This window comes from Antechinus flavipes, chromosome 1 (genome assembly GCF_016432865.1).
Source record: "Antechinus flavipes isolate AdamAnt ecotype Samford, QLD, Australia chromosome 1, AdamAnt_v2, whole genome shotgun sequence".
Taxonomy (NCBI): domain Eukaryota; kingdom Metazoa; phylum Chordata; class Mammalia; order Dasyuromorphia; family Dasyuridae; genus Antechinus; species Antechinus flavipes.
The window spans coordinates 663,631,851-663,698,730 of record NC_067398.1 but is presented as its reverse complement, the minus strand read 5'-3'; the positions used below and the strand labels follow the sequence as shown (position 1 = coordinate 663,698,730).

Below are 66,880 nucleotides of genomic sequence, written 5' to 3'. Positions count from 1 at the left end.
GAGTTGGAGAGGTGTGCAAACAGAAGTAATGAGATGTGGCAGTCAAGGAAAAGGTTCTGGGGACAAGATGTAGGATCTAGTGGGAGAAAGGGGATGTAATGAAAAATAACAATAACTAGCAGTTAAATAATGCTTTAAGGTTTCTAAAGCACCATCTATTTATCTATATCTATCTATCTATCTATCTATCTATCTACCTATCTATTACTTCATTTGATCATTACAACAATCCTTCCAATAACCTGTGAAGGAAGTGCTATTATTACCCCCATTTTATATATAAGGGAACTGAGGATGAGAAAGGTGAAATGATTTGTCTAGGAGCTCACAGATAATAGGTCTGTCCGGGGCAGGATTTGAATTCAGGTCTTTCACATTGTCCCAAGTAGCACTAAGTCAATTTTAGTACTCTCTCAACTAGTTTTAGTACTAGCACTCTATCAACTAAGCTGCCATACTTCTTGGATTCTGAAAACTTGAACCAAAAAGATAAAGATCAGGGAGCTCCCAGGGTTAAATGATGTTGGTTGCCATGGATCCTCTTCCCCCTACTTCACAAGTGATAAGCTGTTGTGGTAAGATGTGGTCAGAGACAGGATACCAAAGGGCAAAGGCCCAGATTTTTGAGCTTCATGCTTACTGACTTCCACATGGGAGCCTTGTGCTGTGATGAGGAATTGGGACCCAAGTCCAGGTTTTCTCAGTCTTCATCTAACAAGCATCCAACTTGGTGGGCATAAGTTAAACATCAGTTGGGAACTGTGCTATATTGTCCATGCTCCTTTACTTACTCACCAAAGGAGACTCTGGAGGAGTGGAACAAGCCAAAATATGCCTTTTCAAGAACTTAGTGTCTGGGATCTATCTGGGGCTAGGAAAAGCTGTGGGATCAGGACTGTCTGGTAAGATTTTTATTACATATTATTTCATTGCCATAATCATTTTAATACAAATTGTAAAACATATAGTTAGAAATGTTCTCTCTGTTACTGTGGAGAATGACTCCTTTCTACCAAGGTCATCTGACTAGGACTCTATGATTTACAGCTAATCCAAAGAGAAAGCAGGGCAGACCACAGGATGGGGCCACAGAGCTATTCACAGTAAATCTGCACTAATCACTTTAGGAGTCATTAATACTTCTATGTGTCCTGGATCCCTTTAGCAGCCTGTCTGGTGAAGCTTATGGACTTCTCAGAATAATGTTTTTAAATGGCAGCTAAATGGTGCAGTGTATGATATAGAATACTGGGCCTAGAAACAGCAAGACATGAATTCAAATCCAATTTCGGGAACATTTACCAGCCTTTGTCTCAGTTTTCCCAACCATAAAATATGAGGGCTATAATAGCACCTACCTCTCAAGATTATTGTGAGGATCCAATAAGAAAATATTTGTAAAATGCTTATTAGCATAATGCATGACACTTAGTAAGTGCTGTATAAATGTTTATTCTCTCTCTTTCCAAATGCAAAACACAAAACACAGAGGATGACAAAAGAAACTAATTATATTGAAATGCAAGTTATCCAAGTGTAAAACAAACAAAACAAAATAAAAAAAAATATTCACAGGCTTCAAGTTAAGAACTCTGCTAGAGTGACAAGGTGGCAATATCACTCAAAGAAAAATACAGCTGGAAGATAGAAATTTATTTTGACCTTTCCCCAATGCATCCACTCTAAGGATCATAGGACCCTACATTTAGGGCGGAAAGGGATCTCAGAATTCTTGTATTCCAAGCCCTTCATTTTTTCAAGTTAGGAAATTCAGGTCCAAGAGGTTAAATGGCCCATAGTGGCACGAGGTCACATAGTAAGGAAAGATTTGAATCTAGTTCTTCTTGATTCCTGAGACCCATCTTCCTGATGAATAAAATCAGGCTAATGGCCAGTAGTAGGCAGCTCCTACATGGAATTACTACATAATTACATGGAGTAACTACAGTACAGGACTTAGAGTCTGAAAGACCCAATTCTAAATCCTGCATCGTACTCTTTACTGTCAGTGTGACCATCATTTAACTTTTATCCTTGCCTCATTTTCTTATCTGTGAAAGGGAGATAAAAAAAAATATCTACCCCACAGGATTGCTGTGAGATTTAAATGAGGTACTGGATGTAAAGTACTTTGCAAACCTTAAAACACTGTTTAAATGATGGCTAGCTATTATAGTTCTATTACTACCTGATAATTTAAACCTCTCTTTAAATCCACATTGGTCAAGGAATTTCTTATGTTTCCAACTTAGACTCTTTAGGCAACTTTCCCCTTTCCTACTACTCACTGGAAATATTTTGATTGACAATTTCATTGTTGAGAGTGACCTATTTGATTCCAGTTGACTTCTTCAACATATCCAGGGGTCCTCAAACTACGCCTGAGGGCCAGATACAGCAGCTGAGGATGTTTATCCCCTTCACCCGGGGCTATGAAGTTTATTTAAAGGCCCACAAAACAAAGGTTTTGTTTTTACTATAGTCCGGCCCTCCAACAGTCTGAGGGACAGTGAACTGGCCCCCTATTTAAAAAGTTTGAGGACCCCTGTTAGACCATTGGATATGACATCTCTTTTCCCTGAACCCTTTGAAACCTGCTCATTCAAAATCTAGGGAACATATTAGGCTATACACAGACAGATTCCTTTTCTTTCTCTGTCATAAACTCTATGGTGGCATTTAATAAATTCCCATTGGTTGGATTGATTAAATAACAGAATGACTATTTGTTCCTAAAGTTCTTGTCTTTTCCAATTTGGAAACAAAGTTTCTCTTTCTTGGTCAGAATCCATCTGAGAATATAAATTTCCTTTTTCACATTTTCCAAATACTGAAAGATGAAATTTTTTTTCCCAAGGTGAATTACAACTTTATCAACTTTTCTGCTTTTAGTAGAGAGTAGACCAACACATGGTTTGATAGTTGTCTGCCATCGCTACAATAGCATACCTCTGGGTTAGTAGCAGATTTGCAATATGTTTCTTAATCTTAAACTCTTTATCTAATTCTTCTGTCCAAGTGGTCTATAGAATATATTTATAGAACAGCCTCACTTCTTTTTTTTTCTTCTGTAGATGCTCTCTACTATTTCTCCTCTAAAGTTCTTATATCTTCTTAGCATTCATATGTTATAGAATCACATAATTTTAGAGCTAACTGTCCAGTCCAGTGGTTCTCAAAGTGTGGTCCAGATAACCTTGGGGTATCTCTGAAAACCTTTACAAATTCAAAATTAGTTTTTATTTCTAATAATTAGGATATTATATTCTAATATAGTAAACATATATAAATATACCCACTTAAAAACTTTCCGGACAGATCCTCAATAATTCTTAATAGTATAAAGATACTGAGAACAAAAGTTTGAGAACTACTGATCTAGTTCAACTTATACTTGCAAAAGAATCCACTCTATCATATACCCAATAAGTAATCATCCAGATGAATTGAGAGCCTAGCTATTCCCCTGTAGGGAAAATCTAGAAGTGATAAGACACAATCTTTTCCCAGAAGGCTTTTAGAAGTTGGTTCAGGAGACTTAACCGATACACATTAAAAGGGTAACTACTAATACCCTATCAAACAGTCATGCTTTTACTAAATGAAGTAAGTGTTAGAAGAAGCCTCAAAAATGAGAATTCACTTTGAACTGAGAATATCAAAGAAAGCTTAAAGGTAGAAGTCAGATTTGAGCTGAACCTTTAAAGATGGCTAGAATTTAGACAGTTATAGAGGGCAGAAGGCATTCTAAGTGAAGAAAGCAGTTTAATTCAAGTTGCAGATGTTCAAAAGTTCACAAGGAGAGCACAGGTCATTATAGACCAATTGGATTGATAGAGAGTGCTATCCCTTCTGGCAATAATAATAATGACTAACATTTATACATGCTTATCATTTGCCAGGCATTGTATTAAGCACTTTCCAATCATTCTCCAATCCTTACAACAATCCTGCAAGATATGTGCTATTGTCATCATCCCTATTTTCCAGATGAAACAACAGTAAAATAAAGGTTAAGTATTTTGTCCAGAGTCATGTAGCTATTGAGTGTTTGAAGCTGCATTTGAACTCAGGTTTTCACTCCAGGCCTGATGCTCTATCCACTGATACCATTTAGCTACCTCTCATGTATTGTAACTATGTTACTATCACAGTAACTATCCCTGTAACTACGTTACTACCACAGTAACAATCCCCAGCTTCAGTTTTCCTTTTGCAGGGTGGAATTAAGGGCATTGAGATCTCCTGATATTCCAATAGAGATCAAGGGTTCCAATTCTATTTCTTTGGTGACAGGACAACCATTGAGTCTTAGTATTCTAATTAAAACTTTAGGTAAAGCATTGTAAGTTAGTAAAAGCCTTTTGGTTGGCCATCCCAGGCCACAGTACATCAAAGTGCTAATTGCATTCCGTGAGCAGGCCAAAACCTCCATTGGCAGCTTTGGGCTTCTTCTTGAAAAAAGAATGGTATTAAAATAGACTTCCGATCTGAGGCAGGATTGGCTTCTGTTTTTACGTCTCCTTGGAAATAGCATGTTTGCCAAACTAATTTGACCCCTTTGAGGTATGAACTAGCTCCAGGAAAAAGGAAGCCCCATGAAATGTTAAAATGGAAATTAAGCCTATTTTCATCTCTCCTCAGTGCTGTTACAAGTCTTTTTGATAACATATAATTCATTTTTAATATTTTGGAATGGACAACAACTAGCAGAGGCATTTTCTATTGCTATTCTATCCATGTCACTCATAACTCCTGTTTGTATTTGAATATATTATCCACAAGTACACCTTGATCTATTCTGACCCAAGTTCTGGTCACGATCCCTATCCCATCTTGTGTCTGTGAGGTTAGATTGAACTCCTGGCATCAGGATCTCTAGTTCATTCTTTTAACTAATCCCACTTTGGACATTTGCACATAGATGGAAATGTCATCAACGACTTCTTTTTTTTTTTGGCTACTGTTGTCAATTACTAGTCCTCTTTTTCTGGTCTTTCCCCTATAATGTGCCTGCTACTCTTTGTGGTACCAAATTTTCCAGATCTATGTTAGCAGTTTTCTTCTGGTCCCTTTTCAGTTTAAAACCCTTTTGATAAAATTCACAAGACTCCAAGCAAAAATTTTGTTAGGGATACTTCATCATCCCTGATTGAGAATTCATTGTTTCTGTATTTTAATTTGTGGCCCAGAAATCCAAATCCCTATCTCAGGCAAGACATACTTAGCCAATTATTTACTTCCCAAATCTGCCTTTCTGGGCCGAATTCTACCATCCATTGGTTGATTGTTATCCTTCATTTTCAAACAGGACCAAAATGACATCATGTTGGAGTCAAGGTACGGTGTGTCCAACTGTGGCTGATCAGACTAATATGAGCTTGGAAGGCTCTGCCATGGGATGGGCACAAATAGTCCATGTGAACATTTAGGATGGGAAGGTCTCTAAATTTGCTTATATCTCATTTCTTTTTGAGCTACTGTAATTCTGCGTTGCTCATAGAGCACAATGGTTTCTTTGATGTGGCACTCCATGCTGTGCCGGTATTTCCCACATTTCACAATTGATTACAGAGTTCTTCAGAGAAACCCTGAGGGCATCCTTATGAGAGTTCTTCTGCGGGTTTTCCCTGTGAGGGTTCTCCATAAAATAGACTTTTAGACAAAGGTATATTTGACATTGAAACAACATAGCCAACTCATCAGAGTTGCACTCTCTGCAGGAGAGTTTCAGAGATTGTCCTGTACCATATCTTGCCAGGTGATCTCCAGAATATTCCTAACACAATTCAAATGGAAGCAGTTCAGTTTCCTGGCATGGTATTGGTAAACTGTCCAGGTTTCACAAGCATCGAACAACACACCTTCAATTCTTTTTCCAGGACTTCATAGCCTTAGCAATGCTTTCAAGGTCTCTTCTGTTGGTATCATTAGTCTCCAAATAAATCATCTGAAGTGATTATCAGCTTAAGTAATTTAAGTAATTTAGAGGAAGGTCTTTGTTACATTTGGAAATGCCACAGACAGGCAGCAGATACCTCTATTGTTGATTTCAAGGGGATACTTGGTAACCCCTTATTAGATATTTGTCAGAGAAGGGAATTCTGATGAGATTCTAGGATTTTGAAATGGGTTACTTCCTGATGATTAATTTTTGAGTGATGACTTCTACACTTAACATGGGTGGTATTTGGGCAGTAGATATCAAATATAACTCTGGGCCCTTATTCAAACCCTTTCCAACTTTGTAGCATCTACCCAAGACTTCAAGAACCTAGAGTCCCCTCTGCATAAATAATAATAACTAATATTTCTCTAGTGCTTTAAAAGTTTGCAGATGATTGAATTTAGATCCTTAAGCTACAGGGTAGGGACTGTCTTTTGTCTCTTTTTGTATCCCCGGCACTTAGCACAGTGCATGGCACAAAGTAGACACTTAATAAATGTTGATTGATTATCTCATTTAGTATGAAGAAGGTACCAAGGCCTAAGATATCCCCGATAGAGGGAGTTCTAGATAAAAGATTCCTTATATGAAGATAGATCTTCACCTTCTCTGACAGTTATTTTCTTAAAGTTCTCTGGGGCACTGATAGTCACATGATAGGCAGAAATGAGACTGGAACTCAGGATTGGAGGATCTGAGACTGGCTCTCTGTCCACTATACCAGAAGGGTAAAACACTCAGAAGTCTTCTGAGTGTGGTCTGAACCAGATGAAAATATAGTCGAGATATGTTTAATAAGATAAATAAAAATATAATGAAACATAGATAATCTTTGTACATGACTTAGGGGCTCCATTTCCATTTAAGTTTGACACTTCTGCTTTGTACTCTACTGCTTTTTCACTCCCATTTTACAGATGAAGAAATTGAGGCTTATAAAATACAAATGATTTGTCTGTAATCCCAGAGACTGGATTCAAACACCAAAATCTTGTGCCAAGAAGTCCCGCCTCTAGAAATTTATATTAGGGATAGTTTAAAAGGTTTTTTCCTCAACCAAAGCTATGCATATATTTAAATGAATAAATCCAGTGTTGATTTTTTAGGCTTTATTGTTTTTTTGCTTATTATAAGTGATGTTTTTTTCTTGCCTAGAGTAGTTATTTTTATCACAAATCCCTTTGTTCTATAGTGTCCAACCTTGTTCATTGTACTGGTACTGGGTGTTCAGGAAATCAGTCACTCAGTAATAATAGCTAACATTTATAGAGAGTGGTAAGATTTGTAAAGATCCTCTCAATAACTCTGGAAGTTAAGTACTACTATATCTATTTTACAGATAAGAAAATAAGGGATCCTGAGGTTGAGTGACACATCCAGAGTCACCAAATTAATAACTGTCAGTGGCTGTAGTCACTGACAAGTAGCAGCATCAATTAAGCATTTGCCAACTGTTTTTGGAATGTTGGACACTGTGTTAAGCTTTGGGGATGCAGAAAATGCAAATGGAGTAGTTGCCCTCCAGATGCTTACATTCTAATGGACATGAATCTAATCATTTAAAATAAAAGCAGTTGTTTTTATTCATTTTTATCATTAGGGATTCTTTTTTGTCATCCTCACAGATCAAGCAGTGATGAGAAAAGTGAGTAAGAACATGAATCTAGTTGGAATGTGGTTTTACATGCAACAAATTTGGGAAGCAAATCTATTCAGACTAATTCATTACTGACTATTCAAACTAATACCATGAAAATGACAGCTCATTTTTCTATATAAAGACTATATTTATACAGTCTATTATTATATTATATAGTCTATTGTTATATCTATCCATTCACTGGTCTATTATATCTAGTCTATTATTATATCTATTACAATCTACTTATTATTATTAGATATGTTTATCTATTACTACATAGTCTATATAAGGAGTATAGAGCTTTTTCCTTATAATCCCTGTCATATAGATAATATTATCCTATTTTGCAGATTGAATTTCAGAGAAGCTAAATTACTTTCAGGGTCACATAGTCAATGCAGACTCAGATCTTTCAAGTCCGAGTTCAGAATTCTTTCCAGTATACTATGACTAATACATTGAGTGTTGAAGCATCTTGGGGGATGCTGACCAAGCTGAGCCTGAACCACCAGTCCCTAGAAACCTATGACAGGATGATTACCAATCCTGACAGCTGAGCCAAAGAGGAGACGACAAGTGGGTTGAACTGTTAAAAAAATTTATTAAAATGTCCAAGAGAGCACACCAATGCACAGTGTCAGATACCACAGGCCTACGGAACACTGTAGTCACAGCAAAACCAGCTGAGTCCAAAGCTTTTCAAACACACGCACACAGCACACCCACGCATCCACATACAAAGATAATAAACAACCCCGTTGAGGGGAAAAAAAGAGAGAGAGATTTCCCCCAGCCGGGGAGGGGGCCATGAGATGGAAGCAGAAAAACCAGAGACTAAGAAGAGACCAAAGTTACAGTGAGTCCAAAGAGAAAGGGAAGATGGGTAGGCAAATAATTATGAATATCTTTTCCCGGCTTCATTTAAATGTAGAAAAGGCTTTGAATGGAAACTTATGGACTCTCCTGGAAGAAAAGGACAAAACCAGCACCAGACTGTGGCTCGATAGGACCACTTTAGAAACTGAACGACAGTTCATGTCCATAGCAGGAAAAAATAAAGAGAAAAATTCCAAATCAGGGTCCTGTTTGAACATCTATTGTCAAGTTTCAGAAGTGGGGACTATGTCTTATTTTTCTTTGTCTCCCCTTAGTGCTAAGTATCATGACCCCCATCCCTTCTGCATTCCCCCCATCGTTTAACAAATGCCCCATCTTCCTGAGAGCCTATTGCCACCTGTGATAAAAAACATTGTTTAAATTGTCACAGTAGGAACTCAGGCTCAGTTGAAACTTTCCCCCTATTAAAACTTATGATCAAAGCCTACTCTTTCATTTACAATTTTTAAAAAATGATTTTTTTTAAACTAGGAAATATATACAGAACCCAGAATACTGGATTTGCTCCTTGTTCTTATCAGCTTAGGGCGATGATCCTATGTTTGGTCTTTCAGCCATAATATACCCTGTATTGTCTGGGACTCAGGCAGCAGACTGGGCTTGTCCTCCACTGACTCCACTAGGCTCAACGAGGACTATGTCTCAGACTGTGGTACTAAGACTTGTCACTTCACACTGGGTATAATTCACTGTTCTGCTTGTTATGGTTCTGAGCTAAAAACAGGAACGGGGTCTGGGAAGGGAAAGGGCTTCTCTGGACTGGGAGAAACACTCATTCTTTCTCACATCTTTGTTTTAAAAAACAAACAAAAAACCTGTTTTTAAAAAAGTGTGTGTGTGTTTGTGGGGTTTTTTTTTTTAATACTGCAAACCTTTCTACAATACGATCACAGATGGGTGTTGCTACTTTGAGTTTTATGCATTTCTATTCAACCAGCCAGCCGCTGGAAATGGGCACAGGGTGGGAGGGAGAATTTGGAGAGAGAGTTGTGGGGTGGGGAATGGGGAATGGCTAGAGAGGAGATAAGGAAGGGCCTAGGGTGAAGATATAGTCTGGGAGACTATTAATGCCTGAGCTATGGAGGAATGGGGGTAGAGGTGTAGACAAACTGGCCCCCTCCTCAGACTGGCAAGGAGCTTCAAGGCCTGGCTAGCTGTCCAGATCCCCTAGGCCTGGCATTTTGAAGACAAGAGGTATGAAGGAATCAGAGCCTTGCCAGTCCAAGTCATCCTGTTATCCTGCCAAGGAAAGGGTCTTAGAATCATAGAATCATAAAAACTCAGAATCACAGAACCTTAGAATCAGAGATTCTTAGATAATATGAATAATAGATTCTCCCAATCACAGAATCTGAGAATCAGATAATCTCAGAATCATAGATCTGGAGAATCTCAGAATCACAGAATCTTTACATGTCACAGAATTTTAGTATCCGAGTTTTAGAATCTCAGAGTTGGAAGGGACTTTAAAGTCCGTCTAATCCAACCTCCTTCCATCACCTGTCATATTGCTCTGAATATAGGTCAACCCTGACTATAAATTGACCCCACTCCCATAACATTCTAAAAGTATTGTCCCATCCTAGTTAAAGGTTAAGCGTTTTTGAGTAACTGAGTAGGTATGGATATGGATAGTGGTATACTACAAGAATGGAGAGGTTGTGATTAAAAAACTGTTGAATCTTATATTCAGACCAAAATAAGATGCACACACATGTAGGTGTGCAGATGTGTGTCTGTCATGTCATAAAAATCTAACAGTTAATGTCCATGATGAGGGAGAACAATCAAAGTCATGTACACAGTTTTGTCATCCCTCTATTCTCAAGAATAATCATTTTAGGTAAAGTTTCAGCTCTGACTAGGCCACTGGCACAATAGTGCTTTAGCTATTCTTGGTTCCCCAGTGGGAAAAAAAATTCTTGAAAGTAAATTCAAATGTATTTTCATGTGCCAAATTCCCTTACTACAAATAAACAATCAGCCTTGTGAATAGAAGGTTAAACCAAAGCATAATATACCCTTTCTGATTGTTCTTCTTTTGATTAGGACATTACACCAGAGGTCTGTTGTAGATCAGACCATGTTTCAAATACATGGGAGAACCTTGTGGGATTGAGAAACAGGGATGGAGAGGGCTTTTTACAAAGGAGATTGGGAAAGAGAGAGGGTTCTGTCAGAGTGGGAATTGGGGTTGTGCTTCTTATGCCTTAGCCCTTCAGCAGAAGTTGTCTTCCTCCTCCTTCTCCCAGTCCATCTTGGGATGCTTCTTGTGTTTTCTCCGTTCCTTGTGGGATTTATGGTGATGATGCTGGTGGTGATGCTGCTGGTGGTGGTGGTGATGGCGCCGTAGGCGGTGTGACCTACGAGCTACAGGGAGAGAGAAACAAATATGGGCAAAACTCTTTACTTCAAAGCTTGTAAATTTAGACTCCTTGATTATTCACATGGGGGTAGTCTGAAATTAACTTTTACTCTGTATGTGGAAAAAGAGTTGTTAGTGAATAAGGTACATTAAATACATATTACCCACCTCCCTTCACCCCACTGTCTCATATGATTGAAAAAATATTTAATTGAAAGGGGAACATTTACTATATTTTTGCCTGCCAGCATTTTGGATTTCCTTCACAGGCTAATTGTACAATATTTCAGAGTCTGATTCTTTTTTGTACAGCAAAATAACGGTTTGATCATGTATATTTATTGTGTATCTAATTTATACTTTAATATATTTAACGTCTACTGGTCATCCTGCCATCTAGGGGAGGAGGTGAGGGGAAGGAGGGGAAAAATTGGAACAAAAGATTTGGCAATTGTCAATGCTGTAAAATTATCCATACATATAACCTGTAAATAAAAGGCTATTTAAAAAGTTAGAGTTGTTCACAAGTGAAATGAGATATTTTAAGAGATAGTAAGATGCTCCAAAATGAAGAGAAAATATGGATATCATGTGGGGGATTCTATAGAAATGATTCTCCATTTATAGGTGATCTATGAAGTCTTTTTCCACTTGGAGATTCTGTGATGTTAGAGATGTGAGCAAACTTCACTATTCTAAAGATCTACAGTTATGGAGAAATAAATAATATTTCTGTCTCGAAAAAAAAAAGGGGGAACATTTAGCCTTTGTTGTTCATTTAACTGTTTTTCGATTGTGTCCAACTCTTCATGACCTCATTTGTTTTTTGCAAAAATACTGTTTATTTTACAGATAAGGTAAATGACAAATAAGGTTAAATGACTGGCCCGTGGTCACACAGCTAGTGAGTTTTGAATTCAGGAAGATGCATTAATAATAGTCTTTAGTGTTATTTCAGGGAAGTGGTTAGATATTGGTGTTTTTTTTCCTTGCCGCTGTTGTCTAAGATAGGCTACTGAACTTCTCAGGACCTAGTTCCTCATCTTCTTTTCCTATGAGGAATGGGTGCCTAAGTCTTTGTTTCAAGAAAAATGTTGGAGTCATTAAAAGTGGCTCATAATGTCTCCAAAGCAATTCATCTATTGTCTTCTTGCTTTTCAATTCTGGGCTCAGTTCATTGTCCTTCTGCACTGCCCAATATAAAGATAAATCCAGATGGACCAATTCAACGGGCTAATCTTCATCTGCTTGGTTTTTCCCATGTAAATCTTTAGAACAAACTTTTTCTCTTGCTGGATGCAGATGGTATTTTCCATTCAAAGTTTTTTGGAATCGCCTTAGATCGCTGAATTGCTGAGAAGATCCAAGTCTATCATAGTTGATCATCACACAGTCTTGCTGTGGCTGTGTATAATGTTCTCCTGGTTCTGCTCACTTCACTCAGCATCAGTCCATGTAAGGCTTTCCAGGCTTTTCTAAAATCAGCCTGCTCATCATTTCTTATAGAACAGTAATATTCATTACTTTCATATGCCATAACTTGTTTAGCCATTCCCCACTTGATGGGCACTCACTCATTTTCCAATTCTTTGCCATCACAAAAAGAGCTTGCTATAAACTTTTTTTTACAGGTAAAAGACAAGCTTTTGGGTGATTAGGAGTCTCATGTAGGAGGCTTTGCAACATTCCGAGGTTTGATGTCATCAACCCAATATCATTTGTAAATAGAAGCATCTGGGGGTTCTTACCTCTTTTATTTGGAATGAGCTGGATATTCTCTATGACAAATTTGGCAAATGTCATACATCTTGTTTTATGTTCTGCTTGATAGTAATAATCAGAGATCTGTTTTTGTATCTTTCAAGGAATCATGTATGATTTTTTAGGTATTCATAAGACATTCATAGGACTTGTTGGAAGGAAGACTTTGATGTTGTATTCCGTTGAGTTTACAAATGAGCACAGTGAGATAGTCAGTTGTAAAAATGCTTTAAAATACCATCTGGGAAAGCCTGCTTATTCCTTTCTCATAACTTTGTCAAGGATGCCCTTGGTATGTATGTAGATTATTCTCAAAGGTTGTTAGAGATGGGAAAGCAGGCATAAATATGGGTCAGTAGTTAGTGGTATTCTCTTAATAGCCTTTTGGGAAATTATAATGTGTGGCAACATCTTTGAATCTTCCCCCAAGTTTTTCATATCCTTTTTTCAGCTAGTATAACAACAGTGGCTAGCATTTATATAGTACTTTACAGTTTGCAAAGCCCTTTACAAATATTAGCTCATTTGATTTTCACAACAGCCTTATCAGGCAGGTGCTATTGTTATCTTCCTTTTAGAGATGGGGAACCTGAGGTTGAGGAAATTTAGTGACTTGCCCCAGATCATCTATCTAATATGTGTCTGAAGCTGGAATTTGAACCTAGGCCTTCCTGATGTAGAGCAATAGGTACAGAACTCTAATTACAGTGCTGCCCAGCTATCTCTGTACATTTTGACAATACTTCATAATGGACTTCCTCTATGTAAATACTTGAGCTAATTCAACTGTCCTTATTGTCTTTGGCACAATGGATAGAATCCTAGCCTGGGAGTTAGAAAGAATTGAGTTCAAATATGATTTAGACACTTACTAGCTGTGTGACCCTGGGCAAGTCATTTAATGCTTTTTGCCTCAGTTTCCTCATGTGTAAAATGAGCTGGAGAAAGGCATGGCAAGTCACTTCAATATCTTTTCTAAGAAAATGGGGTCATGAGGAGACATGGTTAATCAACAACCACCAAAAATATTTTTTGGGATTTGTTTTTTCTTTACTAAGATTTCTAATTCCACATATGGTATGCCAGGGACTGTAATATCAAAACCTTAATGGGGTGGACATATACTATTTTTGATGAAGAGAATAATGTTAACAATTAAATTTTTAAAATGTTATCAATGTTACCATTACTACTACTACAACTACAACAACTACCATAACTAATTCTACTATCTTCTACTACTACTACTACTTTCTTCTACTTCTACTACTACTACTTTCTTCTACTACTACTATCTTCTACTTTCTTCTATTTCTACTATTATCTTCTTCTTCTTCTTCTTCTTCTACTACTACTACTACTACTACTACTACTACTACTACTATTACTATTATTTTATTTTTACTAAGGCAATTGGGGTTAAGTGACTTGCCCAGGTTCACACAGCTAGGAAGTGTTAAGTGGCTGAGGCCAGATTTGGACTCAGGTCCTCCTGACTTCAGGGCTGGTACTCTATCCACTGTGCCATCTAGCTGCCCGACTACTACTACAACTACTATTTTTTCTACTACTACTACTACTACTATTTTTCTTTTACTGTTACTATTACTACTACTTTCTTCTTCTTGTTGTTGTTCTACTACTACTACTAATACTATTTTCACTTCTTTTACTACTACTACTAATGCTTTCTTCTTGTTGTTCTACTACCACTACTACTACTTTCTCCTTTTTTTTTTTTTACTACTACTACTGCTTTCTTCTTCTTGTTCTACTACTACTACTTTCTACTTCTTTTACTACTACTACTACTACTGCTTTTTTCTTGTTGTTGTTCTACTACTACTACTTTCTACTTCTTTTACTACTACTACTGATTTCTTCTTGTTGTTCTACTACTACTGCTTTCTACTTCTTCTTTTACTACTACTATTGATTTCTTCTTCTTCTTCTTCTTCTTCTTCTTCTACTACTACTACTACTACCACCACCACTATTTTCTACTTCTTTACTACTACTACTGATTTCTTTTTCTTCTTCTACTACTAGCACTATTACTGCTACTACTTTCTTCTATTACTAAATAATGAGCTGGAGAAAGGCATGGTAAGTTACTTCAATATCTTTGCTAAGAAAATGGGGTCATAAGGAGACATGGTTAATCAACAACAACAAAAAATATTTTTGGGGATTTGTTTTTTCCTTACTAAGATTTCTTAGTACTACATATGGTATGCCAGGGATGGTAATATTAGAACTTCTTCTTCTTCTACTACTACTACTACTATTACTACTACTACAACTACTACTATCACCACTACTATAATGATGATGTTGATATGATGACATCTAAAAGATTCCTCATTGTGATGTGGATATGGCCCTAGATTCTTGAAGGTTATGTCAATAACAACGATGATGATGACACAAACAACAGTTATCATTTATTTAAAAGAATGCAAAGACATTGGCAGATCCAGCTAAGCTAGAAAAACTTGGAGTTTAGATCTAGTGTCAGATGATGTGTCTGTTGTTAAAGAACCAGCCTGGCTACATACTGAGAAATTTATCACCACGTTGGCTAACTAGTGATGAATATTTTTTCAGTGCAAGATCTTTTAAAGGCTGTCTAGGAAGCCGGCGAAGGTACAGAATCTGTGTTGGCAAAAAGAACATGAATGCTAGGGATCCATAAAGTACAGAAGTTCCTCCTCTCTGGCATGCCCTCTCTTAGAATCCCTGCTTCCTCAGGTCTCAGTTCAAATGTTACCTTTAGCAAGAGATCTTTTCCCTTGGGTCCCTTAGCTGTTAGAGCATTCCCTTTTAAGATTACTTTCCATCTATTCTCCATGTATCTTGTATATGCCTAGATAGATACATGCTATCTCTCCCTATCAGAATCTAAGCTCCTTGAGGGCAGGGACTATTTCTGACTTTCCTTGAGTCCCCAGGGCTTAGTAAAATATTTGGCACATAGTAAGCACTTAAAAATGCTTCATGATTGAGCAAAGTAAATATAATCTAAATAATTTAATTTAAATTTAATAATTACATTAATAACTTAAATATTGAAAATAATTCACATGAATGACTACTGAACCATATGATCTACTTTCCAATTTCTACAAAAATTTTAATGGCCATATTATATACATGCTGTGAGAAAGCACTTGATAGAAATCTGAGAAGGGAACCTGGCAGGCTTTTGTAAATTATATTCTACACCCACATCTTTACCATGTCACAGCTGACTGAAGGAAGCAGCTCTGCTTGACCCCATTGTTTGTAGACTAGAAAGAAAGAGTATTTGATCCAAGACTGTGAAGCACCTCTCTGAAGGTTCTTTTCCAACAAAGTGTTTCCTGTGCTTTTGTCAAAACTATTCAATATTTCTTAAAAGATGTGACAGAGATGACTTTGGTTGATGATCATTTGATTATAAATGTCACCTGGGGTATCACACCAAGTACTGACGCTTGCCAAAGGCATTTGTCACCATCCTGGAGGGTGTCTTGGGCATGGTCCAAATAGTAAAGAAATTTTTTATAAAAGGTGAAATTGCCCAGAAGCTTCTGTTTCTGGATGACATTGTGACAGCATTGTAGAGCCTCCTACCTGAGATCCAAAACCACTTAAAAGGGGTCAGCTTGACTATCAACACAGAAAAAACCAAGGGGATAAAAAAAATGACTATTGTATAGACACTGATATATAGCTGGTCGATGATCCCCCATGCAATGGGCACGTATATTATAGGATTATAGACCAGAAACAGAATTAAAAGGAACCTCGCTTTTTAGATATAGACCATGAAAATTAAGTAACTTGCTAAAGATCATTCAAGATAGGAAGTGCTCAATAAACATTTATTAAATGCTTGCTCTATGCTGGGCATGGGCTAAGCATTGGGAATACAAAGAAAGACAAAAAACAATCTCGTCAAGATTTATATGACCTCCCTCAAATGAAGTGAGCAAAACCTTAAGAACATGTTCATAGAAACAACAATATTATAAGGATGATCACTGTGAATCACTTAGCTACTCTGATCAATACAATGATCCAAAACAATTCCAAATTATAGGAATTAATCAGCAGAAAAAAGGTTCTAGAATTAAGAGGGGTTGAGAAAGACTTCTTGTAGAAGGTAGAATTTTAGCTGGAACATGAAGAAAACAAATAGACTGACAGGAGGAGGGAGAGTATTACAAGTTATAGAAGAAAGATTTGAAGCCAGGTATTATAATTCCAGAACAGTGTTCTTGCTCCTGAAATATGCTGCTTTCTCATTTTCAATGGAAATGGGCAATTCCAGGCCTGGAATTGAGAGGAGAAGGAAGAGGGAAAGGATAAGGAAGAAGAGAAAGAGGAGGATAGAGAAAGAAGAAGAAGAGGAGGAGAAAGAAGAATAGAAAGAGGAGGAAGGGGAAGAGAAAGAAGAAGAGGAAGAAGAAGAAAAGGAAAAGGAGAGCAAATTCTCTTTTGTGAACTGCTTTTGTGAAATTAGGCACGGCTTTAATACAACCCAAGCTTCATCCTGGAACAAAAGCCCATCTTTTCCAAAATCATACTCTTCGAACTGTTCGGTTCTGCAAACATATATTGTATCTAGGATATACTGCAACATATCCAACATATAAAGGACTGCTTGCCATCTAGGGGAGGGGGTGGAGGGAGGGAGGGGAAAAAAAAATCGGAACAGAAACGAGTGTCAATTTAATGTAATTATTAAATAAAAAATTTAAAAAAAAAACAAAATCATACTCTTCTAGAGAAGAGTCATACTGCATGAGCGTGAGGCATGAAGTATTATAGTTTTACTGGAATTAAAACTATGGTCATCCCAAGGGCAATGGAAGGACATGTGATGTGCTTAAGAGGCTGTGAATATTACAGAGAATAGCCCAAGAGCCATAGTTGAAAGCAGAAGTGTCAAATACATGGCTACATGTGGCCCAGGATGCTCCCCAACATGGCCTCAACCAGATCAAAATATAATTGGGAAATACTTTACAAAATAAATAAAAACACAATATAACATAGAGAACATTACATTTTAAAGCTAAGCCAATATGCAGCCACAGGGATGCTTATTGTGGGGATTGATAGTCTCCTTTCTATTTGAATTCAACCTGATTGCTTAAAGAATGGTAAAAGACTGGGAAAGGAGAGAAGCAGGTCAATCCCAAGGCACCACAGGAGCATAGTTAAGGTAAGAAGGGGTCTTAGAGGCCCCCAAACTCAAGTCCTTCATGAGGCACAGAAAAGTCAAGGGGCTGTGTAGGGTCACTCCACTAGCTAGTAAGTGTGAGAGGCAGGGTTTGAATTTATCTTCCTGACTTCCAAGTGTAGCACTCTATCCATTATGTTATCTGGCTTCCTCAATAACAATAATTACATGTGTATACTTTATATATAAATTTATATATATTTATGTATAAATATTGTAATATATAACATATAATATATATTATATATGAGTCTGTATATATAGAGACAGTGACAGACAGATACAGAGAAATGAGACACAGAAAAAAAGAGAGAGGAGAGACTGAGATAGAGAGAAAAGAGGGAGACAGACAAAAAAAGAAAGAGAGGCAAGAGACGTTGAGACAGAAAAAAAGAAACAGAGGAAAGAGATGGTAAGACAGAGAGAGAGAGGGAGACAGAGACAGAGACAGAGACAGAGATGGAGATTGAGAAACGAGATAAAAAAATACACAAAGAGAAGAAAGACACACAGACATAGAGAGTGAGTCAGAGAGAAGGAGAGAGGGAAGGAGAAGAGCCACAAAGCCGCAAACATCCACAAAGAAACATCCCAGAGGAGAGAGAGATGGTCACACACCCACCCATACACACACGGACAGAGCTTGCAGAGAGTTTCCCTACATTGTCTTGTCGGAGCTCGGGAGGGGCGCTCTGGGCGTCCCGCGGGAGGAGGGGGCGTGTGTGGTGGACGTGCCGCATGGCTCTGCGCCCTGAGCGTCACTCTCACTGGTGTCTTCTAAGGGTCTGGTTGTGGCGGGGAGTCGCAGTGAGCAAGCGCGCCCCTCACCCCCCCTCCCCCCGCCCCTACCCCATTTCCTTTCCCACTCCTACACCACCTGGCCACCCGTCTGCACCTGGCTCGCCTGCTGCCTCTGTGAGGAGACCGGGGTCGGGGAGGGTGGGGCGAGGAGCGGGGGAGGTCACCTACGTTTGGTGCAGACAATTTTGGGCCGGTCCCACTTTCCATTGCTGTGACACTTGATGGTGGCCACGTGGTGCTGCGTGAAGCCCTGGTCACACTGGTAGCGCACACTCGAGTGGATACTGTACTTGGCCTTCCGAGGGCCGACCGGCGAGGCGTTCTCCACCGCTGGAGGGGGGCCACAAAGCACTGAGGACACAGGGGCCAGCGCCCGGTCAGAATGGGTCAGAGAACAAGCCCGGGGTCAGGCTGGCCCAGAAATGAAAATGTCAGCTCTCAAGGGGAATGTGGATGTGGGGCAAGGGAGAGGACCCCGCTCTGCAACGGGAAGTGTTCCATGGTGAAGTAAGAGGGTCTAGCAAAGATTTTCCTTAGCAGCAACCTGCTCCCTTCTGCTAGCCTTTCTATTTTCTGATGGAAATACAGGGAATGTCAGAGTTGGAAGGGACTTTAGAGCATAGAATGTTAGAATGGAGAACCTATAGACTAGTGGCTTCTAAATAGCGCTAAGGGCTTTACTTAAGACCATTAACCTTAAGAACAGACGGATAATTAAAATGCTTGACCTTTGGTTGGTGAACATCAGCTAAACTTTGATCTGTATGACATGATTCATGCGTATGGAGTTTTTGCATTTATACCCACACATCCCCATGACACGAATCTCTATGTGCAAATTGTCCTCTACTGGTCTGAATAGTATAAAGTCTGAATTCAGCATTTTATGACAGCTTCCTAATCTGTGCAATCCATCCCACCCACTTGCCCACAAACTATACCCATTCACATATACAAACCCTTCTTAACCTTCAGCTTGGATGGAGCTCAGCAGGCCTTCAGAATGCTATGGAAGCGGGGTGAGTTTATGTTTAGGTCGACATTTAGAATGATGGGCAATACACTAGGTGATGAAGGGGATTGAGCCACACGCTTCTGAAAGTCTTTTCTGTTATGAGATTCAATGACCTTAGAGCTCATCCAGTCTAATCGCTCCATTTCACAGGGAAGAAAAGTGACACTTACCGAAGAGAAAAGTCATTTAACCAGAAAATGGAGTGATAGGATCAGAACCCGAGCTATAACCCTTAGACCAGGGCTCCTGTATTCCACCATGGCTCGTCCGATTCTCTCCTCTCCCTCTCCCTCTCTCTCTCCGTCTGTCTGTCTGTCTCTCTCCCTCCCTCCTTTTGTGTCTCTTTGTCTCCCTCCCTCTCTCTTTCCTTTCCTCTTTCTCTCTCTCTATGTTTATCTGTCCATCTGTCTCTCTCACTCCTCTCTCCTTCCTTCTCTCTCCCTTCCTTTCTCTCTCTTTCTATCTCTCTCTCTCTGTGTCTGTCTCTCTGTCTCTGTCTCTGTCTCCTCTCTCTCTCTCCTTTCTCTCTCTCTCTTTCTCTGTGTCTATTTCTTTCTGTCTCTGTCTTTCTTTCTCTGTGTCTATTTCTTTCTGTCTCTGTATTTCTCTCTGTGTGTCTCTCTGTCTCTATCAGTCTATTTCTGTATCTCTATCTCTGTCTCTGTCTTGTCTGTCTCTTTGTCTTTTTCTCTGTCTCTGTCTCCCTCTCTTTATCGCCTCCCTCCTCCGATCTGCCTTTCCATCTGTCTATTTTTATGTCTCTGTCTGCCTTTTTGTCTATCTCTGTGTCTGTCTCTATCTCTCCCCTCAATGCAGCCTTCTCACCTCTCCTTAGCCTTTCTCCACACCCTTATTTTCCCAAGGTCTCCTAGCCTGAAGAGGCTGTTGTTACCTGTGCCTTTCTTACAGACGTAGGGAAGGTTGTAGTTACAAGGGACGTCATTCCAGCGACCACTCTCATGGGCCACCATCACCACGCAGTCCTCCCCACCTGCAAAGAAGTTATCTGGCTGCTTCTCCCGCCAGTTTTCATATTGCTGTTGGGTCAGAACAAAGGGAGAGTGTCAGTCTTATCTCTGTCTTGGTGAAGGCATATAAAGAACAATATTTCTTCTGTTTTTTACATCCATTGGCTCAGGACTCCTTTCCCCAGGGCACTGCTGGATTTGGGGATCTCCCTGGTCAGTGCTTAGCTTTCTGGAATGGTGAGAGAGAGACCATGGCCCCCCATTCCAAGGACTGGAATCAGGACCAGTTCAAGAAGACAGTTTCTTGCTAGGAATTTTAGCTTTTGAAGAGAACTTAGCGTTCATTTTACAAATGAGAAAACTGGGAGGGAAGGGATCTGTCCATGTTAGTGGCAGTTAAGACTGAAAGCCTGATCTTTTCCCTCCCAGCCTAGGGTTCTTCTCCATATACCCCCTTCTATACCAGCTGTACCCCCAAGGAAGCCTCAGACTCAGCCCCTTCTCCCCAGGGCCAAATCAGGGGACCCAGGCCTCCGTATATCTCTTCCGCTGACTTCCCCTTTCTTCAGCTCACCAGGGCTGTATTGTCTGTCCACTGGAAATCCTGCTCCACAATCCGGTCATTCAATCCAATCCAGGTGTTTTCATGGCCAAAGCCTGAGGAAGGAGGTGCCCCAGCCCAGGGGGTGGGAGAAGAAGGCCATCATTGGGGACCTAGCCCACTGGGATCCCTCTCCTTCCATCATCCCCAAGGGAGGTAGATTAGAGACCCCTGAGAATCTCACCACCAGAGCCCAGTCTGTGATGAGAGCGCTGATGGGTGGGCCACACCCCCACATTTGGCAGCCACTGTCTCAAGGGATTGGAATCCTTGGATTCAACCACGGTAATAACAGCTGACACTTTTATAGTGCTTCCATATTTAAAGCACTTTTCTCATAGTCTCATAAAATAGGAATTATGCGTCGCCCTCATTTTATAGCTAAAGAAATAAGGTCAGGCAGAGATGTGATTGATCCAGAGTCACACAGCTGATAAGTGCCTGGACTTGAATGGGTCTTCTCAACCTGATTCTCTGCCCCCCGTATCCCACCCAGGTCTCTCCCCCACTTCCAACCCTAATGTCCCAGGCCCATACTATTGATAAAGCTGTGTTCTTCGGGGGAGTGGATGCTGGTGAGATGGCCAGCCCGGCGGCGGCAGTCCCTCTCTGCATCCTCCCAGGCTCGGCGGTGGGCAAAGTATCGATAACAGTGTCCCTGGAATTTGTGCCAGCTGTGGTCACAGCCTTCTGTGTCTAGAGCCAGAAGTAGGGAATGATAGTTAGAGTCCCCAAACTGGGAATTCCTATTCTTTCCCTGCTATGACCTCATACAGTCTTCCTACTCACCTACCCACTCACCCACCAACACAAAGCGTGGGTTTCAAGGAGACACCATTCCTGGAATGACTAGACCTTTGTCCCACTCTCCCCCAGCACCTCAGAGCTCAGCTTTTTCCATTCACCTGAATCCCACTTAATAACTCAGAGAAGTCTGGGAGCTTTAATTCCTCTGCTGGGATACTTCTAGCATCTTGGGACTCCTGAGGGGGAGGGGAAGGAGGGCTCATAGAGCAAAATATCTGGAGGTCATCACTAGAAGAGAGCATAGAGCAATTTTGGCAGTTTACTGAGGGGAAGCCTGAAGCTTAGGGACTTCTCCATAGCTAAGCATAGACCTGGAATTAGGAATCAGATTTCCTACCTTTCATTCCAGAGCAATGTACCAAACTGCCTCTTTTGGGGACTAGTGTATGAGGTCACAGCTACCTTCTTAAAAGGGGAACCCTATAGAAACTTGGACTCATCTGATTGCCTTCTGAGCCCCATATCCTCACTATACTTTCATGCTGGCTTCTTGGAGAATTTATCTTTTCCCTTGGGCTCCCAACCTCTTTTGTTAAACTCTTAGCTCCTAATGGTACTCCTCTTTCCTTCATTGATCCACATTGGTATTGCAGAGTCCCCGTCTCCCTTAAGGTATATCCATTCCCTTCACTGAGTCCCATCTTCCTCACAGAGTCTCAGTTTCTGTATCCCCTCCTCATCAGTGAACCTTTGTCCTCCTATCCTTTCCCCTTTAGTAAGCCCACTTTGCTGTTAATGATCCACTATCCCTTCATTGTGTCAGAGAGAAATGGAGATGCTTAAAGAGAAACCATTCGGGGTTTAGAATGCTCTCCTATTTTTAGACCATTTTTTCTTCCTTCTCCCTTAATACCCTTCCTAGGTTTTCTCTTTCTTCATTAATTTTGAGCCAGAGGTAATGACTATTCTGAGGATTATCCTCTTCTTGGATCTAGGGGATAGAGTGGGCTTCAGGTTACTTTTGTAAGGACTAGGGTAGATGGGGTAGGGTCATGGACTTTTATCCTTCTGGAGAGGGCCTGAGAAACTGGGGAGAGGGAGAGGTGGTGTGACCTAGAGAAAATGGGCAGGGAGTCCCAGGCCCTAGCCTGAACAGGTGCTTTCCCTTCCTGGGGAAGATGCAATGATCTCACCTTTGTCACAGAGGCTCCCGCCATAGCTGGGCAGGCACAGGCAAATGAAGGAGTTGACTTCATCAATACAAGTACCCCCATTTAGGCAAGGGCTTGACAGGCAGTCATCAATATCTGGGGAGGAATTGGTGACAGGTTCAAAAGGTAGCCTCCTTTCCTCCCTCCCCCACTTCCCTTCGCCTCCAGTTTCTGAGCCCTGCCAAAAGCAGAGACCATGACCCTGCAATCTATCCCCTCCCCCTGGGTGGCTTTCCAGCAGATGGAGAAGGCAGCTCCATCAGCAATTAGCATTAATTAGGGCCCCACAAGAGCTGCCATGAATAAGCAGGCTGTGAGCACGGGGAAGGAGGGGGTGTGGGGTGAAGGAGGGGCCGATGCAGGCTTCAGGCAGGGAGGGGCCTGAGTTTGCTAAATGTACTCCTTGCTCAAACTCTCCAGACTTGAGGCAGGAGCCAGGTTATATAAAGAATTATAAAACCACAGAATGTTAGTTAGCATGCGAAGAAAACTTGAAGATCTTCTCCTCCAATCCCATCGTTGTACAGATGGGGAAACTGAGGCCCATTCAGGGACCTAGGGATCAAGTCCCACAGTGAGATAGTGGCAAAGCTGGCCCTGAGGGGGGTCCAGTCCAGGGGCTTTATGCCAGTGGGAGAGGAGACAGGGACCCTCCCAGTCCTGCCGGCACAGGTCCAGAGAGTCTCCAATTCTTTCCCTACATGTCCTTACAGAAAAGAGCAATAAGTAGGGCCTCCATCCTGCTGACTGTTCTCCTACGCCCTGATGGTTTTCCTTGGAGATATAGCAGGACAGAGCTGGAGCCAGCTCTAAGAGCCTTGCTACTAAATGGATTTTATGGGACGGAAGAAAATAGGGCTGGACTTGAAGTCAGAGGACCAGGCTTCAAATCCTGATTATCTACAAGGTCCTCAGCAAGCTCTTCCCCTTGACCTCAGTTTACTCATCTGTACAAGGATGGATTCAATGCTAACTAAGGTCTCTTATCACTAGAGTATGAGCTGATGCTCTCCAGTCCCACTTGGGACAGTCACAGCTCCATCTTCTCTTGTTCCCTGAGTCCCCAACCTCATGAAGTAGTGGAAAGGGCCGTGGGATCATCGCTCTAGAGCTGGATGGGACCTTAGGGGTGATCGAATCCAAATTTCTCACTTTACAGATGAGAAAACTGAGGTTCATAGAGGAAAATGAGTTCCTACAGAAAGGAAAGGGCAAAGTTGGGATTTTAACCCAGGTTCTCTTGATCCAAATCTAGTGCTCTTTCTTATGCAGCCTGCTGCCTCTCAGGAGACTGGAATTCCAGTCCAGGCTCTGTCTTTTTAACTCCCTGTAAAACCTCTCTAAAACTCTAAAGGTTTGACTAGATTAGTGCTCTAAGAATTCCCCCAATGCCAGATTTAGCCAAGCTTAAAAACCCACATTATCTACAGTTGGGTGTTGTGCTTCTGGAGGTGGTTCATATTGACTTTTGAAGCCAATTGTTAAATTTTCAGTGTGAGCATCAACACTTCAGAAATTAGAAAACACTATTTGAGTTACTGTCTTCTTGATTGTGTAGACTTAAGAAAGTCATGGAGAAATGTTAATAATGCAGATTTAGGTTTAAAAGGTTGCATATATGGCAGCAGCAAGATTATACGATGATCAGTTATGATGGGCGTGGCTCTTCTCAGCAATGAGATGATTCAGGCCAGTTCTAACGATCTACACCCAGAGAGAGGCCTGTGGGAACTGAGTATGGATCACAACATAGCATTCTCACTTCTTTTGTGTTGTTTGCTTGAATTCTATTTTCCTTCTCATTTTTCTTTCTTTTTGACCAGATTTTTTTTTGTGCAGCAACATAATTGTATAAATATGTATGCCTATATTTGATTTACATATATTTTTACACATGTTTAACATATATTAGATTACTTGCCATCTAGGGTAGAGAGTGGAGGGAAGGGGGGAAATTGGAACATGGGGTTTTGCAAGGGTCAATGTTTAAAAATTATCCTTGCATATGGTTTGAAAATAAAAAGCTTTAATAAAAAAAAAAGTTGTGTACATCTTTCCTCCAAAAAGCTGATTATTAAATGTTTACCAACACACCCCTGTCTGCAGCTAAACTCTTCCTTATTTTCATGGTTTTTAAACATGCTGGTGGATAATGCTCAGAGACAGCTGGAATGCAGAAGAGAGCCCATGTTCTGGTCTGTTCTCTAACTTGGTATATGTGCATGAATAAGGCTTCCTTTCTTTGGTCCTTTTTGGTTTTAAGGATCTGTGGTTCTCTGATTCACGTGTCTGGCTCCTTCCCAGACTCATATAGGCTACAGGGTACAGGACTGACTCTCCATCCTGAGGATGGCAGGAGGTATGGATGTTGGCAGAGAGGGAGGAGTTTCAAGGGAAGACTCACCAATCTCACAATTCTCCCCCGTGAAGCCCTGGTCACAGCTGCAGCCATAGGTGGTATGATTGGCTTGACACGTTCCTCCATGAAGACAGGGGTTGTTTTCACAAGGATCAGCTGGAACTATAAGACAGAAACTTGAGGGTAAGGAGTGGGTACCTGCTGGCTCACCTTCACCCATAATTCCAGCTGCTTGTCCAGGATGAATTCTCAGAATGTTCTCATGGTGGAAGGGAGGGATGAACTAAGAATCTTGGTGGGGGGCGGGTAATAGCACTCTCTTTGTCTGCCAGTTTATTTCTCCACCCCACCCCACTCTCTCACTGCCTTTTTCCTCTTTCCAATAGAACAGACCAACAAGCTTTTTTTTACAGTATCCACTATGTGCCAGGAACTATGCTAAGTGTGGAAGATCCAATAAAGCAATCCCTGCTATTAAGGAGTTTACATTCTATGAGATAGGAGTTTGTTCCAGGTTAATAAGAAAGGTGGTGGTGGTGGTGCTGGTGTTGTTCTTTTAAATGTTCAATTCACAAGCATTTTTTTTTCTTTCTGTGTTTCTGTCTCTTTTTCTCCCTCTCTCTCATTTTCTCCAACATTGAAAAGAAAAAAATACTTATAATCCTTGTAAAGATAACAAACCCTTGTAACTCATACAGTTAAGCAAAGTAAATTATCTTGGAAGATTCTAAGCATACTTTGCTCTGAAATGAATTCTCCTTTCCAGATGATTCCCCCCACCTCACTTCCAAAATTCCCAGCCCTCTTTCTGATGGATACTCCTCTTTTCCGCTAGGCTTAAGCTTCCCAACTCTGTCTCGTTTTGGTTCCAAGAAACAAAATTATCATCACCACCACTATCATAAATGACAACACAACTGTTATTTCAAGAGCATTTTAAAGGTTTGCAAAGCCCTCTAAAGAAATGAGCTTATTATAGTTTCCCCTCTGCCCTATGAGGCAGGGTATTGCAGTGATTATCACGCTCATTTTATACATGGAGAAAATAGGGGCAGGCTTCAAAGTCAGAATTATTTCCACTGTATCAGGCTGCTTCTCTTGGGAATGTTAATGGGGATCATCTTTCTCTGCTTTTCTCAATTCTCTCCCACTCCACCCAGGTCTCAGGCAATCGGGCAGCCCTGCCCTGTTCCCCAGTATTCTTCTGAGAAAAAGATAACCTAAAACTATTATGACTCTGAAGCTGGTCTTGCAAGAAGTGTTCCTTTCTCTAGGATGACTTCTGGGATGTATATGTGGCCACAGCTGTGTGAATTGTCTGTCTACACAATCACAGGCCTGCAGGCGAGGGATCACTAGTATAAATCATTTTAGATGGGATCAGGTGATAACTCATCCTGGGCGAGGTGGGTTTAGGGACACACACACACACACACACACACACACACTCTCACACACACATACTCTCACACCTAACCCAAAAGATCAGGGGCCCTTAGAACATTAAATGTTAGACTTTAGAGGAGCCTCATGATGTACCATGTCAGAGTTGGAAGCTGAGCAAAAAGAACATTGAATTTGGGCTCCTTTTCCCTCCCAATTCTGTTTGAGGCAATGACTAAAGCCTGGGAAGCCTGAATAATCATGGAAACAGGCAGGATTCCTAATCCAACCCTCTATAGGTAGTGTTTGCCTTCTTCCTTGTTGTCTCTGTTTTGCTCCTTGCTTCTTCTTTCCTCCCACATCTGGTCCTGCCCTCTCCCCTCCTCCATCATCCACATTCTGGTCAGCATGGTCAGCTCCTCCCCCAAACGAATCCAATGGCCCACTCTCCCACTGACCACTCCTCCCTACTGTGCTCTCCCAATGCTGCCTGTTTTTTCTGCAGGAAGCGTAGACCCCACAGATGCCTCAGCAGATGGCACGAGCTTGGGCATCAATTACTACTTCTCTAATTAGTTGACTGACTTTAAGCCATCTCTCCTCTCCAGGGTAAAGGAGGATCAGGATCCTGGCCTGGCCCACATGGAGGCAGAAGGGAAGGAGGAGGGATCCAGCCCCAACAGCTTAGTTCTTTCATGTTAGGGAGACATATTTGTCTAGTACCTTTGCACTGAAAAGAAAGAGGGTCTGAGATCACTGTGGTCCCTCAGAACCCTGTCCAAGGACAAGTTTGACCTAGCAGGGCAGAGCCAGGCTCCCCTACTCTCAGGCTAGGGGTGTGTGGAATATAAGGCAGAGCTGACTCTTTCTAGCACACAGGGACAGACAGAGATCTGCCTTCTGCGATTTGCTCAGGGCTCTTTCTTCTCTCCAGGGCTCAGCCAAGGACACACAAGCTCTATTCCACTCCCCTGTCAGCCAGTTATTATGATAAAAGAGTGAAGATTGCTAAGGAAAGAGATTCCTAAGGCAGAAGCGGCTCACCCTTACCCAGGGATTCACAGGGACAGAATGAGAGCTAGGAAGAAGTGGCAGGTGACCAAGAGAAGCCTATTGGCTAGGTCCCCCAGTTCCCATCTGCAGAGATAGAGGGACAAATATGGAGGCTCTTCAGGCTTGCCCTGATCCCTGGATTTGGGGTACAGCTAGATAGTGACTATGCAGGCCAGCATTTACGTAGCACTTTGAGCTTTGTCAAGCTCAGCTTATAGCTCATTTGATCCCCACAACAACCCTGGAAGTTAGGTGCTATTATTATACTCAGGAAATCCTACTTCTGATAGCTCTAATAATCGATATTTCTATATTTTATGGTTCTTTCCAATGCTGACATTCTGTGCTCTAAGATTCCTCCCAGCTTTGACATTCCATATGTAAATGGTCCTCCCAAATGTCACATTCTATACGCAAATGGCCCTTCCAATGTCATATTTTGTGTTCTAATTTCCCTACTAGCTCTGACAGTCCCCTAGAGTGCCACCTAGTGGACAGGGTAATGGTATGAGGCTGGGACTGTGAATAGGTAAAACTGCTGATATGACCAACATCTGGCTGCATGCTTATTTGTGAGACATTTTCCAAATGACTGATTCTCAGGGTGACGGTGTGACCCTGTGCATCTGTGGCTCAAAGAACCCTGAAAGCCAGTTTCATGAGGTTGCGAGATAATCTAGTACAATTCCTTCTTTTCTCAAATGAGGAAGGGACTTGTTCAATGTCTCATAGGGAAGAAGAATTCAAACCCAGTTCCTCAGCCTCTGGATCATGACTTTTTTCAAGATACTGTATTGCCTTCTGTCTCTGATCAAAGAGAACTCTAGGGTAAGAATTCTTAATTCGGATTGCACTTCAACTCAGGCAGGGGAAACAATGACATCTTTATTTCAAAATAATTGGCTTCCTTTATGATTCTAAGAATTTTAGTTTATGCAGTTAAAAACATGATTTTCACATGATTCTTTTACTGTCTCAGGGAGGGACGACGTGAGGAAGGGATGGAGAAAATTTGGAACTCACAATTTTCAGAAGATGAATGTTAAAAATTGTCTTTACATGTAACTAGGAGGTGGGGAAGAAATTATTATGTTAAAAAATCCTCAATCCTGAGAAGAGTGCTATAGACTCATTGCCCTTGGGGTTCAGAACACAGGCAAAAGTCTCCCTCCCTCCTCTGGGGACTTGGAGAACTGGCAGGCTGGAGAGAATCAGGTACATAGAACCTGGTGCTCACACACCCTGCTGCCCAAATGTGCGAGTGGCCATGTCTGGTCTATGTCTGGCAAGCATGGGCCCATATGGGCGGCTCGTGGAGCCGCCCTCTCTCACCTGCCCACGGAACCACAGTGACTCAGGCGCTCTTTCCAGCACTGATTACTATTTTCAAATTCATTTGCATTTCTGCCAGGAGAGACTGTCTGCAGCTCCTGTAGTTGCTTCACACCCCTCCCCCATATTAAGTTTCCTTCCATCCCATCAGCAATGAAGCCAAGAAACTGCTTCTTCCTGCCTGCTCCACGATGGCTTCCCAGGGAGACCAGGACCAGAGAACGGTGGATCTCTGAGATCCTCTTTCTGCCCTGACATTCCATGTTTTTTGTTCCAGTTCTGATAGCTCTACTATTCTATTTTCTATATTCTATGGCTCCTTCTAATGCTGACATTCTGGGTTCTAAGTACCCCCCAAGTTCTGCTATTCTAAGGACCCTTCAACCTCTGACATTTTGTGTGCTAAGGACCCCTACAGCACTGACATTCTATCTTCTAAGGACCTTCCCATCATTGACATTTTGTGTTCTAAGGTCTCTCTTAACACTGACATCCTATGTTCTAAGGAATCTCCCAACTCTGAAATCCTATGTTCTAAGGACCCTCCCAGTTCTGACAGTCTATATTCCAATAGCCTTTCCAGTTCTGACATTCTACGTTCTCCTTACCACAGCTCCTCCCTCTACCTGAGCCTTTGCTTGGACTCCTTCTAACCTCTTCAAGGACCTCATTCCAGACCTCTTCAGTCTTTCCTCTGTGGACCACTTCCTTCCACAGGATACACTCGCACCATGACTTCAGACACACAACATTCTCTAATTACCTTCAAGAAGTATCTACACAGATATCTAAGGCAATTGTGGTCAAGTGACTTGCTCAGGGTCACACAGCTAGGAAGTTTTAAGTGTCTGAGACCAGATTTGAATTCAGGTCCTTCTAACTTTAGGGCTGGTGCTCTATCCATTTCACCACCCAGCTGTCCCAACTCATTACCTTTCTCCTTAAACTTGTTCCTCCTTCCAGTCTGACTATTTTTGTCAGTAGCATCTATTCCCCATTCAACCAGTTCCTTATGTTTATAACTTTAGCATTATCTTGAATTATTGACTCTCCATCACCTTGGGCAAGTCACTTAATTTGTCTGGGATTCAATCTCCTTTTTGCAAAATGAGGGTGTTGGATTAAATTACCTCTAAATTCTCTAGTTCAAAATTGTGATCAATGTGCTTTCGTGATCAATCAGTTACTAAGATGTAGCATTTATTAAGAGCGTATGGTGGGGCAGCTGGTGGCACAGTGGGTAGATTGCTGAGCCTGGAATGAGGAGAACTTAAGTTCAAATGTAACCTCAACCTTTACTAGCTATATGATGCTGGTTCAGTCACTTAACCCTGATTGCTTCCAAAACAACAATAAGAAAAGAGACTATGGTGTGCAGAGTACTATGTTTATCCTGGAAAAGATGCAAAATTTAGCTGATAGAATATTTGCCCTTTTAGAAAGTATGAGCTAGTAGAGAGTAAGACAGCTAGATATATTAGACCATAGGGTTAATAAGCTCATTAGAGAGTTACAAAATAAAGCGATGTTTGAAGTTTGAAAAATGGTATTACCAACCAGGGAAAACTTCTTGTAAGGGGTAGATTTTTGTGTTGGCTTTTAGAAGAAAGTTGAGGAGAAAGAGCAATTGAAACCTGGGGAATAAACTAGGCAGAAGCATGGAAGTCTGGAAGTACATGCCATATTTGGGGTTTTTTATTTTTGGGAGAGGAATGTCATACACTTGTACAATTTGGCTGTAGTAAAGAAAGTGTAAATGGAAATAATGCTTGATAAGGTTATTAAAACAATCCATTTTAGTGGATTATCTTAATCTTCTAAATTGAATGCAAAGAGTTAGACTTTTACTCAGAGGCACTAGGGAGCTACAGAAAATTTTTCAGCAGAGGAATGGGAATGATGTGGCTTGAATTGCTCATTTAAACAAAATTCCTTGCAGCAGAATGAAGGATTAGATGGAGAAAGAAAAGAACAAAGGTGTAAAAACTTAATAGGAAGCAATGGGGATATACTGGCATGTGGTTATGAGAACAAAAGAAAGAGAAGGGATGCAAGTGATGTTGGAGAGATGGAGGACATGGTAATGGATTGGATATGAGAGGTAAGGCAAAGGGAAGTGTCAATAATAAGCCCAAGATTAGGGACAGATAAGGCCAAATCAGTTTCATGATGGGAAACAGTCAAGTTGGACTGAGAGGTGAGAGAAGAACCTCTGCTAACTGTAATTTTTTTTTTGTAAATTGTTTCTTCTTTTACATAATGATTAATCTAAAAATAACTTTACATGATTACACATATATAACCTATACCATTGTCTATTGTCTTAGGAAAGGGAGAGGGAAGGGACAAAAGAGAAAAAAAATAGATCTCAAAATTTTATATAAAATGAATGTTTAAAATTGTCTTTGTATGTAATTGAAAAAAATAAAATATTATTAAAAAAGAATGTGCTGCTTCTGAAGGCAAAGGCTTCTGAGTATTCAGTCAGCTCAAAAACTGTTTTAAAAAATTGTGAATGATGAGACTTGGAAAAGAACCCACTGGATTTTAGAGAGAAGCATTTGAGTATCTTATCAAGGTGTTATTATTCATCTAGTACTTATCATTGGGCTCTGAACAAAGAGGTTGCTTAACAAATGTTTGTTGAATTAAATAAATGAATGATTTAAGGTCCTTTCTAGTTCTAATATTCGATATTTTATATTTTAAGATTTAGAATTCTAATTGGTGTTCTATGTAAAGTCCCTTCCAACTCTGCTATCCTTTTTTTTTTTAATTAAATCTTTTTTATTTTCAAAATATATGCATGGATAATTTTAAACATTAACCCTTGCAAAATCTTGTGTTCCAAATTTTTCCTTCCCTTCTCCCTACCCCCTCCCCTAGACAACAAGTGATCCAATAGATTTAAACATGTTCTGCTATTCTTTAATGCAATCATTTTTGGCCAGACTCTAGCTTGCTCCCCAAACAATTCATCACCATTGGGACCATCTTAGTCCTAATTTTTTTTGCCTATGATGTGCATGGAATATTTAGCCCAACTAGTTGGCAGGAGTCTTGGGCTGGGCTTCTCATGACCCATTCATTTAGCACAGGAAATTCAAAGAGGAGTGAGAAAGGAGGAGGTAAGAAGAGGAACTATCTGTCTACTGACCCCTATGGAGAATACATTTAGACATTGTTCGTCTTCTGACCCACCGCTGAATGATTTATGCCCAGAGCTATTCTTATGAGGAAAGTGACTGTCAGCTCTCTGCACAAGCCTGAAGCCTGAGAAATAAGGATTAATGTGTGTGTGTGTTGGGGGGGAGGGGAAAACATTTCTGTTCACACTAGCAGAGAATATATCTAGAAAAAACATGGTTGTCTCTAATTTGAAAGGGAAACATGTCTCCATCACTAGGTATGAAAAGGGGACATGATTTCTGCCCTCAGGCAGACCATGGTCTAAGGAGTAAGCCCAGATCCGGCCCTCATGGAGTCAAGTTAGATGGACTACTTAAGAAGCATGTCCTCTGCTCCCAGGGAATCTCCACACAGGGGGATTTAGAAGGCGATGTGAGCCTTTGGGAGTTTCCAACTTAAAGTATGATGGCTAGATACCATTCCTGGAAAAATACCTATTTGGACAGAAAGATACAGACCCAGTCCTTGGAGAGCTTAAGGACTGTCCCTCCTCCTCTCTCCCTATCCCTCAGCAAATAAATATTATATTGAAATAAAACTGGAAGTTTTAATGACAATTAACTGAGTCTTCATTCTAGGTTGAGGAGGGTAGGCAGGAAGAGAACTTTACCATGCCCATCCAAGCCTAGTGCCAAGATTCCCCTACAGTTGCCATGACAACTGCAAGAGGCTGCCTGCTGGCTTGAGGAGACTGGAGGACTGGGCTGTGGTTTTGAGCAGTCACTTCTTTCCCCCCAACAGATCCTTGCCCCAAATATAGGCCTGTGAGCAATGGTAAAAGCTCCTAGATGTTCAGCTATGGGACTCCTCATCTAGGAGTCCAGGGACCCAGAGGGCTGATGGTCTTGATTCTAGGAGACAGCCATCACCCCTTCAAGGACAAGGAGAAGTGGAATGGAGGTTCTTCCCATTCCAGAAGTGTATTTTCCCAAGTGAAGCTAAGCGACTCCAATAAGTGCCAGCTGAGAGTAGGGAGGAGATGGGTGCATATGGTACCTGTGGGCAGAATGAGAACCATTGGGAAGAGGGGCAGGGCAGAGTAACACATACAGATTTAGCTTCATGTGGACAAGAACTTTTTAGCAAACAGAGCTGCTCAATAATAGAATGTTCACATCACCTGGCTCAGATGAATTATTTCCCAGAGCTCTGAAAGAACTGCCAGATGTGACTGCTGAGCTGATGCCAGTGACCTTTGAGAGGTAGTGGAGGGGTGCCATAGGACTAAAGACAAGCAAATGTTTCAATTTTCCAAAAAAGGAAGACAAGACAGTCTTCAAACTATAGGCATGGCAACAAAGCATTTAACAAAGTCAGAAAAAGTTTTCAAATAGCATCAATTGTGCCTTAAATAAACTTCATTGGTGGTGACTCTACCATTGTGCCTGGCGGATGAGATGTGGACTAGGGAATTATATGATTAGGGGTTTTGGAAACAGATCCAGAGAGCAGTTAATAATGGATCAAACTGACTTGGAGGCAGATGCCATGAAGTGATTCTATGCCTTTATATAAATCATTAGTTACAATGTAAAGAAAGTGAAGGCAGCCCTTTCCTCCCTCCAGTTTCATATCAAGTCTCAAGTGAAAGGCTACAATGATCTGTCCTTATATCATGTGTTTGCCTACATTGTAACCAATGACTTATGCAAAGGCATAGGATCACTTCACTTGAGATCTGCCTCCAGTGTGACATCAAGTCTCAACAGAAAGGCTGCAGTGATCTGTCCTTACATCATGTGTTTGCCTACATTGTAACTAATGACTTATGCAAAGGCATAGGATCACTTCACTTGAAACCTGCCTCCAGATTGACATCTGAATGGAGGATAGATTGGAATCTCAAGGAGAAACTTGAAACAAAGAGATATCCAGCAGACTATTGCATAATTCAGGATGAGGTGATAAGGATGTGTACCAGGTTGGTGGACATGTCGTGTTGGAAGAGAAAAAAGGACATATAAAATAGTTTTTATAGGGTAGAAATGAAAAGATTTGACAACTGATTAGACATGAGATAGGATGGTGATACCATGGATAATAATAGGGAAGTTCAGAAGGGGGTTGGGAGTAGAGGAAATAAAATAATGAGTTCAGTTTGGAGGCATCTGGTTCAAAATGTTTATTAGGGAAAAAGATTATTGGAGAATGGCCATCAGGACAGAGGTTAGATAGAATTGGACAAATAAATCTGAGAATCATCTGCAGATGTGACAGCTGAAGCAATGGGAGTTGACGTGATTACCAAATGAAACAGCATTCAGACAAAAGAGAACAGAGCCCAGGACAGAGCCTTGGAGGACACCTATAACTGGGTAGGCATGACCTAGATTAAGATCCAGCAAAAGGAGATTGATAAGAAATGGATCAAGAAGTAAGAGAAAATAGTAATACCAAAACCTAGAGAGAAGAGACTATCAAGATGAGGCTATTGACAAAATGAAAGGCTGCAGAAAGGACAAAAAGAATGAGGATTGAGAAAAGGCCATTGGATTTAGAAATTAAATCACCAGTAACTTTGATTTCAGTTGAACGATGAGAACAGAAGCTACCCCAGGAAGTTAAGAAGAAAATGAGAGGAAAGGAAGTGGAGATACCTATTGTAGACAGCCTTCCCAAAAGGTTTAGCTACAAAAGAGAGGAAAGGGATAGGAAGATAGCTAGCAGGGATAGATCAAACGAGGATTTCTTGAAAATGAAGGAGACATGAACATATTTGTAGTCTTTATGAAAACAGCCCAGATGACAAGAAGAAATTGAAGATAAGTGAAAGAGTGGGGATGATATGGGGGGCAATCTGTGGGAAGAGACAGGATGGAATGGCTCATTTGTACATGTACAGAGATTTGCCTTAACAAGGGGAAGAGCCACATCATTATGTGAAACAGGTGAATGAGAAGATAATGGCAGAAGACATTTGAGTGGTATGAAAGGAGAAAGGGAGAATAGGGAGCTCCTCTAGAATGGCTTTAATTTTTATTAGTGAAATAATACAAGGCTCTTACTTAAATGGGATAGGGTAGCTAAAGTTTGAAGAGGGATAAAAGTTTTGGAAAAGTAATGTGATGAGTGGGATAGTGAGTCATTTAGGGTGCTATAAAAGGATTGCTTGATCTTCGTAGTGGCCCAATTGAGAATAAGTAACAAATTTGTGGTGGACTCAGTCTTCACAGTTTTGTTCAGCAACACATAATAAGAATTATGGTGGGCATAATACAGGACTGAGGCTTGGCAGGGCAAGATCAACAATAAAATAAGAGGGCAAAGTACTAGAGAAGACATTATAGAGCTGAACTGATTCATTGATGGGACAAGATAGAGAAGGGAAGAAAGATAGCACAGCGTTGAAAAAGACCTGAGAGGTCATAATAAGGACAAAGCACAGGGTTTGGAATCATAAAACCAAGGAAAAGGTGAAATAACAACAGATTGTAGTGAATAAAGTAAGAGTAATTTTAGAGTTCATTAGCATGGAAGACAAATAATTATTATGCTCAAAGTACAACTTGGTCTTTGTCCTGAAAGAGAATGTAAAGGAGTTTGAAGAATGCCTCTCTGATTTCAGGTTATCAAGAAGAATGAAGGGTTTCTATGAAAACCTAAAGCAGAATTTCAACCTTAAAGTAAAGAGCAAAGATGATATGGAAAGGCAGAGGAGAATCCTGACTAGTGTCAAAAGATGAGAAGATGGACGACTGTTACAGAAAAGAAAAGGAAGAAGGACCACAGAATACTTGGAACAAAGTAATAGATATGAGGCTCTTCCCAAAGAAGAAGGAAATGGATCCTATGAGAAACGCAATCTCTAAGAAATCATTATGTGGAACCCCCAGTGAGAGATCTGCCAGTAAAGATCATAAGATAAACAGAACAGTAGTAGAGGCTGGTGACTCCTACCTAAGGGACATAGGATTATAAATTGGACTTCAAAGGCTTTCTTGAACAGTCCCCTCATTTTACAAATGAGAAAATGGAGACCAAAGGAGGTTAAGTGATAGTCATATATGTAGTAAGTGAATGAATCTTGAATCCAGACATTCTGACTCCAACTATGATATTCACTGGCACACAGTAAGTGCTTAGTAAATGACAAAGACTTTCTTAAAATCTTGTGATTACTCCCGATTCTGCTGATTGACACAGACATAATGATTCTACCAGAAAGATCCTAGAAAGCATTACTAGGGATCATGTGACATAAATAGTATTTACATTATTTGTCCTAATCAAAAGCAAGAACATCAGAAGAGAAAGGCAGAATTGGAAAATAGTTATTTAAGAACAAGATTTGGATTTCTGTACCACAGCTTTATAAGAAACTTCTGGTCAGAACAAGTACTTTAGCAAAAGCTGAGAAAAGTGCATTTGCCCATTGTTTTGCAAATCTGATCAAAAGGACTTTAAACTGATAAAAGTGGGGAAGGATGATACCTACCATAATGGGGAAGAAAAGCAATAGACCTGCCCAGACATTTGTACCAGAGAACATATAAGAAAAGAGCTAACAATAAAAACCCTAGCCTCAGATGTCCATACTCAAAAAGCTTTTTTTTTTATTTAAGATAAACTAGAGTTCTTAATATAAAGAAAAAATTTGACCTCATAGGTATCACTGCAACTTGACAGTTTGAGAACCATGCCTGAAATATAGCTCTAGAAGGGGATATGTTATTGAAAAGGATCAGAATAGGTAAAAGGTATGGTGCAATAACACCATACATTAAGAAGGTATTGTATATTCGTGTAGGGAAATCTAGGCAGTAGAAGGGACAAGCAAGCATGCGTCAGAGTATTGAGTGAACAGCAATAGAAGAGACAGCGCTGTATGAACAGAAAAAGGAAAGAGATGAAACATCAAAAAACAGATCACAAATCTGGCACAGTGGCACAAAACTTGACCATCAATTATCCAAACATCTGCTTGAGTTCTCTTTTTGCCTAGAGCACAGCAACTATTAAATTCTTGGCTTTCCATAATGCTGATTTCATTCTTCAAAAAATGTTTCAGAAACTAAGAGGAAGAGGTTCTATTCTAGACCAAATCTTCTATAATCAGGAGGAACTAGACCACTGAAGGGAGAACTAAAACTAAGGATGAGCTGAGGCTTGTGGGAAAAGACAGACATTTAAAAGGGTTGGAGGGTTTCCCCCCTCTCCTTATTCTGGGAATAAAAAAGATAAAAGAAAAGATGTGACCATTGTTCAAAGAGGAAAGGATATTAATAATAGACTACAGTGAGAAGGCAGAGCTGTCCAATCCTTATTAGGCTTCTGTTTGCTCTGTCAAGGAGAATGCTCTTTGGACTAGAAAGGGCAGAACTAAAATGACTAATACGGAGTTAATCCTCAAGATAACACAGGATCATAGACTAAGAACTAAAAGGGATCTTAGAGATCATATAGTTCAACCTCCTTACTTTACAGAGGAGTAAAAGTGAAGCCCAGAAACATTGCCACACAGATAATAAATGCCCAAGTTTGACCTCAAAATCTAGGTCCTTTTCCACTCCACCAGGTTCCTAAGTCTGCTAGCTGCCCTTGAAAAGTCCAGCCCCTCAGGCCTTGATGAATGAAGCACAGCCCAGAGCAGGGAGAGAGCTAAAGGATGTGATTGCTGAGTCACTGTCAGTAATTTATGAAAAATCTTAGACAGCAGAAGAGGACCGGGCAAGGACAAAGGTTGTCCTAATTTACGAAAGTAAATCTAAGAACTGCTGGCAGGTTGGCTTTACTTTTCTATTTTATAAGTTCCAGAGTATATTATTAAAGGTTTGAAGAGTGATCAGCTTGAAAAAGGAAATGGTCACTCTCAGAATTTCATTCTGAACACATCCTTTCAGATTAGTTTCATTCTCTTTTTAATTTTTTCCATAGTTACTTTATCACTAACCCTCTGCTCAATAAACTCCATTGACTCCCTATCATCCCTAGAATCAAATATTCAATCTTCTGTTCAGTGTTCAGAGTCCTTTACAACCTGATCTCCTTTTACCTTTCTAATTTTCTTGTACCTTACTCTTTTCCACATATTCTTCAGTCCAGTGACACTAGCCTCTTGGTTTTTCCTCACAGAAGAAACTTCATCTCCAGAATCCTGCATGTTTTCATTGGCTGTCTCTCATGTCTAGAATCCTGTCTCTCCTCATTTCCACCATTTGACTTCCTTCAAGTCCCAGCTAAAATTCTACCTTCTCTTTCCCAACTCTTCATAATGCTAATGTTCTGTTGATTATCTTCAGTTTATCCTGTACATTGTTTGTTTGTACATGTTTTTTTCCCCTTTAGATTGTGAGTTCCTTGACAGAGTATTATTATTATTTTTCCTTTCTTTGTATCTCCAGCACTTAATATAATGCCTTTGTGTATATAGTAGTTGCTTAATAAATGCCTTTTGATCGATCAGGGAAATGCTGTAGGTACCTGTATTTTAGTAAAGCATTTGATGAAGTCTCTTACGTGGACAAGATGGAGAAATGTGGGATGGATAATAGTGTAGTCACATGGACATGTGAAAGTAAAGTAAATTATGAAAACATGTTGACTAGGTCAACTACAACTCGATATTATACAATCTAAATTGGGCCCTCACTATTGTAAGGCAATACTTGTACACTCCCCTAATCAATTCACTATCCCACTTACCACAAGGCTCTTCTAAACTTTTTTTTTATCCCTCTTCAAAATTCCATCAGCTTTTCTTTCACACTCTTAACTGAGAATTGCTTAATGTTTTACTGAAAAAAATTGAACCCATTTGTTGAAATCTCCCTCTTCTCCCCTTTTCTTCATCTCATATTATCCATATGGCCTCTTCAATTTCCCTGTCACTTCTTTCTTACTCCTACAGATGATTCTCATATCTATTTATCCAGCCTCAATCTCTCTGCTGACATCTCCATCTAAGTATTAGATATCTCAAGCTGGATGTCCCATAGACACATTGAACTCAACATATCCAAAATAGAATTTATTATCTTTTCTCCTAAATTCTCCCTCTTTCACTGTTGAGGGCATCATCAAATTCTCAGTTATGAGGGTCACATTCTGACCTACAAAATAGAGAAACTCTCAGTTTGCCCATATGTATCTTTCCTTGAATATACTGCATCTGTAATATTCTATAGAATTCTAGGTACCGCTTTTAGGATGGATACTGAAAAATTGAAGACCATCCATAGAAAAAGCACCAAGATTCCATTGATGACTCTTGAATACTCTTCCAGCCTTGGGATTCTGGGATTCTAAATGGACTGCCTTTGTATGATGCTGAACTCCTTATAGCTAGAACTTTATCAGAAAGAATATGTAGGGAATTCCCTGCTGAGTGGTGTTGGGAATAGATACTCTTTGAGATCCCTTTTAGTTTTGAGATATAGTACCCTATAAAAATGAATGTTTTGGTGTGGAAGAAGAGACGTTGAATACTGCCAATGTTCAACCTGATAGTGTGACAGCAAAGGTCCTCAAGATTTCAAGCTTTAGACCTCTCTGATTTTCTCTCCAAAATTAAAACATCTGAACTATAAAATAAGGAAAGTAGGCTCAGGCAGGAGAAATGACACATGGAAGGTCACACAGTGAAGAAAGGACTAGAAGTGGGGCTTCAGAGGTAGAGTGAAGATGGCAAAGCAGCAGGAATAAATACATGGAGGAATTTCTCCCAACAAAAGTATACCAAACAGATCTAGAAAACACATCAGACAGAATTCTGACTAGAAAATCCAAGAGAAAGTCACAATGAGTCATTTTTCTAGTCCAGGCTGGGAGGGGGATGGTGGAGAGGGAAGGAAGAAGGAAGGGAGGGAGAAAGAGAAAGGGAGGAGAGGGATAGAAAGAGAGGAACTGAAGGAGGGAAAAGGAAAAAAGTAGGGAGGAGAGAGGGAGCAGGAAGGAGGGAAAAAAAACTGTGGATGATGAGGACAGAGTCTGTCTAAGGGCTGAAGGAGACAGAGGCTGTGCACTCAAGCAAGGCAAGGTTCCAAAACTCGTATCTTGACCTTATGCAAAGTACAAGGTAGGAGCAATTGGCAATTTTGCCACTCAGTACCCAGTTCCAGCTCATAGACCCAAAGCATACTGAGGAGGGGCCATGTGCCCAGGGATTGTGCTATAGGATAATCAGCTGTTATAAGTCCCTAGGCTGCATATTGAATGAGAATAGAGTTCATAAACAAACAGAAGCTGTGAGGTTTGGACCCCAAGAGCAGAACTGGGTTTCAGATCCAACCTTTAACCCACTTTGAAGCTTATAGAGGAAAAACCAAGGAAGGAATCCAAAACCAAAGGGAAGACTAGTTCTGTCACTATGAACCAGCAGAGCTTTCCAGCTGGCTGATTGATAGTGGCTGAATTTAACAGCAGTCTAGTGAAACTCCAGAGGAGGCAAACCCACAGGATTGTTGTTCAGTCTCAAGCCCATGCTGGCAACTTGCAAAGTTCAAACCAAGGGGACAGTGACCAAACTTGCTCTGGATCAGACAAATGAGAAAATTGAAAATTTTCAAATCTTCAGCCTGAACCATCCCTGAAATCTTGGAATAACACAACACTTAATACTCTAAGAAAACAGCAGTAAGACTAATCCAGATATTCCCTCCAAGAGTGAGCAGATTCTTGCAGAAGTCAGGAATCAAGCTGGATGACAGAGCAAACAAAAAAAAGAATCACATCATAAAAAAGCAATTATGGTGACAGGGAAACTCAAGACATAAACCCAGAAGAGAATGACTCCAAAATAGCTGTAAGTAAAGTCTCAAAGAATATCATAGCTTGGGCACAAATTCAACTAGAATTCCTGGAAGAGATAAAGCAAGAGCTTTTTAAAAAGAGTTTAGAATACTTTTTATAAATGAGATGAGAGTGCTAGAGGAAAAAAAATAGAAAAGAAATGAGAAAGATGGAAGAACTGGAATGGGAATTAGCAACTTGGCATAAAAGATTTAAAACCTTGTCCAAGATAACAAACTCCTTGAAAATTAGAATGGACCAAGTAGAAAGAAGGCAGATTTTTGCTGAGTAGAAGAAATTAATTTTTTAAAAATCTAGAAAAACCTAGGCTAGAAATGCAAGCTTCTTGATTCCCAGCCCTTGGCCTGAGGAGCTCTTCCCAGTATATATTGCAGAAAAGTTATATACCAGGAGCCTTAAGTCTTTTAAGTCAGTGTCCTAGGAGGCTGGTTAGTTAGTAAATGGAATTTAGTTAGTTCAACATGAAATCTAATCTCACCAGTTGTAAAACACAAACCTATTTGTAATAAGACTGACATGTGGGAATTCAGCTCTATTCATGGCCTCACCCTCCAGATCAGGTTGTCTTGGTCTTTGACAATCCAGGATGAGATAGGGTGGCCTATAAGTCCTAAAGATGAATATCATGAATAAGGAGACCTTAGTGAGAGGATGAAGAGTTTCGGATCCTGGGGTTTAGAGAGTGGGATCACTGGCCAGGAAAACGTAGGGCCTATTTAGAATCCAATTCAATTCTTGATTACCAAAGCTCATTTATCTATATCAATAGTTTCAATATTTTAAGGACCTATGATCATATCAGCGTAGGTAGCTTCTCTGCCAGCACTGGTCCAAAACTCCTTCATGCCTTAGAAGATGATTTCATGAGTTCATGTGATTAAAAAGCTGCTATCACCTTTCTGAAGTTAGCTAGTTCTTGGACAAAACATGTACCATTCCTTAGTCAAAACTTTGAGGATCTGCCAGAACTTATAGTATGGCTTGGACAGAGAGCCAGACATGAAGACAGGAAAACATAGGCTGAAGCCCTGACTCTATGGAACTGATCATTGTTTCAATGTTTTAATTGTGTCTGCTGCTTTATGACCCCATTTAGGGTTTTTTTTTTGGCAAAGATACTGGAGTGATTTGCTGTTTCCTTCTCCAGCTCATTTTACAAATGAGGAAACTGAGATAAGCATGGTGAAGAGATTTGCCATTTGTCACCCACTAGTAAGTGTCTGAAGTCAGATTTGAACTCAGGAAGATGAGTTTTTCTAACTTCAGACGGGGTACTTTATCCACTGCACTGCCACCTAGTACCCTCTGTGGAACTGCACAAGTCACTTAACCTCAGTGCTCTGGCCACCTTTCTAAGACTAAACTGCAGAGAAGCTGCTGACTTGCATTGGCCACGTTTTCTAACCAGGTAGTTTCTCGCATTGGTGAAGTGACAGGTCTGGTCTCTGTTCTCAGTCAGGGTTTATGGTCTGTTGAGAGCCCAGAGTTGTTTCCATGCTTCGGTGGGTAATTGGAGGCTAATGTAGTGGAGGGTTAATGGTGATTGACATTCATAAAGCTCTTTATGGTTAAAGTGCTTCTGTGAATGAGATGCCAATAACTCAGCGAGTGCACCTTGCTAGAGCTGGGCAGAAGAGGCCCAGAGGACAAGGGAATATGACTCGATGCTGGTTACAGGTGGGCTCTTCTCCCTCCATCCTCAGGCCCCATCACCCAGAGCTAGCTGCCTGCCTCGGTGCCTCTGGGGAGGGTCACCCTTGTTTCTGTCCCTGGTTCAGCACTTACCTTCCTCACTGCTCCGGTTGCTCTCCCCAGCCCAGGATCCGCTTTCCAGTTCCCCTATTATCGATGACTCCTCTCCACTCCCAGTCTCACCGAGAGCCTGAGACCCTGCATCCAAAGCAGAGCTTGGGCCACCCTCCTGGGGGTCGGGAATCTCTAGGACCTGAAGATTGTGCCTTTGCATTTGAAGGGCAGTATCTCTGGTTGGCTCTCTTTCTTCCAGTAGGTCGGGCAATAAGGGAACCTGGGTCTGGGAGGTCTCCCACGAAGCCCCCTTCTGCCCCTCTCCGGAGATGTCCTCTCCCTCTGGTTCTGGGGTGGCTGGGGTGGCCCAGTCATTCTTGGCCAGGGTTGAGGCTCCTGGTGTCCAGGACGAAAAGGCGACCTCTCCCAAGGGGCTGCTGTCCGGGGGAGAGGCAGTACTGGTTGCATCCGTGGTGCTGGAGGACAGCCCAGGGGATTGCCCAGCTTCAGACGCTGGCTGGGGTGAGGAGGTTGCTAGCTCACCAGTCCTGGCCACTTCTTCAGGCTCAGACCCGGGCTGCAGGCTCTGGTTTCCTAGGACTAGAGTGGGAGAAGGAATGGGTGTGTAGAAATCAAACTTCTCCATTCCTTTAGACTCCTCCCAAGCCTCGGCACTTGAGTTCTGATGCAACAATAGGCCGGATCCTGGACTTGGGGATGGGATGTCGTCTCCATTTGGTAAGGGAGTCCCTAACTCCGTGGTTGTGGGGGATCCAGTATATTCAGTTGGGCTAACCCCTTGACCTTGCTCAAGCTGCTTGCTGTCCCACCCTAGAGTGAGGGACCAAGAATCAGCCTCTAGATCTCCTTTATCTCGGGGACTGGGGCTAGGAATGTGCTTGGTGCAGGTGGCTCTGTCCCATTTATCTCTGGTGTAATCTCAGTCCCTTCTATGATGTTTGTCCCTTTAAGTGGCCAGTCAGTATAGGGGGAAAAAGGACTGTGGGGTATTTCTGGGGCAACTGTGGTTCCACCATACAGAGACAGCCCCACGTCGTCTCTGACACTGACAGGGGAAGAAGTGTCCAGGGTTGGTGTGGGCAGAGACATAAAGGGTGGTTTGGGGGCCCGGAGCATGGCCAGGACAGGCAGATCCCTATCACCATGGGCCTCCCCTGAAGAATCCTCATGGTGTCCTGGCTCCAGGCTGGAGTGGGGATCATTGTTGGGACCTGAGGTTCCCTGTTCGGGGTCCCAGACACTCTCCTGACTTTCAGGAAAAGCATCATCTTTATTCTTGGGGGCTGGTGATGGCCCAGAGTTGGGACTCCGTTGACCCCCCTCTCTCTGGATTCCTGAAGAGCCTACAACAAAAATATCACAGAGCAGGTTAGAGGCGGAGATGGCCAACTGGTCACAGCTTGGAGTTGTCACTTGGGGGATCCTACCACAAGGGAGCATTTTCTCCATGGCCAGTTCCTTCCTATGCTTTCCCAGCCACATCCCTGGGAGCTCCCTCTCTTCAATCTAAGGTCCTGGAATGGGGTGATCTCACAGTGACATAATGAAAGAAATCCTGGTACTTGTGTTCTGTAACACTGGGCAAATCATTTTCTATCTCCAAATCTCAGGTTCTCATTTGTAAAACACAAATCATAATACTCATGATACCTAAATCAGGGTTGAGGATTTTTTTGTAAAGAAAATTTTTGATTTTTTTTGCAAACCTGAAGTTTCTATAGCAGGTCCCAAATTTTAGGAGTCTGTGGATAGATTTCAAGGAACCTGTAAACTTGGATGGAAAAAAAAATTACATCTTCCTTTGCATTAGGAATTCCATTTATATCTAAATTCTAATTTCCTTTGCAATCTTATATATTATGTTTTAGGCCTTTAAAAACTTAGGCACAGAAAAGATTAAAAACTCTTTTTTGTTTTTATATAACATGTTATAACATTATATAATGCTATATATTATAGCAATGTTATAGCAATGAGAGTTATTCATATTATTCGTAATATTAGGATTAAACAGTTTCCCTTCTGGGACCACAGCTTTTGGGGTCTCTGTGGTTCTTCATGCCAGGGAAAATGCTTCCAACTCAGGGACTGGGCCATAAGAGTCCCAAGCTGGCTGTGGGTTTTAGAAGATCTAGAGAGCACCAACCAATCCCAGCCCCTGTAGGTTGCCATGGAAGCAGTATGCTGTGACTGAAAGGGATGGGGGGAGAATGGAGGCAAGCTGCCCTGGGGTCTCACTGTCTACTGAGAGGTAGGGAAAAGAAAAGGAGAACTGGCTTTCAGGACATTTGGATCCCAGCTCCAAAGTGGGCCTTTATGGTGAGAACTGAGACCATCTGTAAGCTAAGGCAGAATGAGGGGGGGATTAGGATGGGGGAAACTTTGCCTTTCCTTTTCTCAGGGATTAGCTGTGGGAATGAGCTTCATTTTCCCAGACATGCATCTTAGGCTCTGCCATTCATCACTTTCTCTGCCTCCAACTTAAGACCAAAGAAGCATTTCCATTTTCGTGTCCAATGTCATAGAAGGTAGGTCCCCTCTTCTAGCAAAGGGTTCTCTTTCCCTTCCCTGACATCCCCCAGGTTGTCAGCTCCCCAGGAACATGGACCTAAATCTTTCCATAGTTTCCTCTTCTCCCAGGCCCCTCCCAACTTCATCCAAATGGCATGGGGGAAGGCCAAGTTCTACTCTGCAAAATTAATGGGCAGTATTGGAAGAAAAATCTAAGCCTGTAGGGTCAGATGCATATGAGGATGGGAAGGATCAGTGAATATTGGAGTGGCAGGAGATCTTAGGATCATGACTTTAGAGAGGATGCTGCAGGCCATCCAGTTCAAGCCCTCTCATTTTAACAGATGAAGAAGGAAAAGTGGTCCAAGGCCACATAAGTGGCAGAGCTGGGCTCCAAGCCCCAGACTAACTTGAAAACTCTAAAAGCAATACTTTTTTTCATTGCGCCAGATTGCCTTAGAGCTTTGGAAGAGAACCTGGAGACCATCTTTCATTTAGAGAAAGGGAAATAGCCAATAAAAGAATGGAATGGTCAGAAGAACTCTTATTAATAATAAGTATTTTGGACAGGAGTATTCTGACTGAGGGTTTACTCCTCAAGGCTTCCTGATCCAGGAGGGTTCTAAAGGATAAATGGGATGGAGGGCATTGAAGTGGAAGATGGGATATGGGGAGGGGCTGGAGGCCCAGACTCCAGTTCAGATGGGAAGTGACTGGTTGAGAAGGAGATAAGTGGATTAGGTTAGGCTAACATTCCTGCAGGTGCCTGCTCCCTTGAGTGTCTTTTTGATGGTTTCCCTTATAAAACTTAATGGCTTGCTACAATCTGCAATTCTAGTTTTAATGAGCTACCTCCACAAAACATTTATTTTTAGTTGAAAAAATAAAGCATCAGCTGGGCCTGAGCTACTACCCTTTCCCGAGAAGTCAAATCCTCTTACACTGGAGGGTGGGCTGGGAGATAGAAGTATCTTCTCCAACAATCTGGATGATGCTGACATGGCACCCACCCCATCCCAACAACCACTTCCCACAGGCAAGTCCCCTCTCCACAAATGTCCTTAGGAAAGGGACTTCTTTGTTTCCACTCAGCTTAATTTGGGCACTAAAAAGCTTGATAGAACACAAAATATCAGAGCTGGAAGGGACTTGAGAGACAATCTAGTTTTTCTCCCCTTGTTTAAACAAGTGGGAAAATCACCTGTCCAAGGTCACCTTGTAAGTTAGTAGCAGCAGAGCCAGGAGCAGAATCAAGGTTTTCCAGCTCCCAGATGTATCCCTCCCTAGGTGGATAAAGACACCAAACCCAAAATAGAGGCTGTCCCTTTTATATCTAATCCCTTCCTCCCTCCATGGCTTTCTAGATGTCAACATGACGGTGTCTCATTCAATTCCTCCCTTTGTCTTCAATATCATCCTCTGTAGGATGAAAAGACTGGGTTGGAAGGATTCTGAGATCATCCAGGAGCTTGGAACCTTCCAGCCCTGATATTCTTTGGATTATATTCTCAGGTTCTCCCAGCCCTGACTGGGATGTCTCAGAGTTCTATGTTCTCAGAGTCCTTCTAGAAAGCGGCATCCCCTCAGCTGGGATTGTATCTCTCCTATTCTTCATTCTAATTAATAGAAATTATAGCTGCCCGGTGCTTAAAGAGAGAGCTGAAAACACTGCAGGACCCCCTCACCACCATTCCAAGCATTCAGGGGGCTTTGGGAAGTTGGCTCTGCCTGGCCCCTATGACTTTTAGAAGGGTCATTGATAAGCAGGAGGGGCTCCTGAGCACGGTTCCTGGATCATGTCAGAGTAGGATAATCTGACTAAAGTGGGGTGTTTGGTCTACAGATGAGAAGCCTTGGGGAAGGAAGGGGAAGGGAAGGACAGTATGGATCCCAGTAAAAAGAGGAATTGTTCTTTTTTCTGCTGGCCTCAGTGGGCAGAACGATGATGAATTTGCAAAAAGGGAAATTTGGACTTAACTTCCTAACAATTAGAGCTTTTCCAGAAGGGAATGGGCTGCCTCAGGAGGTGGCAGATTCCCTCTCATTGCGGGTCTTAGGTGGAGGCTGGATGACCCTGTTGGTGACATTAGGGAAGAGATTTTTTTTGAGATCCAGACAGGTTGGACGAGATGTCCCCTACAACTCTTGAGATTCTGAGACTACCCTTTAGACCTGGGGCTCCTGAAGGGTGCTGTCTAGAGGGATTTCTAAGGATAGTGATTGCCTCATGGGGTTCTGGAGAATTTCTAATGCCTGGGGTGAGAGACTCACTAGAGTGGGGTCTGTCCACCTCATTGGACAGAGTGCTCTGAGGGCCCAGCATGGGCCCAGTGGCTGTGATCAGGGGCAACTCCACGTGGTTCCCAGCCTCCTTAGTGCCTGGGGCAGTGGGGCTTGTGCCTGTCCTGACGCCCCATCCCATCCTGGCAGTTGCTTGTTCCAGAAGCTGCTGCTGGAAGTACCGCCCATTCAGACCCCTCCTCCTGGCTGTGGTGCCCACTGGAGCCGCCGCAGTGCTGCTCACGGGTTGGGCATCAGATGCCACAGTCATTTCAGTGACGGATGCCAGAGTCCCCTTGGTTTTAAGGTCCTCTGCGAATCTGGGGTTTGAGGTGACACCTTCTGTCTTTCCTCCTGCTGAGTGTTGGGCTCCTGTGCCCTCTATTTGGAAACCTTCGGGCACAGGTGTTCTGTCTACCATATTCATCCATGGGTCATCCTGTCTGGTCAGCTCCGGCTCCTGAGACCTGGTGCTGACCAAGGAAGGCGTCACAGGGAATGGAACTGGGGTCCCCCCTGCTTTTCCAGACCCAGCCTCATTGAGAAGCAGGGAGGAGTCCTGGGACTGTTCCTCAGCAGGGACCCCACTGAACACTAGAGGCTCCTGGGAGTCTAGGGGCAAGACGTTCTCATGGCCTGTGACGGGCAGGTCCTCTGCAGACAGAGCCTCGAGATCTTTCCCATCAGCAGCAGGGTTATCTTGGTACCTGGGTGGTGATGTGGGATGATGGGCTGTAAGAAAGAGAACCACCAAGACTTCAGCATCCATAACTGTTAGCATTTGCTTACCGCTTTACAATTATAATTTCATTTAATTTTCACATTTCTATAAAGTAAGTGACCTTATTTCTATTTTACAAATGAAGAAACTGAGGCAGGTAGGAGTAAAGTGACTTGCCTAGGATCCTCCAGCTAGCACTTACTAGATTTGAATGTGTCTTTCTGACTCCAAGCATAGTGTTCTATCCACTTTGCCACTTAGCTGTCACACTAAATATGTGAAGAAAAATTGGTTTTTGAGTTAACAGATGTAGCTCTGATTTTTCCTAGCAGTGGACAAAAGCAGACTCCTTAAGGGTAGGAGGTGAAAAGAAAGGAATAGATGAAAATGATATTATAGAGAGAATTGACAGGTTTGGGGACCGATTGGATATGGGGAATGGGGGGGGGGAGTAGTCCAAAGGAACACTGATTGATTCCATCTTGGATGACTGACTGGGTTAATGCTGGTGCCCTTTGAAGAAACTAGGAATGCAGGAATGAAAGCTTGGGCTGGATTAGGAGGGAGGGGGACAGGATAAAGTGTGAGGGGGGTCAATAGGGGAAAGGACAAGGTGGGGACAAGACAGTGTTTTTTTCTTCAGCCCAAATAATCCCTTCCCAAATAACCAATGAGGAACAGAACCTATGGATCCCCCCAAGGCAAGTGGGGATGGGGATAAATATATCCTGTCCCAATATGTTCTGTTCCAGCCAAAAATAGGGAATATGAGCTGTGCAGACGGTGCTTGCTGGCGGCTGAGAGGTGAAAGTAGGGGGAAGGAGAAGAAGGGGAACATCAAGGAGCCTGGGGCCTGGATTCCATGGAAGGGAATGTCAGGGAAGGTCAATGAGGAGAACTCTTAAAATGTATAGGTTGGAGCTGGAAAGGTCCTTAGACTAGAAAATATCAGAGCTGGAAGAGTCTTTAGAACACAGGATGTCAGGGCTGGGAAGGCCCTTAGAATAAGGATATCAGAGCTTTGGGGGGATTTTATAGTCTAGTCAGTGCAGGGAAAAGCCTGGAAGATTATTTAGTACCCATTCTCTCCTCAGCTAGAGGAAATAATGGCATGTCTTCTCCCCCAGGCCCTGTGGCCCCCTTCTATCCCAGGCTCATTTCACAGCGATTCCTTGCTCTGGCTCTTTTTTTGGTGGCAGCTGGGAGATGAGGGGAGGGGATGGATGGGGGAGGAAGAGGGTCTCTCAGGAGGCAGAAGGTCTTTTATCAGGACAAGGCATATTATAAACCTTAATTACACTTTCATCAAGCCTAGTAGGGCCGGGTTGGGGTGAGGGGGAAAAAGAGTGATTAATCCCCCAAACCAGCTGTGTCTTTTAGCCACATTGATCTGAAGGGTGATCACTCTGTCCCAGGTCTGCCTTCTCTAAACACAAAGACTCACTTCCCCATCTTATCTCTGACTCTTATTACCTATGTGGACAAGTCACAATCTCCAGGGGCCTCAGTTTCCTTAACTATAAATTGGGGAAATTGTATCAGATGACTTCCACTCAATCAATAAACATTTGTTAGGTTCTTCCTATGTTCCAGGCAGTACAATGGAGGTACAACTTTCAAGGAGTTCCCAGTCTAACTAGGGAGACAATATCTATGTACTATGTACACACAAGATATATATGGGATATATGGGAGGTCCAAGGTTTCTTCCAGCTCTAATCTATGACCCTGTGAGTCTCTCAATAACTTTTCTGCATCAGGAAATTACAGACATGTCATTCATGGTTTTTTTATCTGTAAGATGGTGATGCTAATCGCCGCTCACAAGATTACTATAAGAACCAATGAGATAATATATATTAAGTACTTCACAAATCTTTATCTATCTAGTTCTATGTAAATGCTGTTTATATTATTATTATTGAGGTCTGAACTAGTAACAGGACATATTCTGAAATAAAAGACCTTCTGCCTCCTGAGAGACTCTCTTCCTCCCCCATCCATCCCCTCCCTAAGACAAGGGATCAAAGAAGCTTAGAAACTTGTGTGGACATGCATTTCCCAGTTTCCTTGATCCTTATCTTTTATCCCAGACACTGCTGGAAATATCTATGGGGGAGAGGCAAAAGACAAGAAATTATAATCTTTCCCCCATTCCCCAAGATGGACAAGCCTCCAGTCTTGGACATTTCCAACTGGTTATTCAGTAGATAGCTTAAAATCATCATATCTAAAACACAACTCATTATCTTTATTCCCTCCAACTTCTCCCCAACTTCTTTATCATTGTTATTCCAGTTCCTAAGGTTCTCTCTATCTATGTGTCATCCCTAACTGCTCTCTATCTTTCATTCCCTATATCCAACGTCTTGCCAAAGCCTTTACATTGTACCTATACAACATCTCTCATCTATACCCCATTCTTTCCTTTGAAACATCCACTACCTTGGTGCAGACTCTCGTTTTCTCACCTCTGGACTATTGCAATAGCCTGCTGGTCTGCCTGCCTCCAGACATTCTCCTCATCCCAGACACAGTTGTCAAACTGATTTTGTAAGACTAACCATGCTACTTGCCCACTTAATAAACTCCAGTAGTTCCCTATCACCTTCAGGATGAAATACCACATCAAAGTAGCTACATAATAAATGTTTGTTGAGTGACTGACTGATGGTCTTTGATGTCAGAAGACCAACCACCAGCACTCTCTGGTCCAGTCCTAAATTGTGACCAGCATCACATAATTCAGTCTTGAATTAGGGTAACAGGTCGAAAATCGTGAGCTCATCCAGAGAAGAAATTCATAACTTTCAGCCAAATATATAATGGAGTATAGCCCCAGGAACCTTCTCAGCTTTGTAAGAAGCCAAAATAGATGTCTAGAAGTTGTCTCTTCAGGAGAAATGGGTGAGGGTAGAGGAAAAATGAACATAAGACTTTGCCCTTGGGCTTAGAGCTTCCTCATCTCCCTTTGTAATCCCTCTCCCAGGGGCCTTAGATTTCATTTTTGTCTCTGGAGCCCAAGCACTTAGCGTAATGCCATGTTTGTTGAACGCATGCATACCTCGGTAGCAGTAGGCATCAAATTTGACTGAAGGCTCAGGAAAGCCAGTGCGGTTGGAGAAGTTGTAGAGGGTCCGGACCCCAGGAGCCTCCCCGCCACAGCGTCGCCGGGGGGTCTGGATGGGATAACGAACGCTGCCATCTGCCAGCCAGCCTGGGTCGCACTGGTCCAGGCCCTCCTGCCAGGCCAAGTAGAGGTGACCCACAGTGGCCAGAACTGCTCCCTGGCTCTGGCACTGAGCCCGAGCTCCCCACAGCGTGAGTCGGCTGGGTGGGGAGACATAGAAGACTTCTCCTACCAGGAGGAAGAGAGGAGGAAGGTCATCCTGGGCTCTCAGACATCCCAAACTGGACAAAATGAAGGGTGATGAGGGAAGTGGTGGAGAGGAAGATTTTTATTGTAAAGGATTTCAGCAATCTGAGTTGGAGCCATATATGAGCTTGGTGGGTTGCTTTAGCTTTCTCAGTTGCAGGGGAAGGGAAAGACACAGAGTGGAGAGGCATGGAATGGACTTAGGATGGGCAATAGTAAGCCTTATACTTGCCTCTCAGTTCCCGAGCAAAACAATAAACATCATAGTGCTCATGAGGATCTCGTCGGCCGTAGCTACGGACCCCTGGTAGGCTGTTCCGGTCTCCATAACAACCAGGCCGTGACAATGTGATGGGATACCTAAGGGAAGACTAATTTCAATTAATAAGTTAATGGCTAAAGTGTCCTACTCCCCTAGGATACTGAAATAAGGAAGAAAGGCATGAGGTCTCAGGGCTTAAAGGTGACTCGCATCCTTCAGAGTTCAGAACATCTTCTCACCTTCCTGAGGTAGGTTGATAAAGGTAGGGAGAGGGATGGAGGAGATGACCATTAAAAATGCAAGAAAACAAACCCTGAGGTCCCTTCTATCTCTGAGATTCTAAGGTTTTAAGATCCATTTCACCAGTGTCATCAGGTCTATCTTATCCCCACCTCCAAGCAGCAGCCCCAGCTTTGGGGGGCTGGCTCACCTGACTGCACTATTGGTCAATGGCTCCAAGCCTTTCCATCCCTCAGGACCCACTCACCGGACACTGCGGTCAGCCAGCCAGCCAGCATCACAATTGTCATAGCCATCCTCGAAGGCCGCCTGCAGGTGTCGGGGGGCAGCGATGACGGCAGAATTGCGACGGCAGGCTTCTCGAGCTGCTTGGAAGCTCAAGGTATAGCGGCCCAGGGAAGACCGATAGTGGAATACAACACCTGGGAGAATGAAGACATAGATGGAAGAGGAACATTAAGCACAAGAGTCTCAGGGAAGTGGAGAGGGATATCAGGGACACTTTAAGCCTTTGATCCCAGAGGGCTATCTCAAACTAAGAGACCACAGTGATAATGCATATGAAAACTTTCCAAATTTTAAAGCATTCTATGTCAGTGGTCATTATCTTCATCATAATCATTATCATCATCTTCTTCTTCATCAGTCTTTATCCTTAGGAGAAACCTTTCTCCTCTCCTGCTCTCCTCTCCTCCAGGAAGTCTGCCCTGCGTGGCCCTTTCCATAATAGAATTATTCCAGTATCTGTCAGGCTGACATGTGGGTCTGAGTGGCTGATATATAGCACTCATGTCCCTCCTTTCCCACTGCAAAATTGTGAATTCAATAAAGTCTGACCTTTTTGCTTTGTCCATGCTTTCCAAGCCCCCCTAAATCTCTTCTCTCCAAACTTTCTCCTAAAGTCTCACATATGGGAGAATAAGGAAATGTTCATGGCCACTGATGAACAGTAAAGTTAGAAGGAAGGAGAGGAACAGGTTTTTGGAGAAAGTAATAAGGTGGGTCAACAGTGCCATTGGGTCTTCTTGGTAGAGACAGTAGAGGACAGTGGAAAGAACAATGATTGGTTTGACGGCAACTTATGCAGCTTCCTAAATGTGACTTTGGGCTAGTCAATTAACTCCCCTGGGTCTCTGTTTTCTCATCTATAAAATAAGATCCAATTAGGGCTTCTGAAGTCTCTCCAGATCTAAATAAATGCTAAATAAAAATGCTAGTTAGAGTTATGACTTTATAGCTCTACATCCTAGAAGCATATGGGGATGTGGGTCAAGGCTAGAAAATTAGTTCTGGAAATTATCTGCACAGGGCTGGGACTTAGACTGTACAAAATATGTTAATCCTATGTATTCCATAATTCCATAATCATTCTGTTCATTTACATAAATTCTGATTCTGTTTCATTTTGATGGTTCTGTGACTATCATGAGAGTTCTGGTTCAAGTTCTTCAGCTACAGACTGACTGTGAGATTTTGGGAAAGTCATCTCATTTCTCAGTGGTCCAAGCAATTCTTTAAAATCTTCACTTGCAAAGGAGTGACCTCCATCTTAGAGAGAGGGAATTCCTTATACTAATGAAATCATAGGTATAGTAAATAATAATCACCACAATGACAATCATAATAATTCTACAGTTTCATGATGCCCAATCTAGTCTGCCTTGACTCTACTTCCCTTCAAGTCCCTTCTCTTCCCAGCCAATTTATTGTCTCCTGATTAATATCATCCTCATCTTGTGTCTTCTGCTTTCCCTGATCTTCTTCTGTTTTTCCCTCTTCCTGAAGGAAGGGGAGATGGGGAGTAAAATGGGGAGACATTTTGGCTGCAAGTCCTCTTCCTGAGTTCCTGAGGGAGGGGGAGTAAAGGAGAGGAAAATGAACAATTCACCGGGCTTTGCTTTTCCACAGTCTGAGGGTCTCCCGCTGCTCAGAGCTTTCCCCTTGCTAAAAGCTCAGGGTGGCTTCCCCCAGCTCCCCCCAAGCCAGGTACTGACCAGTTACTTCCAGAGGCAGCAGGTCCTGTTCATCCTCAATGCCAGTCACGACCTCACAGCGGTAGAGACCAGCATCACTGGCCCGCAGGGGCCCAAGCACGAGCGTCGCATTGGAACGGTTCTGGGGGTACCCGGGCAGCGTCACCCGGCCCTGCCAGCCACGGGCCACCTTCACCACATTGTCCTTGGCCACCAGAACCGGTACTTCCAACCTCTGGCCTGAGGCAGCTCGAACCTTGGTCCACTTGACCCGAGCTGGATCGTGTGGAGGGCCAGGCTCCTGTGGGTGTCGGAGGACAAAGAGGCAAGGTAGGGCCACCAGCTCCGCCAGTCCTGCCCGCACAGTGCCATGGGTCACCTTCTGAATTCGGATCACTTCTTCACCGTCCTGGGCTCCTGAGCCAGAGGCAACAAGAGCTGTTAGTCTGGCTGAAATGTAATACTTCAGCCCAACTGCCACTTTTCCCTTAGCCCTCCAGGCCTGGCCCCCTTCCTCATTTGTTATTAAGCAGTTTCAAAGAATCACAGATGGGCTCTTGGAACATAAAGTCAGAGCTGGAAGCCTCTTTACAATCATTCAGTCCAGCCCATTCATTTTATAGACAAAGGAACCAAGTGGGAAAAATGGCCTGTCCAAAGCAGTGTTGGAGCTGGGGTTTGAACTGTGTGGGTAATGCAGTGGATGGAGCTCTTGAATGGGATACTGAGGAAGATCTGAGTGCAAATGTGACCTCAGACACTTATTAGTATGATCCTGGGCAAATCACAATTTGACCTTAATTCACCAGAGAAGGAAATGGCAAACCACCGAAGTGTTTTTGCCAAGAAAACCTCATGGACAGTACTGGCGTGATATTGTCCATGAAGTCACGAACGACAACAATCAGGAGGACCAGTGTTCCTTTTACTATTTCTTTATCCTTTAATTTAATAAATATTTACAGCTAGGCCCTGATTAGTTAGAATAACAAATCCCCTGAAGTGGTCGAATTATTCAAATTAGCATTGCATATTTCTATTGAGTTGGAACCAATAACCATATTTTACATAATTAAAATTTTGAATAGAGCAAATTCAAATACATGTCATCACTTCAGGGAATTCATTATTCACTCTAATCAAGACCTAGCTCTACTGAATGCCTACTATGTGCAAGTCAGTATGCCAGAGGAGAGTAAGTGACACAGTGGATAGAGTGCTAGCCTTGGAGTTGTGAAAACTTGAGTTCAAATGTGACCTCAGATACCTCCTAAGTGTGTGACCCTGGACAAGTAATTTAACCCCTGCCTGCCTCAGTTTTCTCATATGTTAATTAGGAATAATAATAATAACTATCTCCTACTGTTGTGAGGATCAAATGAGATGATAAGCATTTAGCATAGTGTCTGGCACATAGTAGGTGCTTAAATGCTTGTTCTCATCCCCTTTGGCTACTATTGCTGCTAGTTCACATCTGCATTGCGTACAAAGTTTACAAAACACTTTTATATGCCAATAATCTCATCTAGCTTAGGGTTCATCCCCTAGGATTCATGAACGAGTTTTTAAAATATTTTGGATTACCGCATTTCAGTATAACTGATTTCCTTTATAACTTTATATAGCTAGGTCTGAAGTCAAGAAGTTTTGAGTTCAAATCCAGTCTTAGACAGTTACCAGCTCTGGGTGCTGTGCAAATCACTTCTGCCTCAGTTTCCTCAATTATAAAATGAGATTCGAAATAGCACCTCCTTCCCAGAGTTGTTGTGAAGATTAAATGAGATATTTGAAAAGTGCTTAGGATAGTGCCCAGAACATAGTAGGTGCTTAATACATTTTTCTTTCCTTCCTTCCTTATTTCACCCATTTACAAACATGATTCTGAGAAAGGGGCTCCAAAGGCTTTATCAGAGTGATGGTCCAACTGATGGTAAGGACCTCAGGCCTTATGGATCTGTGCTTTCCTGGGTATGGATATTCCCTTCATTAATATAGAACCTAGTCCAGCCTTCTCTGATATAGATATTACAAATGTTAATAGTTTGAGTTTTCAGACTGGAAAGTTAGTTCAGAGAGGTAAGTGACTTGCCTAAGATCAGATAACAAGTAAATAGCAGAGTAGGGATTTTAATCCAGGTTTCTCTTGATTTCAAGTCTCATGCTGTTTTCTGAAAAGCAACATGACCCAGTGGAGAGTTCTGGGGTTTGAATGTCAGTAAACCAACATTTAGATAAGCACTTCAAGGTATGAAAAGTGCTTCACAAATCTGATCTCATTTGATTCTTAGAAGCACCCTGGGAGGTAAGTCCCCATTTTACAGATAACAAAACTGAGGTAGAAATTAAGTGACTTGTTTAGGGTGACACAGTTTAGGGTCTGTCTCTGGACGGATTTGAACTTTCTAACTATAGCGTTAGCATTTTATCCTCTGCATGAACTGACTGCCTCACAAGTTTTGCTACTACTAGGGCTGAAACTGGGAGCATCCATCTTCTAGTGAAGTCATACAATTCGATGAGTCATATAATCATCCTGGGATTCAGCTGCCATATTTATAAAATGAGGGGGGTTCAATTAGATAAACTCTGAGGACTTTCCAGCTCTAAACTACACCCACATCTGTAGCTAGTTATTGTAGGGCCCAGGATAAGCAGCAAGAAATGTGCATTTGAATCAACTTTTAAAGGCCAAGTAATTTAAGTGGGAGGATTCACCTTGGAATTTAGGACTCAAAGACCCTAGTGCATCACTCTGTGGGGAAGAGATAGCAGCCCTAGGAGATTAGTCCATCTGGATGGAAACTCCAAGATGTTATTTCTGAGTCTTCTGCTAGGGCAGAGGTGAGGAAGAGACAGAGAAGACAACTAGGAGTGAGGAGGGAACAGGACAGGCTCGAGCTAGTGACACACTCATCTGGTATGCAGGGGATGGGAAGAAGATGCTCCCACAGGGTGGCCTCCAATTTTTAACTAATTATTCTCTCTAACCAGGGGCTAAAATAAATTATTTCTACCCCTCAAGTGTTATGAGCACATCTTTTACTGTCCTAGGGATAAACCTAATTGTCCCGTCTTTATTGGGGTTCACCTCACTTATTTTAGAGAGTTTCGTCCTCCCAAAGTTCTTATTTCCAAAATGTTTTCACATATGTCATCAGATTTTTAAATAAGAATATCAGATCTGGAAGAGATCTCAGACTAATTTCTTCAGTTTTACAGATGAAGTATGCATGATTTAGCCAAACTCACACATTGAGTCAGTGGTGAAGCTGGGGGTAGAATCTGAGCTTTCTTTATCACTGGAGTATCCTCTTCTCCTAGAACTCAGACACGTCGCTGGGGGCCAACCGGGTATTTAGGTATCCCAAAAGTACTAGGTCTGAGGGGCTGCTACAGAGATGACTCCTGGGCCAGTAGGGGAAATTCTGAGGGTCTCATGGTCAAAGATTTCCCTGGTATGGCAGAGCTAGGCGGTATAGTGGACAGTGCTAAGCCTGGAATCAGAAAGTCCAGAGCTTAAATTCTTCCCCAGACACATCACTAGTTTTTTCATATGTAAAAAGGGAAGATTGAATTTAATGGTCTCTAAGGCATCTAGCTATAAATTGATTTCATAGGATCATTGAAACATTTAAGGAGACAGACTTATTCTCTCTGAGCCCTTCCCCCTTCATCCATGTCTGGACAGAGCCATGTCTGCCTTAACCCTCTGTCCCTTGGGTTCATAGGACTGATGTAGAAAAATTTAAGACTTCTCTTCACAAAGAAGTTCCCATCCAGGGTTCCACCTCCATATTTTGCAGACTATCTCATACAGAGGAACAGAGTTGTACCCAGGGATGAGAGCCAGTTCTCGGCTTCTGTAAAGTGGAGTAAGATTCACTTCCAGCTCAGAAGAAACTCCAGACTGCTTGTCTTCATGTGAGCATCGTCCTGGTCTGCACAGAAAGGTGCATTCCAAGACAGAGGGACAGGGGTGATGTCCAGGAGGCTTTCAGGTCAGTGCCAGGGGCAGAGAAGAGAAGATGCTGGGGATAAGTGAGAGAAACTAGGAGGTGACACACAGGCAGTGCTTCTCTGAGCTGTTGGCAGGATGGATTGGAAGCCACGTTTGTCTCCTCACTGGCTTACACAATAATGAGCAGCCTGACGGATGCCATGGGCAGAGGAGTCTGCCAAGGGCCAGGGCCATCCACACTGGGTGGAGAGGAGCCATACGAAAGCTCCAAGACCTTGCTCTTAAACCTCATGAGGGGGAAGAGGGGAAAATGTCATCTTTTGGATGACAAGTCCCTGAAACCCATGGGTGAGGGGAGGAGAGATTACAGGATTATTGATCTAAAGCAGAAAGGGGCTTCAGAGATCATCTCATTTTATAGATGATTAAACTGAGGCTCTAAGAGGTTAAGTGACTTGTTAATCATGCTCAGCCTAGAATATGGAGCTCAAATCTGGCCTCAAATACTAACTGTGTGGTCTTGAGCATGTCACTTGACTGGTCTGCCTCAGTTTTCTCAACTGTAAAATGGGGATAATAATAATATCCATCTCCCAAGGTTGTTGTCAAAATAAAATGAGATAATATTTATAAAACACTTAGCACAGTGCCTGGCTTTGTAAGTATTAGTTACTACTATTATTATTATTTTTGAATAGTAAGCAGAATTTAAAACAAGACCCTCTGAGTCTAAACGCAATGTTTAATCATAGGCCTAGCAATCAAGTAAACCTAGTTTTGAGGCTAATCCCTTCCCTTCCCTAGGTCCATATTTTCATAACAGTGAAAGGAACAGATGAGATTATTCAGTTTCTTAATTTCTTTGAAATACCTGAACTCTCCTGCTCTTCTCCCTTTGTCTTTATCGGAACTTCTCCTTATACTCTATGTCCTTCAGGTGTTTATTTCCTAACCTTTTTTTTAGCAATTTTTTCTGTTCAGGTTCTGTTCAGGTGTTTATTTCCTTTTAAAATTCAAAAGCCACTTCCTCCACAAAGCCTTCCCTGGATAGTAATGTTCTTAGATCTGAAGAGATAATTTGTACTTCTCTGGTGAACTTATCATTTGATACATATATTGTTATTTTTAAAAATTATCATTTACATGATAGTTCACTGTGCAGCTGTCACCCTCTCATTTGACTATAAGCTCCACGAGGGCAGGGATCAGGTCTTAGCTAAACTATAAATCTCTGCCAGCCTTCAACACAGGTCTTTGTGTTGGAAATACATCAAATACGTGTTGAATTAATAAGACTATTCCCTTCTCTTTACCCTTTTCTTATGCATTCCCTGTCCTGACAGTGACTGATCATAGTAGGCTTGTTGCATCCTGGTGGGCTGATTGTCTCCTCTCCCCACCCCCATTCCTGCCCCCTTTCTCTCCTCCAAGCCCTCAGAGGCTTTCACTGGAAGGGTCTATCTGGTGCATGACAGTGTTAATGAGGACATGTGCAAGTTTGCATAGATTTGCATAAGTATATTCACTGGAAGCTTCAGAGGCCTTCAGAGGTCATTTCCTTCCCTTCCAGAAACTGGGCAGGTTTGAGCATTTCTACCTCCCACCCTCCCAGGAGAGGGAGGGTTAGAGTCTGATTAGGAAGGAAAACAGTCAGGAGAAAGAGAATATTGAGGGACAGTTTTCCATATTTCCTTTTAAATTTGGGGTATTACTATATTGGTCCTGATACAGGCTATCCCTTATCCCCAAAGCTAATTTGAATAAAGCTTGAATGAGACTACAATCAAGCTGAGTTATATTCATTCTAATGATTATAAACCCCCCATCTTTGTATGAACAGAAAGAATTGCTAACAATTGGCATAACATGCCACATAAAACTTTTAAAGAAAATCCCATTTGTGGATATGATCATTTTGTGCAACTATTTTTTCAGTATATACCTATCTATTTTTTCCTATTAGGAATATAACCTATACTCAGCAGCATCCTATATTCTTTCCAGTATAGTATTTCTAGCATTTTCTTTCTTTCTTTGTAAATCAATATTTATGTCTAACTGTATGAGTTGGAATGGTGGTAGCTATAAGCATCTTGCTAGAATTAGTAAGCAATATTTAGATATGGGAGTTTAGGGCCCCAGGAATGAGCTGCCTGAAGATAGACCTGGGAATTCATTGAGAAGGAGAACAGTTTAGTTGAGCGTAGACAACGCAAGAAGGGATCTTTGTGATTGGGACAGGGAAGTCCAGTCAAAACTACTATGTACTAAGCAGTAAGGATACAAAGAAATAGAAAACCAGTCCCTTTCTCAAGGAGCTCAGAGCTCACTGAAGGAGGCAACATGCAAATACCCATCTGTAAACAAGATATAAATAGGATCTATATAAGTCAGGGCTTGGGACAAAATCTGACATCATATCATAGAATTAGATAGGGTACCCAGGCACAAACAGAGATCTTTAACTCAGGCAGACAAATGGCTAAAGTTTCTCTAAAGTAAAGACGGGGATTCAGACAAGATACCTGAGCCTTATCTAGCCCAGCCAGATACCAGGCTCGGAACCCAAGGAAAAAGGAATGCCATAGGAGAACACACCGAGAGTAACAGAGGGTGGGCAAAGATCCCCCATCATTCCTGCCCTTTGTTCTTCCCCATCTCCCAGGTGCCAAATTACCTTGCCCCCAGGCCCAGAGCAGTAACAGCTGGAGCAGCAGGCCACGGACAGCCCAGAAAGATGGGCTCCCCATCCCGAACCTGGAATGAAAAGGAGGAGGAGAGAAGAGGGAAGATGAGCTTTCTCTCCATCTCATTTCCTGGTTAATAACTTTTCAATAATGAGTTGGCTGGGGAAGATGAATTCAAACCTTCTTTTAGTGAAATGAGACCAGGAGAAGGCCAACTGTAGAGGTCAAGTGGACTCTTTTGGGCTAGGATACAGCCCTAGGGACTCAGTGTCCTTTCATAATATCCGGAAGTGACCTTCCTCTCTCTATGTAGCCCAAGAGCAGCTGGACAACTTTGTCCTATTCCTCCTTATGGAAAAGATTTCATATTACAATGCATTGAAGTCTATCTTCTCCCCTTTCCCAATACAACACAAAGAATGATTCCCCAAATCCTCAAGGCTCAGTTCCACCCTGAAACTGAACACAAAACACAAGAATGATTCCCGAAGCCCACATTCTCCACATACAGGGACCCCTAAGTCCCTCCATATAGAGAGCAATATCCTCCCAAACAGGACACAGCACCATTCTCTTGTCCCCATACAGGAACCCCCCCGGCCCAGACTACTTACACACAATGGCTCCCAAGGTCCAATGAAATGCCCAACTATCCTGTAAGAAGAAAGTGGCAATCTACTACCTCCTTGTCTCAATAAATTGTTCTCCAAGCAAGCTGGCTCTGGAAAGTATGGCCAAGATCAGTGCTATGTATACCCCAGAGTAATGAAAAGCACCATTTCTGCTTTCCCCCCACAATCATAATCTGCCTCACAATGTTTCTCTTTCCATCCCTAGTCATGTCAAATACCTTGTCTATTCTTGTAACTTTTTTTTCTTTCTGAATCTCTCTCTCTCTCTCTCTCTCTCTCTTTCTCTCTCTCTCTCTCTCTCTCTCTCTCTCTCTCTCTCTCTCTCTCTCTCTCTCTCTCTCTCTCTTCCATTCTCTGTCTGTGTGTCTGTCTCTGTTTCTCTCTTTCTTTCTATCTCTCTCCCCGCTTCCTCTCCCTTCCCACCCCCCACCCCGGCAGATCTTTCTGTCTAGCTTTCTTCCCTGTCTCAGTCTTTCTGTATTGGTTATAGTTTCAATACCTTTTCTTTCCTGTCCTTTTTCTTTTATCTTTTATCTCTCTGGATCTATTTTTTTTATTTTCTTGACTTTGCCATTCAATACCATCTTCCCTGCCCAACTTCCAGATGGCACAATATAAGCTCTCTGGGGTCCAAGGGATATCAAAGAATGGATTGCAGACCCAAATCCGAAAACTTACAAGAAATCTCCCCAACCTGGACCCCACATGCCTAGAGTAATAGATAGGGTCTATCTTCTACCCTAAAGTTAATGTTCACCCTAGAGTTTTTGCTATTCTTTTGAGATGATGAATCAGTCCAGCTTTAAAAGTGAATGTGTTTCCTTTCCTCATTCCTTTGAAAAGATGGGGTGAGGGCAAGAGGTCCACAGGTCTAAACTACAGCATAGGTTTTCAGATTTTTAAAAATGTATTAACAGGTTTGGCTAATTTTTTTCTCAAAAATGATTGTTAAGGGAAATGGATTTCTAGGAGGAAGAGAGATACAAGAGAAATTTTAGGCACTGCAATAACTAAAGATAAACATAACTTTTTTTTTAAGAATGACTGCCCTCTACACAGTCCCTCTTCAGATAAATAATATTTAGGAGAGGTGAGCTCCTAGGAGAGGTGAGCTCCAAGGAAAGTTATGGCACTCTATCCCCAGCCAGAAGATCATTTTTCTATCCCCTCTCAACTATGTCTCTAAGTCTTGAAGATTTCCCACGTCCAGGTTCCTAGTTTTTAGAAGTAAGTGCTTTGAGAAGATATGGTTGGTACCAGTTACAGTCCCAGCCCCAGCCTTAGCTGACTGTAGAATTCATTTGGTCTTCATTAGGACTTTATAGAGAATGGAGCCAAAAAAGACGTTGATTGGGAAGAGGGACACTGAGTAAATGGGGGATGGGATAAATAAGGACTATAGAAGTGTATTGGGAACCTTAGAGATATCAATTTTGCTTCAGACTTAGAAATACCTAATCCCAGAGAAGGTTTAGACAAGATGGTAGAATGAAAAAAATATAAGGATGAGCATCAAGAAGGTTGCATTCTTGTTCATTCTCTCCCATTAACTCCCCATGTGACTTTGGGTCAGTGCTTCATTGTACTTCTGGGTCTCAATTTCTTCATCTTTAAAATGAAGTGGTTGGATTAAGAGGTTCTGGCCTTGGAATCCATGAACTTTTAAAAAATTCAATAACTGGATTTCAATATAATTGTTTCCCTTGTAATTATATGTATTTCATTTTATGCATTAAAAAAATCTTATTCTGAGAAGAGATACATAGATTTCACTGGATTGCTAAAGGGGACAAATGACACTAAAGAGTTTGAGAGTCCCTTGATTTGATTTGGTCTCTAAGGTCTCTTTAAACACCAATGTTTCATGTTCTAAGGTCACTCAATCCAAACCATATTGAACCCTTACGACACAATTTCAGTGAGAGATCAGTCTCCAGCTGAAGACCTCTAGTGAAGGGGAACAGATTGCTTCCTGAGGCTACTCATTGCATTTTTTTGGACACTTCTGTTAGCAAGATTTTCCTTACAAAGAGCTCCAAATCCACCTCTTGGCTACTTCTCTCCATTGCTCTTAGTTCTGCCCTCTGGGAATAAACAGAATGAGTCTAATTTCTCTTCCACAAAATAAGCTTTTAAATACTTGGAAGACATTTATCATGGTACCTCTTAGTCTCTTATTCAAGCTAAAAATTTGTAGTTCCTTTAACCAATCCTTATTTAAGTAAAATCCCTTGTTATCTAACTGTCCTAGTCATCTGCTTCTGGTTACATACCCATTTGCAGGGTATCTCCAAAAATAGTACTGGATGGTGCAGTGGCTCGACAAGAAGATCTAAATTCAAATCCTGCCTCAAACATTTACTAGTTGTGAGATACTGGGAAAGAAAAAAAATTAAAATTTAAAAAAATACTCTCAGCCTCAGTTTCCTTATCTTTAAAAATGGGGATAATAATGGCACCTATCATGCAGAGTTATTGTGAAGTATCAAATGATGTAACATGTAACACACTTTGCTAACCTTAAAACTTCATATAAATGTTAACTATTATTATTGTTGCTGTATTTATTGAATGCTAGTCTCCAAGTATGGTCTGCTCAAGGTAGAGTATGGCAAGATTATCAGTCCCTTTCTCTGGACCTTCTCCATTTCATCTACTCATCCCTCCCCAATAAGTTCCTAAAGGTTAGGGAGGAGAGTGAAAAGAGTTCAGCGTGGTATCAGAGAGTCTGCCTTCCCAGCCCAGTTCTGCTTCCCTCTAACAACTGCAACCCTGGCCAAGTTATGTCCTCATTGGGTCCTAGTTTCCTTCTAACGATCAAATTACTTGCCCCATGGGATCATTTTAAAGAAAGTATTTTGTAAAGCTTAAAGAGCCAGAGAAATGTTTTATTATTGTTGCTCATCTTTGTATCTGCTCCAATAATGAGCATAGCAAGCTACATAGAGGAGGGCTTAGTAAGTATCTACTGAAGAACAAATGAATTGTTCTATTCCATGAATCTAATATTCTAAGATTCTACTCTATTTCAGGGTTCTGTGAAGGACGAAAGAAAGAAATGTCTCATAGAACAAAGAGAACTGCCCCTGATTCATAACATCAGGTAATACAAAGGGGTTGTAATTTTCTCCTATCCATATCTTGTCCCCAGGGAACCTGTTTTCTGGCATCCATTAATTAACAAAGGGACTAGCCACCCTGGACAACTACTTCTGCTATCTAAACTATCTATCTCAGTTAGGAACTCACTCTGGATTGTATCCTGGCCCTAAATATCTAAAGAATCAGAATAGTTCATCATGAAGAAAAAAAAGGCATTAGTCATGAGATCTGGACTCTGGTCTCTGCTCTGCCATTGAATCTTAGATAAATCACAATCCTCCTTTCAAATAAGGGAATGGTATTAAATTAGATGACTTCTCAGAGCCTAGCTTTAAGTTCTAAGTTCTCACAGTCTTTCTAGTTCTAACATTCTTGTTTCTAAGGATTCCTCCTGTCATAATTTCAATCATAATTTCAAAAGCTCAAGAGCAACTTTGGGGTGGATGAGGTAAGCAGATTAGAGAGTGATATACATGTAGTTAGATAATTGAAGCCTCTTTGATTGTCACTGTTAGCCCCACTTGGGAACTCTTAAATACTCTCTTCTGAGAATTTCTCCCTGTTTATTATCAACTTTCAGAATTTTACCTGGACATAGGGGTACATTATAATTAATCCCCATCCTTCACCTCCTAGAAGATCCTAGTCAAGATCCTTGAGAATTTCCTGGGTATAGGAAGAGGGAGGGTGCTCTGAATGTGAAATAGGAGGGATTGTCCTATTGGGTGAAAGTGAGTTGAATGAGAGTGAATTGTCCCCCAAAAAAGTAAATCAGCATTGACCCAGATCCAGTAGTGGATAGAGTATTGAACTTTGGATCAGGAAAGCCTAAGTTCAGATTTTACCCCAAACACTTCAATAGCTATGTGACCAATCAATTCACTTTCTTGTCCTCAGTATCCTCATCTGTAAGATGAGGTTTGGGGACTCAATGCCTCTGAAGTTCCTTTCAGCTCAAAATCAACATCAGCTCAAAAAACATATCTCTATATTCCTTTGATCCTTTTCTTGAAGTTGGAAATAAGAGCTGAGACTAGCCTCACTTCCCCTATTTGACAAAAGGAAAGAGGCTGGAAGGAGGATCAGAGCTGAAGTGCATGGCTTCCCCTTGAGAAAGAAACTTTCAGAGCAGGATAGAACATCCAATAGTGGGGAAAGAATTTCTTCAGATCTTGTAGCTTTGGCCCTAGCATCATATCACTGCATGACTCCAGATTGTTGTAAAATGGCTAGAGCCTTGCCTAAACAGGACCCTGTCCATGGTACTGAGGGAGTACCTGAAGTTAGAAAGTTCTTCCCTCCCCTTCATTTGAAGTGAATTTTTGAGTTATGACTCTAACGTACCAGGCACTATAAAGAGCCAGCCAGTAGCTCTCCAAATCTTGGTATCAATTGTATGGGTTACAAGTAAAAGGTCAGGTCTCAGTATGTAAGTCCTTAAAAAAATGAATAAGGAATCTGGACTTCAGTAGGTAGACTAGAATTTGATATTGTCGGAATTGTGTTTTATAAAAGTGAATTTAGTCTCAGCTTCCTCTTCTAAAAAGCATCAGGGTGAACTAGATGACATGGAAGGTGCTTCCCATCTCTGAAATCCTGTGTTCTAAGATCTTTTCCAGCTCTGGCATTCTATGCTCTAAAGTCCCTCCCAACTCTGACATTTTATGTTCTAAGATTCTAGGATAAATAAAGGATTGTTGTGCTGAAAGAGAGATCAGTGAGGAACTACAGTGCTTGTCCATTGCTCACAGCAGTGATTCCCAACCTGTAATCAGGGGAATTTTTGCAAGAGCTCCCTGAATCCAAACCCAAATTCATAAATAAGCAAATCTATCTTCTAGAAAATGAATAATATCTCACAGAAACGCATCACTATTTTCCAAAAGCATGTAGATGCTTTTTAAACAAAACAAATTCATTTTTAAAGCATTACTGAATTCAAAGCAGTTTTAACTCAGCTTTGTAATTTTCTCAATCAACAGATACTAAAATTGCAGCTTCTATTGTGTTAAAAGCATGCAAAAAAGAAAAAAAATGCTGACGTTTAAAAAGGATCCTTACACTCAAAAGGTTTTAAACTGATGATTTGCAGGATAAAGTTCAAGTTCCTTTAGCCTGGCAG

At 41.7% G+C, this 66,880-nt stretch overlaps 1 protein-coding gene across 1 annotated transcript; it reads right to left on the bottom strand.

The window, feature by feature from the left end:
* Nucleotides 1-8,170: 8,170 nt before the first annotated feature.
* NCAN (neurocan) lies at nucleotides 8,171-61,925 on the bottom strand. The gene is made up of 16 exons (XM_051975442.1): nucleotides 61,205-61,925; nucleotides 61,015-61,094; nucleotides 54,401-54,796; nucleotides 52,654-52,828; nucleotides 52,137-52,264; nucleotides 51,593-51,886; nucleotides 47,799-48,539; nucleotides 43,872-44,359; nucleotides 43,035-43,839; nucleotides 25,590-25,706; nucleotides 23,168-23,281; nucleotides 21,765-21,923; nucleotides 21,201-21,283; nucleotides 20,551-20,695; nucleotides 18,812-18,994; nucleotides 8,171-10,856 (listed from the first exon to the last, which is right to left on the bottom strand). Exons 2-16 carry the CDS (start codon nucleotides 61,085-61,087, stop codon nucleotides 10,705-10,707), a joined length of 4,053 nt encoding a protein of 1,350 aa, XP_051831402.1. The 5' UTR covers nucleotides 61,088-61,094; nucleotides 61,205-61,925; the 3' UTR covers nucleotides 8,171-10,704.
* Nucleotides 61,926-66,880: the final 4,955 nt, after the last annotated feature.

Bases quoted from the DNA above. Each gene is read 5' to 3' on its own strand.
- NCAN (XM_051975442.1), bottom strand. From the start codon at position 61,087: ATGGGGAGCCCATCTTTCTGGGCTGTCCGTGGCCTGCTGCTCCAGCTG. The intron at 25,707-43,034 runs GTAAGTGCTGAA...TCTGTCTTATAG, and splicing joins CAACCGGAGCAGTGAGGAAG to TTCCAGCTGATCCTTGTGAA. The intron at 21,924-23,167 runs GTGAGATCATTG...TTCTGGCTCTAG, and splicing joins CGGGAGCCTCTGTGACAAAG to ACACAGAAGGCTGTGACCAC.